Consider the following 72,089-nt stretch of genomic DNA (forward strand, 5'->3'; position numbering starts at 1 on the left):
CCTTTAGAACTGTGAGGCAATAAATTTCTGTTGTTTAAGTCATTCAGTTTGTGTTACGTGGTTATTGGAAGCTCGAGCAAACTAATATACCGAGTCTCTGAGTCCTTGTCTTTCATGACCTTGACACTTTTGAAGAGTGGTGCCTTGTAGAATGTCCCTCAATCTGGGTATGTTTGATGTTTTCTCAGGGTTAGACTAAGTCACAGAGATGATTTGCCTTTCTCCAGTGACATAGATATGGCTATGTCCCATTACTGGGTTGGGAACCTTGATCCCCATGTTATTTCTCCAGCTGTCTACTACTGTGAACGTACTATTTTTCCTCTTCAGTCAATAAATATTAATATTTTAAGGGAAACACTTTAAAGCTATGAAAATATCCCATCCTCTTTAAATTTGTACCTACTAATTCTAGGATTTGTCAATCTTGCCTGCAACAATTATTACTGTGGACCTGTAAAATTGACAAATAAAAATTGTATATATTTATGGCGTACAACATCATTTTTTGAAATATGTTTATATTGTGAAATGGCTAAATCAAGCCAGATTGACTCTTAGCAATTTTCAAGTAATCAATATATTGTTTTAACTGTAGTGATCATGATGTACAAAACATCTTTTTTTTTTGAGACAGAGTCTCACTTTGTCACCCGCAGTAGGGTGGTGTGAAGTCACAGCTCACAGCAACCTCAAACTCCTGGGCCCAAGCAATTCTCTTGCCTCAGCCTCCTGTGAGGAGGGACTCCTCCTGTAGCTGGGACTACAGGTGCCCACCACAACACCACAATGCCCAGCTATTTTTTTGTTGCAGTTGTTTAGCCGGCTGGGCCAGGTTCAAGCCCACCTCCATTGGTGCCGTAACCACTGTACTACAGGCGCTGAGCCTACATAAGGTCTTTTGAATTTTCTTATTCCTTTGCCTTTGTATCCTTTGAATGTTATCTCCCTAAGCCCTTTGCCCTATCCCTGCCCACCTCACCTCTGGTAACTGGCACTCCACTTCCTGTCTCTATGTGCTTAGCTTTCTGGGCTCCTCATACTTGTGTGACCCTGTGGTATCTGTCTTTCTGTCCCTGGTTCATTTCATTTAACAAAGTACCTTCCAGGTTTACCTATGTTGCTACAAATGACAAAATTTCCTTCCTTTTTCGAGTCTTTTTCCTTTTTAACAGCTTTATTCAGATATCATATCATACATATATTATACAGTTCATCCATTTAAAGTGTATAGTTCAATGGTTTTGGTTTATGACATTATTTTTTTAATTGTGGTAATATATATGCAATATTAAATTTGCCATTGTACTCAGTTTTAAATGTACAATTCAGTGGGATTAATTACATCCACAATGTTTGTACAACCATCTCCATTTTTTCAAAATAGCCTCATCACCCAAAACAGAGACCCTGTAACCCTGCGATCCTGGGGTAAGCGCTTACTGCCCATTTCCTCCTCCTCCCATTCCCTATTAACCTCTAATCTATTTCTGTGGTTGAATTTGCCTATTCTAGTTATTTCATGTAAGAGGAACCATACAAGATGTGTCTTTATACATCTGCCTTATTTCACTTAGCATAAAATTTTCAAGGTCCGTCCGTGTTGTAGCATGTATCAGAACTCCATCTCTTTTTAAGGCTGAATAATATTCTCTTGTGTGGCTACACCATATTTCATCTATTCATTCATCTGTTGATGGACACTGGGTGTTTCCACCTTCTGGCTATTGTGAATAATGCTCCATTAGACATTGGACTACAGGTATCTGTTCAAGTCCCTGCTTTCAATTCCCTTGTGTATATAACTAGGAGTGGAATTCCTGGACCGTATCTTAATTCTCTGTTTAGGGCTCAGCTCCTGTGGCTCAAGCGACTAAGGTGCAAGCCACATACACCTGAGCTGGTGGGTTTGAATCCAGACCAGGCCCGCCAAACAACAATTTTGGCTGCAACCAAAAAGCAGCCGGGCGTTGTGGCAGGCACCTGTAGTCCCAGCTACTTCAGAGGCAGAGGCAGGAGAATCACTTGAGCCCAGGAGTTGGAGGTTTCTGTGAGCTGTGCTGCCACAGCACTCTACCTAGGGTGACAGCTTGACAGCTTGAGGCTCTGCCTCAAAAAAAAAAAAAAAAGAATTCTCTGTTTAGCTTTTTGAGAAACTACAAAACTATTTTCTAGAGTGGTTGCACTGATTTATTTTCCCAGCAGCATCTTGTGAAAGTTCTAATTTCTCTACATCTTTGGCGACACTTACTTTCCTTTTTTAAAAAATAGTCATGTAAATTGCTATCTTATTGTGGTTTTGATTTGTATTTCCCTAATGACTGATGAGTCAAATGTCTGTTCTTGTGCTAAGTGGATATTTGTTTGTCTTCCTTGGAGAAATGTCATTTCAAGTCCTTTGCCCATTTTTTAATTGGGTTGTCTTTTTGTTACTGAGTTGTAGAAATTCTTTATATATTCTGGGTATTAAACCTTTATTAACTATATGATTTGCAAATATTTTCTCCCATTTTGTAAGCTTTTTACTTGATAATGTCCTTTGATGCCAAAAGGTTTTAATTGTAATGAACTTCAATTTATCTATTTTGTGTTTTGGGCGGTGCCTGTGGCTCAAAGAAGTTGGGCGCCAACCGCATATGCCGGAGGTGGCAGGTTCAAACTCAGGCCTGGCCAAAACTGCAAAGAATAAAAAAATTTAAAAAATTAAAGAAGAAGAAGAAGTGTGAGTTCTACAACTTTGTACTAATTTTTCAAGACTTTTTGGCAATTTGGTGTTCCTTGAAATTCCATATGAATTTTAAGAATTGATTTTTCCATTTCTGCAACAAAGGCTGTTCGAATTTTGATAGGAATTGCATTGAATCTGCAGATCACTTGGGTAGAACTGCCATCTTAGTGATATTAAGTCTTCTTATCCATGAACACAGATATCTTTCTGTACTGTTTAGTCTTTTACAGTTGTTTTTGCTATTCTTTAGTAGAATACTAATTTAGACAAAACAATCCACCTCCTTCCAAAGTTACCAAGGACTGACAAAATGTCCCAAATATTGAATTACTTGCATTAAAATACATTTCACTGTAATTCACAAAGCATTTCATGTAAGTAATAGTCACTGATGAATGGGAAAAAAGTGTGACTATCAATATTTACTTGGAGAATAATTTTCATAAGACACTGATGAAGGAACATTTTACACATCTTTAGAGTGGCAAGGGACACAGGGACAAGCACACAAGATTGAAAGCATAAAAGCATATTCTCATAAGGACCAAGCAATCCTTGTTGTTGGAGGACCAAATAGAATCATCATTAATGTAAGTAGAATCGAAGTTCACAATCTGTAAGTCCTTCTTAAGATATGCATGATTCAGCTTATTTACTGTTCGAGCAAAGGCATATTTAGAAGCACAGCTATATGCTTCCAAACTGTACACTTTCTTGAAGTGCAGATCAAAAAATGGATTGTCCTAGAAGAGAAAGAGAGACATGATTTCATTTGTAGCCAAGAAAGTAGCTAGGTTTCCTGAATTCTGTCATATTCTCTTGGATATGCTTATTGATTATAAAGTACTAGCATCAAACATATTTCTAAAATCTGCAAATGAGTTTTTCAAAGCTACCTGCTACAAATATAATTGCTTCTAAAAAATCAACAATAAGAAAGATTATTTTTCTAGCATCAATATTTTTTTCAATTACACAAATAAAATGTGCTTCAGAATATGCAATTATCAAGTCTTCCCAATGCAGTGAATTTGAGAGGATGAATAGGGATTAAAGAAGAGAATAAACCTACTTACAGACTTCTGCAGGGCAGAAAAGAATTTTCCCTTTGTTTAGTAGGAGGTTGGTTCCTAGTGCTACTTCAAATGTAGAAGGAAGAAATACAGGATGTCTAATTAGCCATTGGCATTCTACAGATCATCACCTTGCTATCTTTGAAGTTAATAAGAAGGAATTACTTTTGAAGGTAATAGGAAGGACCATTAAATCACTTGGCTGAAACTGACAAATTGGTAAAGACTACCTTTAGTCTTTTGCTGTATTGCTAGTTGAAATGTTTCTAGAAAACAAGGACATCAAATCTAGTCTAGGTTCTACATGTTAAAACACCGATTGTTACTGTTATTAATAGCAAAAATGCCTTGCATTTATAAAGTTTACAAAATGCTTTCACATCCATTATGTGCCTAACTTCTAGAGAAAAGATTTTGCATCATTTATCTTCATGGTCCTAGTGCTCACCCATGGCAACTACTAAATTCTCAACAAATGTGTGTTGAACTGATCTGAAGTTCATCTGAAAGAAGTGGAGGTAAACATTGCCCTAAAGAATAGAGGCAGAACTAAGAACCAAAACTAACAGAAGTATTAATAATTCATTAGCATGTAGCATGTAAACATTATATGCAAACAACTTATGTATTTGCCACTTTTTCTTTCTTTCTTTCTTTCTTTCTTTCTTTTTTCTTTTTCTTTCTTTTTGCAGTTTTTGGCCGGGGCTGGGTTTGGTATATGGGGCCGGCACCCTACTCCTTGAGCCACAGGCGCTGCCCTGCAACTTCTTTTTCAGTAGGCAGGAGAAAGAACGCTGGTTTTGAAGTGAGACAACCATTTTGACTGTCTGATGTAACCATGGGCAAAGTACTTATCTAATGTGACTCTCACTTTTCTTCTCATTTTAGATAGGGTTGCTGTGAAATGTACATGAGAATAATCATATAAATTAGTGTAGAGCTTAATAAATAATAATTCCTTTAATACCCTGAGTCTGTGGACGGGTCTGATGAATATGAATATGCCTCCAAAAATTGTGATACTGGTGATATTACCTTGTTTTACACCATTAAAAATCCTTGAAAACATAATGATGCTTTCATAAAAGAATATATAAGGGTGATGTGCTTTTAAACACAACACCCCCCCAGTCATACTTGCAAATTTTTTCTAGCTGTCCTAACTACAGCTTCAAAGACAATTCTGCCAAGAATCTCCATAAAAGGAAATCACATCCATTCTATCACCTGATACTAATCATGCTCCTCATGGTGTTTCTCCCAGATATTTGTTCCTAATCAAGTAGAAAATACACCTTATGCTTTTGTGCTTAGACAGGATTAATCTTTTGTTTTAGCTTAATAATTGAAAGCTGATTGTGCACACACATGGAATACAAGTCTGCCCATCTGTCTTCTCGCTTCCTTTTACAAAATCCTAGATCTAAAAGAGATCTCAGTGAACATTTAGTAATTCCTTGTTCTTAGCTGGGATAATACAGTAGTTTCCAGAGAGGCAAAGTCCAGGCCACACATTTAGTTATTGGCAGAGACAGGACAAAAACAAAGATCTAGATCAGCCCAACCACAATTTTTACTACATCATCCTGTCTCCTGTTTGCACAGTCTCCAAATCCCTGGTCGTTTTAATTTCTGCTTTATAAATTGACTTCAATTTCAATTCCATCTCATTGTATAGTTGACAACATTCTGGCTTGGAATTGTTCTATCGAAAACTATAGCATTGCTATTGAGAAAAATGTAATATATGCTGACTTCTGAGGATTGAATTCCAAGGTAGAGAAGTAGAAATTCCCAGAACATCCAGGACATTTTTATTTCATCTATATAAAAGAAATATTTCAAGGAACTCTTTGAATATTATTGTTTTTCTTCTAGCAATTTAATATTTTAGGTCCTAAAGTGATGAGAAGAACAGAAATACTCAGCTTCTCTTTTGTGTCTAGCTAGCTCACTATCAAATATAATAATCTTAAAATTAAAAAGGGAGAATCAACAATGTTGAGATGGAATTAAAGGCTAAGAAAGGTGAAGAAAAAATGGAGTCTGGTAGCTCTTTGAAATGAGTCTGTTGACAGACCTGATGAATATGAACATGCAGTGATATATTTAACCATTTCCTAAGTGTGAACATTTAGGTAGAATATATTGTCAGAAAAATATGTACTGTATCTTGTATTGAATACTTAGGTGACAAAGCAATGGAATCAAGCATCCTTCCATCAAGAAGGCAAGACTAACACACCATTTTTTTTTTTTAAAAAGGACTCCCCGTTATAAGTAAAGGCAATACCAGGCAGTATAAATTGATGGTAGTAAGAACAAAATTTAGTTATTCAAATTAGATGATTAATTAAGGTAGAATTAAGCGCTTATAGCTATCCAGTTTCCACTGTATCCTCAGAGCCTGTAGGGCTCAGTATAGCATAAATCCTCAATAAATTAACGAATGGAGGAATGAATAGATACATGAATTTGTAGAGGTATTAAACAACCAATCCAAAGAGGGGAAAATAATAGATTTCTAGACAAAGTCTAGCTTTACCACTTAACAACTATGTGGCCTCAGGCAAGGCAATCTCTTTAAGTCTCATTTTATTCATTTGTAAAACAAAAGTATTAGTAGCGTCTAATTCACGAGACTTTGTAATAATTCCATAAAATTATATATAGACTATATGGAAGGGGCTTAGCTTATCCCTCATAAGAGTGTAGCAAACTTAGTTTACTAAGTGTGGGGTACCCAGCAGTAGTAATAGCGACCATCAAGGATCTGGACCTAAGTGCTTGGTTCTGCCTATTTCATCAGTTTGATTACTGACTTGGATAAAGTCCTACTCATTACTCTGTATCACACTATGGTGATATTAAAAAATCAAGATATTAGAAGGTTTGAACAGTTGGCAACTAGGCCAAATTAAGAATATGGCATTCATTAGGATTAAGAATAAATGAACTTAAGTTCTACCTCATTCAACACTAGCACCACAAATATTTATCAAGTACCTAATACCTATCAAGCAGAAGGCTATGATAAAGGCTGAAAATTCATGATCCCAGATTTAAAGGAGCTTTCCCCTCAGAGGGCATATGAAGTAACTCAACAATTTCAGTTTTTAGGATTATAGCTATAACACATTTACATCCAGGCTGCAGTGGGTATATGGAGGTGGGAAATCTGGGTAAGAGATGGAGGTGATTAAGCATTCCAAGTCTCAGGAATCAGCACTTAAACAATGTGGATGTACAAAGTCTAAGGGAAGGCTGTGTTCTCCATCAAAGGAAGAGTTCAAGGACAGATTATAAAAATCACCTGTCAAGTGGTGGTGAAGTGGGGAGACTGCACTAGCCAATCTTTCTCCCTTTTCAACCCTAACATTATAGGGCTCCCAAGAGTTATATAATTCTTCTGAAGGATGAAATGGTTTTGATAACTGTTAAATTTGAAGATAAGGGAAGGAATTTCCAAAACATACGAAGGAAATTTGTGTAGGGAGAGTGTGGTGGTGGAAGCATCATATATTTGGAAAAACCCGGCATTTAAAGTTTCAGGATTGACCAATAGATTGCATAAGAGGCCCTTGGGAAAGAGGCCTTTAACTCTAATAGATAAGATTCTATTGTTTATCTAACTCAGAAAAACAGAACCAGAAAAAAAAAAAAAAGAACAGTAGATCAGTAGATTAAACCATACAAATTAAGAAGGATATAGCATCATCTTAACATTTAGTATATGCCAAGAATACATGAAGCATGATATTGAACATAAAGATCTCCAGTGTATTGATTCTATATCACCTTATAAAAATGGAATACTTACAGTATCTGCTTCTTTTCCATCAATCATCCGCAGATCCTTCAAAGACCACTTTTTTGTTACTTCATATTTTTCATCTAATCCTACTCTGTAGTGTTTCACCATAATTATTTTTACTTCTTCAGTTTTGGTCACTGTAAAATAGAAAAACGTTTATATAAAGTTTATATGAACTCCTAAAAGACAATTATTTAAGTCACACTTTTCAGTATTTATGCCCTTTATGTAATGACCTTGGACCCACATTACAGGTGCATCCCAATTTTGAACCTTCTGAACCTTCTGAATATGCCCCAAAATTTGCTTAACAGGTTAACTTTATTTTTGCTACAGTTGTGATTACCTATTGCCACAGTAATGTCTGTTACATAGAATATTATGCTATGTGCTTGGAGCTCTGATCTTTGGGGTGGAGAATGAGGTTCAACCTAGGGCTGGAAATAAGATGCTTAGCATTAGTGCATGGTCAATATCAAGTGTTTATCATAACAAGTTGGAATTTTCATTTATGACATTAAGGCCTCCATAGTTGACCATCTCCCCACATTGACCACCTCCTTAAGTTGACCTGATTTTCATAGACTGGACATGCACCACATGTACATATCAGCCTAGTTCCTTATAGTGACCACCTCCGTATGTTGACCTGTTTGTTACAGTCCCTTGGGTGGTCAAATTACAGAGGTTCTACCATATGAAAAAGTTAGATGAGGAAAGTAAACAGTTCTGACTTACATATTAACTCTCCTGTGTCCTTGAGCAAGAGAGAATTAAAATGAGTTTTTCTAGCAGCAGTGATGCTCAGGATTCATTGAAGAAGAAAGAAAAGAGGCACAGGTACTGGAGGGCTCTGGAAAGAGCAGCTCAGTGGGTTCTGGCATTAGAAGTTCTGGAGTCAAATATGATGTCACCTCTTACATCGAATTTAATTTGGTGAAAGTAAACATCTGTTTACTCATGTTGGAAAGTGGACATCAGAATGATGCAAACTCACAAGATATAAAGATTAAAATAGACAAACTATATAAAGAACTTAGGAGAGTGGTTTATGGTAACTGTGAAAGTGTTTTGTTTTATTTTTTGAACAGGCTGCTGTAGTAAGCTGGACATAGGATGTGGATAATGGAAAACAGAAGTGGAAAATCTGAGTTAGAGTTTAAATGAGGCATTGACAACACTGGATGGAAATAACACTGTATGAAACCCAAACACTGGAGGAAAGTATGGAGGACAAGCCAGCTCGGTGGAAAAAATGAGTTTCACTTTTAACATACAGATGAGGTGCAGGACACAACTACAACAAGAACTTTACTAATAAATACAAACATTGTAACCTAATACTTTGTACCCTCATATTAATCTGAAAAAAAAAAAACATACAGGTGAGGTAAAATGTACAGATGAGACAATCGTAAATTGTCTCAAAAGCCAATGAAATAGAAGTTTTGCTATAGTATATGTACACCATGGAATACTATTCAGCCATGAAAAATAGGGAGACCTAGATAGAGTTGCAGAACATTCTACTTACTAAAGTATCACAAGATGGAAGAGCATGTATCCCATGTACTCAATACAAATATGAAGCCAGTAGACAAACAAACACATGCCCACACAAAAGAAAAACAATTAAATTTAAGAGGTGGGGAAGAGGGGGGAGAGAAGACAAAGAAGGAGGATTGCTATGCTCTCACCTGAGAGGCACGTTAAAAGGGTATACAGCATGGTTCCTGGGTGAGGGACTTTATACAACTTGGACTCTACCTTATAAACACAACAATGTCACCTAATCGTCTGTACCCTCATATTAATCAAAACTTTTTAAAAACAGAAGTTTTATAGCTCAGGACTGGAAATACAAACTTGGGGTTTTCGTGGTAAGAAAGATTTCCAAGACTGGGTTTATAGGGAACAGAAGGAGGGAAGAAGGGAGAGAAAGTGGAGAAGAAAGAGATGGCAGCAAAGAAGTCTGAGAAGGGGGCCTCAGAATAGAGATAGGCCCAATAGTCTGATGCTGTGGGAATAAAAAGGATGGAGAATTTCAAAGGGTTGGAGACAATCCTGTGAAGTCCTTTGTTAGGTAAAGCAGAGTTCAGCCCTAGTACTGCATCTGACTTGGGGGAAGATCAAGGATTTTCTCCATGAGGGCAGTTTCTCTAGACAGCTACAGAGGACGCCTTCACACACTTAGCATTAATTGAGTGTGTGTTACATGGCAGTCCCTGGATTAGATAGGATTACAAGGAAGACTGAAGGCTGTGGTTGAGATCACATACTCCAGGAGTTTGGAAGAGGAAGATTGCACATCTAGGGGACACAGGGAGCCACGAGGGGCACATCCTGGAGAGGACCTCAACCTGAAGATTTTACCCTGGAGTTAATGAACTGGCTCAGAGTCTGTGATCCTCCTGACACAGTTGTTGGGCTCTGCCCTCCTATACTTCTCTACCTCTAAAAAATGTCTACCTCTACTGATGTAAACATTAGCTTTGGGAGGAGGAAATGATTAGAAGAGAAACACTTAGGTTAGCGGGCTGATGTGTGGAAGTGGAGGTACAGTTGATTCTGTAATATTTCCTAAGGATAAGATCCTAGAGATAGGCCTTGATTACACCTGTAATCAAGACATTTTAGGAGGTTGAGGTGAGAGGATCACTAGAAGCCAGGAGGAGTTCAAGACCAACCTGGGCAACACAGCAAGACTCTGTCTTTATAAAAAATATAACAATTAGCTAGGCATAACGGTGGGTGTCTATAGTCCTAGCTGCTCAACAGGCTGAGGCAGGAGGATCTCTTGAGCCCAGCAATTAGAGGTTATAGTGAGCTATGATTGTGCCACTGCACTCCAGCATGGGCAACAGAGCCAGATCTTGGATACAACTCTTTCCACCTGGAGGCAGCTGTGTTGTCATGAGGTGTGAGGATATAGGTGCTAGGAAGCAAGTTAGGCAAGAGCTAGCCTGAAGGGTCTGGAATACTAAGCTGAGAGTTCAAATGTTATTCTAAATGTGTGTGTGTGTGTGTGCATGTGTGTACATGTGTGCACACACATGCAGAAAGGGAGGGTGTCACGGAAGGAATTTAAGTGAGTGAAGGAGCTGAGCTTTAAATGTTAGAGATGGCAGGAGCGGATGCTGCCTTGGGAGCAAGAGGAGAGGCAGCAGCCCAGTGCCCAGCCGGCCATGCCCTGAGGCCCAGCCCTGGGGTTGGGGAACAGCGTCCTGGAGCTGGAAATTTTCTCAGCAGGTCTAATTTGGGAAAACCCTGTAGAGAACATGAGTTGGCCTGATGCCCACAAAGGAGAGTTATGCATTTTTGTCTTTCCTCTCTACTTGGTGGAGGTGGGGTACTGTGTCCAAACAGGCTAGCAAAGAGCTGCTGACTTCAAGGGAACCACCCAACATGGTACCCTTGGGGTTTTTTTAAGGATTCATCAAAACCCTGGTCCAGAGATAGGGCAACTAAAAGAGCAAGAGGAAGTGAAAGGAGAATTAGGGCAAGGAAACATATAAAAGAAATCACTCATGAGAAAGAATCAGCAGAAAAATCCTGGCAACATGAAAAACCAGTCTAGAGCAATCCCCTCAAGGGACCATGAGGTAGCTACTGCAGAGGATTCCACCTATAAAGAAATGTTAGGGAGGAGGGAGGTAAGATGGCTGACTGGAGCCAGCTTTCCACAGAGGCTCCCATTCAGAAGGAGAGTTGAGGGACAGAAGTTTAGTAAGTAACCTGGTGGATTAGAGCTGAGCCAAGATAGAAAGTTGAAGAACGTAGATCAACTCTGCTGAGGCAAGCTGCAACCCCAAGGACACAAACAAAAGGTACAAAATCCATCTCCAAGTGGATGGGAGTCCCCTCCCCCATGAGAACAGCTTGCAGTACTCCATACAAAAAAGTGAGCAGAGTTCAAAAGTCCTCCCATTATATCCTATGGGAGAGACCCTCTAAAAACTGAACCTACTTCCCCTACTAGGGTGCCAGGGCACTGTCCTGCCAGGCATAAAACTGTATAAAACTGTGTATATTCCCTACCCCAAATTCTGAACTCATAGCACTCTCCTCTACTCTCACTCTGAGGTCTGGAAGCCTGTCCCCCAGGAATCTAGATTCTTGGGTATTTTCTTGAGAGGAGTGGACAGGGCATGGACTGCTGCTTGTCAGTGCTGATTCTGCAGCACAGGAGTAAGGAGAGGATGGTCAGCTGAGAGGGAACCATACTGGAGCAGTGGTGCCCCGAGGCACAAAGCAGCAGCCACAGTGGCAACAATAGGGCTCACCTTTGGATATTCCAGAGTCACACCCCCTGTCTCTCTGGGAAACCAGAGGAGGCCGAGCAACTTCTCTTGTGGCAGCCACTGGTGGAACAGATCTGGGACAGAAATGCAGACCCCATGAGTAAGGGTTTGCCTGAAGCAGTACTGGCCTGGCCGGAGGATGGGAACTAAAATATGCATGCACAGAGCCGGCAGATTCCCAGGGTGGGGCTGACCCAGAGGTCTGCTTTAGTGAGCCTAAGACACACCTGGTCCACAGGGGATCATTAGCTGAAACAAAGGAGGGCAGGCAGAGTCTGGAACAGACAGCTAACCGTGCTGCTCCAATACAAACTGCAGGCAAGACCAGGCAGCATCATAGACAGACCCTGAGTCACAGGTTCTGTGAACTCAAAAAGTGTCTCATCCACAGGGGAATATAGCCAGGACAGAAACAAATTCTGTGAAGTTGTTCTGTTCTGTCAGTAACATCAATCAGGGGTGGGGCTGAAACTGAGTGAAAAGCCCAAGCCTCCATTAAGCACCTGAGGTTGTCAGGCCTCACCTCCCCATGCTGGATAGTGGCAGAGAGCAGTGGCCTGGATGATGAGACGTAGATGTCCCTGTGATTCAGGCAGGTGCAAACACCTAGAATAATTGCTCATTGAGGCAACTGGGTCATGGGCCTGCAGAGTTATCAGTGACTGGATGTGACAGAGGTGCAAGGTGGGGAAGGAGGCATCAACCTTCCCAGACTAATCTATTTGCGGGGTGGGTCCTCCTGACCTCATGAAGCACCAGAGCAAGTCATATTTGAGTTGCCAGCAGACCCCTGCAATCTAGTTGCCAGAGACCTTTTGAACTCCCACCTGAGACAGGTGCTGACTGAGACAATTGATTTGGACCTCTTGAACTGGGCCAATTGCCCAAAGACTATCCAAGTGGTACCCTGGGTGCGTGGTTGTGGGAAGGTTTGATTTCCCTTTTCTAATTATTGCCTGTGGGGGGTGGGGTGACTTAATTACTAGTATTTCTCCACAGCTGAGACTTCAACCCAGAGTAATTGATTCACTTGGGTAGGACAGAGATCAGTTGAATAAGCCACTTAGCCCCAGGACACCAAGCAGGTCCCCAGTTTCTCAGGCTGTAGCACTGTACGGGTCATTAGCAAAGCTCCAGAGGAAAAGGTACAGACACCAGTCCCAGATTTTGGACAAAGTGCTGGTTAATCACTACTCCTGGAGCCTCCAAGCCAACTTCTCTTTATCTGCTCATCTAGTCAATGATGTAAAATAATCATGGGGTAGAATCAGTGGAAAAATTCTGGTAACATGAATAACCAGAATAGATGAACCCCCCAAGGAAAGTTACGGCAGACACACCTGAAGATCCCATTCATAAACAGATGGCCAAGATGTCAAAAATCAAATTCAGAATTTGGATTGCAAACAAAATTAATAGAACAGGGGAAAAGTTGGAATTAGAAATTCCAGGAGCAATTCAAAAGTTGTCTCAAGAATTCACCGAATTTGAAGACAAAAATCACCAAAGATTTTGACACATTGAGACAAGAATTTGCAGCCCTCAAAGATCTGAAAAATACAGTAGACTCCTGCAGTAACAGAGTGGATCAAACAGAAGAAAGAATTTCTGACATTGACGACAAAGCTTTGAATGCTCCCAAACTCTCAAAGAGGAAAAGAAATACAAAGCAAAAAAGATCATTCTCTCAGAGAGCTCCAGGATAATTCGAAGAAAAGTAATATTTGCCTCATAGGAATCCCTGAAAGCGATGAAGTGGCTTTGCAAGGCACATAGGCTCTTCTCCATGAAATTATGAAAGAGAATTACCCAGACATGCCAAGAGATTCTGAAATTCAGATAGCAGACAATTTCAAAACCCCAGCACAACTCTACTGGAACAAGACCTCTCCCAGGCACATCATAATTAATTTCATTAAAGTTAATATGAAGGAAAAATTCTGAAAGCAGCCAGATGTAAGAAAAACATTACCTACAAAGGGAAGAATGTTAGAATAACTGCAGATCTCTCTGCTGAAACTTTTCAAGCCAGAAGAGGGTGGTCATCAACTTTTATCTCCTAAAACAAAATAATTTCAATGCAGGATCCTGTATCCAGCTAAACTGAGTTTAATTTATGATGGAGATATTAAATACTTTAATGATATTCCCATGTTGAAGAAATTTGCCATAACTAAATCACCTCACCAGGATATTCTCAGACCTACCCTACATAATGACCAATGCAATCCTCCACCACGAAAGTAAACTCCCTCAGAAACTTTTGATCAAACTCCAACTTCCACAGTGGTGAAAGGATTAAAAATGTCCACTGGAGTTTTGAAAAAGTTGATACCCCAAATTCTACCAGGCTTATCAATATTCTCCATTCATGTGAAGGGCTTAAATTGTCCTCTAAGGAGGCACAGGTTGGCTGAATGGATACAAAAACTCAGGCTAGATATCAGCTGCATACAAGAATGGCATCTTACCTTAGAAGATAAATATAAACTCAGGGTGAAGAGATGGTAATCTATATTTCAGGCAAATGGAAATCAGAAAAAAGCATGTGTTGCAATTATTATTTTTTTTTTATTAAATCATAGCTGTGTACATTAATGAATCATGGGGCACCATACACTGGTTTTATAGACCGTTAGACACATTTTCATCACACTGGTTAACATAGCATTCCTGGCATTTTCTTAGTTATTGTGTTAAGACATTTACATTCTACATTTACTAAGTTTCACATATACCCTTGTAAGATGCACTGCAGGTGTAATAACACCAATCACCCTCCCTCCGCCTACCTCCCCCATCCTCCCCTCCCTTTCCCACTTCCCCCTATTCTTAGGTTATAACTTGGTTATAGCTTTCATGTGAAAGCCATAAATTAGTTTCATAATAGGGCTGAGTACATTGGATACTTTTTCTTCCATTCTTGAGATACTTTACTAAAAAGAATATGTTCCAGCTCCATCCATGTAAACATGAAAGAGGTAAATTCTCCATCTTTCTTTAAGGCTGCATAATATTTCATGGTGTATATACCACAATTTATTAATCCATTCGTGGATCGATGGGCACTTGGACTTTTTCCATGACTTAGCAATTATGAATTGGGCTGCAATAAACATGCTGGTACAAATATCTTTGTTATGATGTGATTTTTGGTCTTCTGGGTATATGCCTAGTAGAGGAATTATAGGATTGAATGGCAGATCTATTTTTAGATCTCTAAGTGTTCTCCAAACGTCTTTCCAAAAGGAATATATTAATTTGCATTGCCACCAGCAGTGTAGAAGTGTTCCCTTTTCTCCACATCCACGCCAACATCTCTGGTCTCTTTGTGATATGGGCTAATCTTACTGGAGTTAGATGATATCTCAAAATAGTTTTAATTTGAATTACTCTGATGATTAAAGATGATGAACATTTTTGCATATGTCTGTGGGCTGTGCACCTGTCTTCTTTAGAGAAGTTTCTTTTCAAGTCCCTTGCCCAGCCTGCGATGGTATCACTTGTTCTTTTCATGCTTATACATTTGAGTTCTCTGTGGATTCTGGTTATTAAACCTTTGTCAGAGACATAACCTGCAAATGTCTTCTCCCATTCTGAGGGCTGTTTGTTTGCTTTACTTACTGTGTTCTCAGCTGTGCAGAAGCTTTTTAGTTTGAACAGGTCCCAGTAGTGTATTTTTGAAGCTCCTTCAATTGCCCGGGGGAGGTCCTCCTCATAAAAGACTTGCCCAGACTGATTTCTTCAAAGGTTTTCCCTGCACTCTCTTCTAGTATTTTTATAGTTTCATGTCTTAAATTTAAATATTTAATCCAGTGAGAGTCTCTCTTAGTTAATGGTAAAGGTGTGGGTCCAGTTTCAGACTACTAAAGGTTGCCAGCCAGTTCACCCAGCACCATTTGTTAAATAGGGAATCGTTTCTCCACTGAAAGTGTTTTTTTTTTTTTTTTTTTTGTAGAGACAAAGTCTCACTGTACTGCCCTCGGGTAGAGTGCCATGGTGTCACATGGCTCACAGCAACCTCTAACTCTCAGGCTTCCGCGATTCTCTTGCCTCAGCCTCCGGAGCAGCTGGGACTACAGGCGCCCACCACAACGCCCGGCTATTTTTTTGTTGCAGTTTGGCTGGGGCTGGGTTTGAAACCGCCAACCTCAGCATATGGGGCCAGCGCCCTACTCACTGAGCCACAGGCGCCGCCCCCCACTGAATGTTTTTAATTGGCTTGTCAAAGATCAAATAACAGTAAGTAGCTGGATTCATCTCTTGGTTCTCTATTCTATTCCAGACATCAACTTCTCTGTTTTTGTGCCAGTACCAGGCTGTTTTGATCACTATCGATTTATATTATAGTCTGAGATCTGGTAACATGTTTCCTCCTGCTTTGTTTCTATTTCTGAGTAATGTCTTGGCTGTTCGAGGTTTCTTATGATTTCATATAAAACAAAGTATTATTTTTTCAAGATCTTTAAAGTATGACAGTGGAGCTTTAATAGGGATTTCATTTAAATTGTATATTGCTTTGGGTAGTATGGATATTTTAACAATGTTGATTCTTCCCAGCCATGAGCACGGTATGTTTTTCCATTTGTTAGCATTTTCAGCTATTTCTTTGCTTACAGTTTCATAGTTCTCTTTATAGAGATCTTTCATGTCCTTTGCTAGATAAATTGCCAAATATTTAATCTTTTTTGGCATACTGTAAATGGAATAGAGTCCTTAACTGTTTCTTCAGCTTGACTATTGTTGGTACATATAAAGGCTACCGATTTATGAATGTTGATTTTGTAACCTAAGGTGCTGCTGTATTCCTTGATCACTTCTAAGAGTTTTGTAGTAGAATCCCTGGTGTTTTCCAGATATACCATCATATCATCTGCAAAGAGCAAAAGTTTTATCTCTTCTGACCCTACATGGATACCCTTGATTGCCTTTTCTTCCCTAATTGTGGTGGCTAAAACTTCCATTACAATGTTAAAAAGCAATGGAGACAATGGGCAGCCTTGTCTGGTTCCTGATCTGAGTGGAAATGATTCCAATTTAACTCCATTCAATATGATATTGGCTGTGGGTTTGCTGTAGATTGCCTCTATCAGTTTAAGAAATGTCCCTTCTATACCAATTTTCTTAAGTGTTCTGATCATGAAGGGATGTTGGATATTATCAAAAGCTTTTTCTGCATCAATTGAGAGAATCATATGGTCTTTGTTTTTTAATTGGTTTATGTGCTGAATTATACTTATAGATTTACACATATTGAACCAGCCTTGAGACCCTGGGATAAAATCGACTTGGTCATGATGTATAATTTGTTTGATTTGTTGCTGGATTCTGTTTGTTAGGATCCTGTTGAATATTTTTGCATCTAGATTCATTAGTGATATTGGTCTATACTTTTCTTTTCTTGTTGGGTCTTTTCAGTGTAATGTTTGCTTCATAGAACATGTTGGGTGGTCTTCCTTCTTTTTCGACATTTTGGAATAGGTTGAGTAATATAGCTACTAATTCCTCTTTAAAGTTTTGGTAGAATTATGACGTGAAGCCATCTGGTCCCGGGCTTTTCTTTTTAGGGAGGTTTTGTATGGTTGATGCTATTTCAGAACTTGATATGGGCCTGTTCAAACTTGTCACTTGATTCTGGCTAAGTCTTGGAAGGTGACGTGCTTCCAAGTATTGGTCAATTTGCTTCAGATTTTCATATTTCTGAGAATAAAGTTTCTTGTAGTATTCATTAAGGATTTTTTGAATTTCTGAGGAGACTGTTGTTATTTTGTCTTTGTCATTTCTGAATGCTGAGATTAGAGATTTTACTCTTTTTTTTCCTGGTTAGGTTAGCCAAAGGTTTATCTATTTTATTGACCTTTTCAAAAAACCAAATTTTGATTTATTGATCTGTTGTATAATTCTTTTGTTTTCAATTTCATTTAAGTCTGCTCTAATTTTGGTTATTTCTTGTCTTCTACTGGGTTTGGAGTTGGAATGTTCTTCCTATTCCAGTTGCTTGAGATGTCCCATTAAGTTGTTAACTTCCTCTCTTTCCGTTCTTGTGAGGAAGGCTTGCAGTGCTATAAATTTCCCTCTTAGGACTGCCTTTGCTGTATCCCAGAGGTTCTGATAATTAGTGTCTTCATTGTCATTTGGTTCCGAAAATTTGGCAATTTCCTTGCTAATCTCAACTCTGATCCAGCTTTCATTCAGCATAAGGTTATTTAACTTCCATGTTTTTGTATGAGTGTGCAGATTCCTGTTGTTACTGATTTCAACTTCTTTTCCATGGTGGTCCCAGAAGATGCAAAGAATAATTTCTATTCCTTTAAATTTACTGAGGTCAGACCTGTGACTGAAGATGTGATCAATTTTGGAGTATGTTCTGTGGGCTGATTAGAAGTATGTGTATTCAGTTTAGTTGGGATCAAATGTTCTGTAGATGTCTGGTAAATCCAAATGTTGGATGGTTAGGTTTAAATCCAAAATTACTTTTATCAGCTTCTTATTGGAGGATCAATCCTACACTGCCAAAGGAGTGTTGAAATCTCCAACTATTATGGAGCTGGAGGAAATCAAGATGCTCATGTCTGTTAGAGTGTCTCTTATAAATTGAGGTGCATTCTGGTTGGGTGCATAGATATCAATAATTGAAATCTCATCATATTGAGTATTGCCCTTAACAAATATGAAGTGACCATTCTTGTCCTTCCTTACATTTGTTGGTTTAAAACCTATTATATTTGCAAATAAAATTGCAACACCTGCTTTTTTCTGATTACCATTTGCCTGAAATATGGATGACCATCCTTTCACCCTGATTCTATATTTGTCTTTTAAGGTAAGATTTGACTCTTGTATGCAGCAAATATCTGGCCTGAGTTTTTTTTTCCAGTCAGCTAACCCATGCCCCTTTAAGAGGACAGTTTAAGCCTTTGACGTTAATGGACAATATTGATAAGTGCAGTAAAATTTTGGGTATCGAGGTTTTTGAAAGTCCAGTGGACATTTTTAATCTTTTCACCATGGTGGAAATTGGAGTTGATGAATAGTTTCAGAGTGAGTTTACTTTTGTGGTAGAGGATTAGGCTGGTCATTATGGAGGATAGGTCTGAGAATATCCTGAAGAGCTAGTTTGGTTATGGCAAATTTCTTCAACATATGAATGTCATTAAAGTATTTAATTTCTCCATCATAAATGAAACTCACTTTAGCTGGATACAAGATCTGGGGTTGAAAGTTATTTTGCTTTAGGAGATGAAAAGTCAGTGACCACCCTCTACTATTTTGAAAAGTTTCAGCAGAGATATCTGCAGTCATTCTAATATTCTTCCCTTTGTAGGTAATAGATTTCTTATGTCTGGCTCCTTTCAGAATTTTCTCCTTCATATTAACTTTAGTGACGTTAATTATGATATGCCTGGGGGATGTCTTATTCTGATTGAGTCTTGCTGGGGTTCTGAGACTGTCTGCTATCTGAGTTTCAGAATCTCTAGGCATGTCTGGAAAGTTCTCTTTCATAATTTCATGGAGAAGGGCCTCTGTGCCTTGCAAGGCTACATCATCACTTTCAGAGATTCCAATGAGGCGATATTAGCCTTTTTCGAATTATCCAGAACTTCCTGAGAGAATGATCCATTTTTGTTCTCCATTTCTCTTCTTCTTTGAGAGTTTGGGAACATTCAAACACCATGTCTTCAATGTCAGAAATCCTTTCTTCTGCTTGCTCCACTCTGTTACTGAGGGATTCTACTGTATTTTTCAGATCTTTGAGGGCTGCAAATTCTTGCTTCAGTGCGTCAAAATGTTTGGTGGTTTTGTCTTTGAATTTGTTAAATTCTTGAGACAACTTTTGAATTTCTCCTCGAATTTCTATTTCTGACTTTTGAATTGTTGCTCGAATTTCTAATTCCAGATTTTCCTCCATTTTATTAATCTTGTTTGCAATCCGAATTCTGAATTTAATTTCTGACATCTCAGCCAGCTGTTTATGAATGGGATCTTCAGTTACGTCTGCTATATCTTTCCTTGGGGGCGTTGATCTATTCTGGTTATTCCTGTTACCAGAGTTTTTCTGCTGATTCTGCCCCATGATTATTTTACACCATTTGAGTTTTTCCCTGGAGCTTTGTAAAGGACCCGGTACAGTGCTATGGCCTGAGAATATGTGAACCTGTTTGGTGTGTGGGTCTACGTGATTCTGTCTTGTTTTCAGCTGGTCTCTGTTCGACCCTAGTGAAACAGTTACTCTGCTTGAAGTCTCAGCTGTGGGGAAATACCAGCATTAAGTCACCCCGCCCTCCACAGGCAACAATTGGAAAAGGAAAATCAAAACTTCCTACAACCACACACCCAGGGCACCATCTGAATAGTCCTTGGGCGATTGGCTCAGTTCAAAAGGTCCAAATCAATTGTCTCAGTCAGCACCTGTCTCAGGTGGGAGTGTTTAAAAGGTCTCTGGCAATTGGATCACAGGGATTTGGTGACTACTCTGATTTGGCTTGCTCCAGTGCTCTGTGGAGTCAGAAGGAGCCACCCAGCAAATACATCTGTCTGGGAAGGTTGATGCCTCCTTCCCCCCTTTCACCTCTGTCACACCCAGTCATTGATAGTCCTGCAGGGCTTTGACCCAGTTGCCTGCAGTGAACCGATACTCCAGGGGTTTGTACCTGCCTGAATCACAAGGAAATCTATTTCTGCTCAGTCAGGCCGCTGTGCTCTGCCTCTATCTAGCAGGGGGAAGTGAGGCCTGACAACCTCAGGCACTTGATGGAGGCTGGGGGGGTGTTCACTCAGTTCCAGCCCCACCGCTGTTTGATGTTATTGACAGAACAGAACAGAGTAACTTTGTGGGAATTTGTTTCTGTCCCTGCTAAATTCCCTTGCAGAAGAGAAGCTGTTTTGAGCTCCCAGAGCCTGCACCTCAGGCCCTGTCTTTGCTCCTGCAGATTTGTATTTTCTTACCTGTCAGTTCTAGCCTCCTGTCTTCCTTTGTCTATTGGCTGATGATCCACTGAGGGCCGGGTGTGTCTTAGGCTCAGTAAAGCAGTCCTCTGGGTCAGCCCTGCCCTGGGAACTTCCCGGCTCTACTCATGCTTTTCTAGTTCCTTGCTCCACCCAGGTTGGTACCGCCTCATGCAAACCCTTTACTCACGGAGCCTGCATTTCTGTCCCAGATCTGTTCCATGGTGGATGCCACCTGAGTAGATGCCTGGCATCCTCTGGTTGCCCAGGGAGACAGGGGGTGTGCCTTCAGAATATCCAGGAGTAGCCCTATTGTTGCTAAAAGATGGCTGCTGCACTGTGCCTCTGGGCACTGCCACTCTGGTGTGGTTTCCTCTCAGCCAACTGTCCTCTCCTCACTCCAATGCCCCAGAGCCAGCACTGACCAGCTGCAGTTTAGACCCTGTCCACACCCCTCGAGAAATCTCCCAAAATCTGGACTCCTGGGGTACAGGCCTCCAGATCTCAGAGTGAGAGTGGAGGGGAGTGCTGGGACCTCAGAGTTGCAGGTAGAGAATATATACAGTTTTATACAGTTTTATGCCTGGTAGGAGAATGTCGAGGCACCCTAGTAGCAGAGGTAGGTCCAGTTTTTAGAGGGCCTCTCCCATGGAGTGCAGTGGGAGGACCTTTTAACTCTGCTCATTTGTTTGTGGGGCACTCCGAGCCGTTCTCATGGGGGAAAGCATGCCCATCTGCTTGGTGATGGATTTTGTACCTTTTGTTTGTATCCTTGGGGTCGCAGCTCACCTCAGCGGGGTTGATGTGCATTCTTCAACCTTCTGTCTTGGTGCAGCTCTAATCCACCAGGTTACTTGCTAAATTTATGTCCTTTAACTCTTCTTCTAGACACGAGCCTCTGTGGAGAGCTGGCTTCACTCAGCCATCTTGTCCTCACTCAACAGGTATTGCAATTCTATTTGCAGACACAATAGGCTTCAAACCAATAAAAGTAAAGAAGGATAAGAATGGTCACTTCATATTTGTTAAGGGTAATATTCAATATGATGAGATTTCAATTATTATTATTTTTTTATTGTTGGGGATTCATTGAGGGTACAATAAGCCAGGTTACACTGATTGCAATTGTTAGGTAAAGTCCCTCTTGCAATCATGTCTTGCCCCCATAAAGTGTGACACACACCAAGGCCCCATACCCCTCCCTCTGTTCCTCTTTCTGCTTTCCCCCCATAACCTTAATTGTCATTAATTGTCCTCATATAAAAATTGAGTACATAGGATTCATGCTTCTCCATTCTTGTGATGCTTTACTAAGAATAATGTCTTCCACTTCCATGCAGGTTAATACGAAGGATGTAAAGTCTCCATTTTTTTAATGCCTGAAGAGTATTCCATGGTATACATATACCACAGCTTGTTAATCCATTCCTGGGTTGGTGGGCATTTAGGCTGTTTCCACATTTTGGCGATTGTAAATTGAGCTGCAATAAACAGTCTAGTACAAGTGTCCTTATGATAAAAGGATTTCTTTCCTTCTGGGTAGATGCCCAGTAATGGGATTGCAGGATCAAATGGGAGGTCTAGCTTGAGTGCTTTGAGGTTTCTCCATACCTCCTTCCAGAAAGGTTGTACCAGTTTGCAGTCCCACCAGCAGTGTAAAAATGTTCCCTTCTCTCCACATCCACGCCAGCATCTGCAGTTTTGAGATTTTGTGATGTGGGCCATTCTCACTGGGGTTAGATAATATCAGGGTTGTTTTGATTTGCATTTCTCTAAAATATAGAGATGATGAACATTTTTTCATGTGTTTGTTAGCCATTCATCTGTCATCTTTAGAGAAAGTTCTATTCATGTCTCTTGCCCATTGATATAAGGGATTGTTGGTTTTTTTCATGTGGATTAATTTGAGTTCTCTATAGATCCTAGTTATCAAGCTTTTGTCTGATTGAAAATATGCAAATATCCTTTCCCATTGTGTAGGTTGTCTCTTTGCGTTGGTTATTTTCTCCTTAGCTGTACAGAAGCTTTTCAGTTAAATGAAGTCCCATTTGTTTATTGTTGTTGTTGCAATTGCCATGGCAGTCTTCTTCATGAAGTCTTTCCCCAGGCCAATATCTTCCAGTGTTTTTCCTATGCTTTCTTGGAGGATTTTTATTGTTTCATGCCTTAAATTTAAGTCCTTTATCCATCTTGAATCAATTTTTGTGAGTGGGGAAAGGTGTGGGTCCAGTTTCAGTCTTTTACATGTAGACATCCAGTTCTCCCAACACCATTTATTGAATAAGGAGTCTTTTCCCCAAGGTACGTTCTTGTTTGGTTTATCAAAGATTAGGTGGTTGTAAGATGTTAGTTTCATTTCTCGGTTATCAATTCCATTCCAAGTGTCTATGTCTCTGTTTTTGTGCCAGTACCATGCTGTCTTGAGCACTATGGCTTTGTAGTACAGACTAAAATCTGGTATGCTGATGCCCCCAGCTTTATTTTTATTACTAAGAACTGCCTTAGCTATACGGTGTTTTTTCTGGTTCCATACAAAACACAGAATCATTTTTACCAAATCATGAAAGTACGATGTTGGTATTTTGATAGGAAAGGCATTGAATAGGTAGATTGCTTTGGGAAGTATAGACATTTTAACAATGTTGATTCTTCCCATCCATGAGCATGGTATGTTCTTCCATTTGTTAATATCCTCTGCTATTTCCTTTCTGAGGATTTCATAGTTTTCTTTATAGAGGTCCTTCACCTCCTTCGTTAGGTATATTTCTAGGTATTTCATTTTCTTTGAAACTATGGTGAAGGGAGTTATGTCCTTAATTAGCTTCTCATCTTGATTGTTATCAAGGCTACTGACTTGTGGACATTGATTTTATATCCTGAAACATTACTGTATTTTTTGATGACTTCTAGGAGTCTTGTGGTTGAGTCTTTGGGGTTCTCTAAGTATAAGTTCACGTCGTCAGCAAAGAAGGAGAGTTTGACCTCCTCTGCTCCCATTTGGATTCCCTTTATTTCCTTGTCTTGCCTAATTGTATTGGCTAGAACTTCCAGCACTATGTTGAATAGTAAAGGTGACAGAGGACAACCTTGTCTGGTTCTAGTTCTAAGAGGAAAAGCTTTCAGTTTTACTCCATTCAGTAAAATATTGGCTGTGGGTTTGTCATAGATAGCTTCAATCAGTTTTAGAAATGTGCCACCTATGCCTATACTCTTCAGTGTTCTAATTAGAAAAGGATGCTGGATTTTATCAAATGCTTTTTCTGCATCTATTGAGAGGATCATGTGATCTTTATTTTTGCCTCTGTTAATACGGTGGATAACGTTTATGGACTTGCATATGTTAAACCAGCCTTGCATCCCTGGGATGAAGCCTACTTGATCACGATGAATGACTTTTTTGATGATAAGCTGTAATCTATTGGCTAGGATTTTGTTGAGAATTTTTGCATCTATATTCATGACTGAGATTAGTCTGCAATTCTCCTTTTTGTTTCGGTCTTTTCCTGGTTTTGGTATCAGGGTGATGTTTGCTTCATAGAATGTGTTGGGGAAGATTCCTTCTTCCTCAATTTTTTGAAATAATTTCTGCAGTACAGGAATAAGCTCTTCCTTGAAGGTTTGATAGAATTCTGGAGTGAAGCCATCTGGACCAGGGCATTTTTTTGGTTGGAAGATTTTTTATTGTTTCTTTGATCTCAGTGCTTGAAATTGGTCTGTTCAGGAGCTCTATTTCTTCCTGGCTGAGTCTAGGGAGAGGGTGTGATTCCAAATATTGATCCATTTCCTTCACAATGTCAAATTTCTGGGCATAGAGTTTCTGGTAGTATTCAGAGATGATCTCTTGTATCTCTGTGGGATCAGTTGTTATTTCCCCTTTATCATTTCTGATTGAGGTTACTAGAGATTTTACTTATCTATTTCTCGTTAGTCTGGCCAATGGTTTATCTATTTTATTTATTTTTTCAAAAAACCAACTTCTTGTTTCGTTAATTTTCTGAATGATTCTTTTGTTTTCAATTTCATTGATCTCTTATTTGATTTTGGATATTTCTTTTCTTCTACTGAGTTTAGGCTTAGATTGTTCTTCTTTTTCCAATTCCATAAGATCTCTTGTGAGATTGTTGATGCGCTCTCTTTCTGTTTTTCAAATGTAGGCATCTAAAGCGATGAATTTTCCTCTCAAAACTGCTTTTGCAGTATCCCACAGGTTTCGGTAGCTTGTGTCTTTATTGTTGTTATGCTCAAGGAAGTTAATGATTTCCTGTTTTATTTCTTCCTGCACCCATCTGTTACTCAACAGAAGATTGTTTAATTTCCATGGCTTTGTGTGGGGTCGAGCATTTCTGTTAGAGTTGAGTTCCACCTTTAGTGCCTTATGGTCTGAGAAGATACAAGGTAGAATTTCAATTTTTTTGATTCTGTTGCTGTTTGTTTTGTTTCCTAGGATATGATTGACTTTGTAGAACGTTCCATGGGGTGATGAGAAGAATGTATATTCTTTATCTTTGGGGTGGAGTGTTCTATATGCGTCTAACAAGCACAGTTGTTCCAGGGTCTCATTTAAATCTCTTATATCTTTGTTTAATTTCTGTTTAGATGATCTGTCCAGCTCTGTAAGAGGAGTGTTAAAGTCTCCGTTATTATGGTATTATCAGATATCATATTGCTCAGATTGAGTAAGGCCTGTTTCAAGAATCTGGGAGCATTTAAATTGGGTGCATATATATTTAGAATTCAAACATCTTCTTGTTGTATTTTTCCCTTGACCAATATAAAGTGACCATCTTTGTCTTTTTGGACTTTAGTTGCTTTAAATCCACATGAATCTGAAAATAAGATTGCAATTCCTCTTTTCTTCTGAATTCCATTTGCCATAAAAATTGTCTTCTAACCCTTGACTCAGAGCTTTAATTTGTCTTTTGAAGCCAGGTGTATTTCTTCCAGACAGCAAATGGATGTCTTGTGTTTTTTTAATCCAGTCAGCCAATCTATGTCTCTTCAGTGGGGAATTCAAGCCATTAACATTTATTGAGATAATTGATAAGTGTGGTAGTATTCTATTCGTCTTATTTTGTGAGAGTCCATTGCTTAGTTTTATCTTTTGCATCAGTGTGGAGGTTAGGTTCTGTCCTTTAATTTCTGAGTTCTTACTTTGCTGCTGATCCATTGTGGTGGTCAGTGTGCAGAACAGGTTGAAGTATTTCCTGTAGAGCTGGTCTTGTTGTGGCGAATTTCCTCAATGTTTGTATATCCGTAAATGATTTGATTTCTCCGTCAATTTTGAAGCTTAGCTTAGCAGGCTACAGAATGCTGGGCTGGAAATTGTTCTGTTTAAGTAGATTAAATGTAGATGACCATTGTCTTCTTGCATGGAAAAGTTTCATTAGAGAAGTCTGCGGTCACTCTGATGGATTTGCCCCTGTAGGTCAACTGGTGCTTACTCCTGGCAGCTTGCAGAATCTTTTCTTTTGTCTTGACTTTGGACAGGTTCATCACAATGTGTCTTGTAGAAGCTCGGTTAGAGTTGAGGCAACCTGGGGTCCGATATACCTCTGAAAGCAGTGTTTCAGAATCTTTGGTGATATTTGGGAAATTTTCTTTTATACTATTCTCTAGTATGGCTTCCATTCCTCTGGGGCATTCTTCTTCCCCTTCTGGAATTCCTATAACTCGTATGTTGGAACGCTTCATAGAGTCCCATAATTCTGACAGTGAACGTTCTGCTTTCTCTCTCTTCTTTTCTGCCTCTTTTACTATCTGAGTTATCTCAAGAACTTTGTTTTCTACTCTGAAATTCTTTCTTCTGCATGGTCTAACCTGTTGCTGATACTTCCCATTGCATCTTTAAGTTCCCTAATTGACTGTTCCAGTTCCTTCAGCTCTGCTATATCCTTTTTATATTCTTCATATCATTCATCTCTTATTTGATTCTGTTTTTGGATTGTCTTTTGGTCATTTTCCACTTTATTAGCAGTTTCCTTGATTGTTTCCATCATTTCTTTCATTGTTTTCAACATGTGTATTCTAAATTCCCTTTCTGTCATTTTTAACATTTCTTTATAGATGGTATCATTTGCAGTAGCTACCTCATGGTCCCTTGGCGGGGTTGTTCTGGCCTGGTTCTTCATGTTGCCTGGAGTTTTCTGCTTATTCTTCTTCATGAGTGATTTCTTTTTTCTGTTTCCTTGCCCTAATTTTCCTTTCACTTCCTCTTGCTCTTTAAGTTCTTGTGCCTGTGGACTAAGGGTTACAGGACCAGAAGGGTGAGAAGGATGAAGAGCAAAAAACAAATGAAAGAAAGGAAGACCGAGTGATAAGAAAAAAAAACCAAAAAACAGAAAAATAGAGAAAGGAGAGGGGGTGGGTAAAAGGAATACTGACAAAAATAAGAGAGGCACAGAAAGAGGGAGACAGAGCCATATAAGTGTACAGTAGGGTACTTTGACACAACCTTAAAAAAAACCCACATTGTGGGGGTTCCCAGTTGGGTGGTTCCCTTGAGGTCAGCAGCTCTTTGCTAACCTGATCAGACACAGTACCCCACCTCCACCAAGTAGAGAGGAAAGGCAAAAATGCTATAAATCAAACCAACACACGCAAACAGAAAACTTTACAGGATAAAATTAGGTGAAAAAACAAATAATAGTGGTAGAAACACTAGCAAAAATGAAGTTCTAGTTATTGAAAAGGCAGCAATGTGAAATTATAATTAAACTAGAAAAATTGAGAAAGAAAAAGGATCTGTATGGAAAAGATTGAAATTAAAAAACAAAACAACATCAACAACATCAAAATAAACAAAAAAAAACGACCAAACCAAAAAAAAAAAAAAAAACAACCAAAACCAAAGCAGTATGTATATGTTATTGAATATTGTCTGGGCAACACTTGGTCTTCTGGGGTATGAGATGTTAATCACAGTTCTGATACGACTGGAGGCTGCTGATTTCTCAAATCCCAGCAGGTAGACACCCTACATCTCTCTTCAGCCCACTTAAAAGGCACTGAGAACTTGTATACTTGCTCAGCAGAAGCTTTCCCAGGAAAGTGCTTGTCACTGGAATCACTGCTAAAGTGGCTATGCACTTACCCAGTGTGCCAAAACCGGTCTCACTCTGCCCCTGAGGGTTAGGGCTGCAAGGCAGCTCAGACCCCACCCTTAGGCTACTTGCTTGCTGGGTTACCAGCTCCCACCCAATTCTAGCTCTGCGACCCTGAGGGTGGAGCTTGCCGGGGCAGATCACAATGGCTCCCTGTGACTCACAGCCAAACAGTATTAGCTCCGTCTGGCTCAGCGGCTCAGCCTGGGGCCCTAGACAACAGCCAAAGTTCTCTGCACTCCCGCTCAGGCTCTCCCCAAGGCAGTTCAACTGAGTGCCAATTCCAAAGACAGCAAAACAGTTCACAGGTAAGGCCTTTCTGGTTTGCAGTCTCGCTGCTACTGAACTTACAGTTGCGGGCGGGTTTAGACGGATTGAACACACGTGACCACTTGCCATTTTTCCGCTGTTTTAGTCCTCCTCTTGGGGTCCAGAAGTCTCTCGCTGACTCCCTGTATCCTCACAGGGGTGATGATAGGCAGATCCCACCAGCCAGAGATGCCTGGAGTCCTATCTCCCAAGACTCATGGTGCCCAGATGCAAGGAAGCTGTTACTCAGCTGCCATCTTGCTCCGCCTCTGAGATTTCAATTATTAATATTTATGCATACAACCAATGTGCCTCAATTTATAATAGAAACTCTAACAAACATGAGCAACTTGATTTCCTCCAGCTCCATAATAGTCAGAGATTTTATCACTCCTTTGTCAGTGTTGGATAGCTTCTCCAATAAGAAGCTGAGCAAAGAAATTTTAGATTTAAAGTTAACCATTCAACATTTGGATTTAGCAGACATGTATAGAATATTTCATCCCAACAAAACTGAATACACATCTCATCAGTGCAAGGAATATATTCCAAAATTGAGCACATCTTAGGTTGCAAGTCTAACCTCAGTAAATTTAAAGGAATAGAAATTATTCCTTCCATCTTCTGGAACCACCATGGAACAAAAGTTGAACTCAGTAACAACAGTAATCTGCAAACTCATATAAAAACATGGAAGTTAAATAACCTTGTGCAGAATGATAGCTGGGTCATAGACGCGATTGAGAAGGAAAGTACCAAAGTTTTAGAACAAAACAACAATGAAGACACGAATTTTAGAACCTCTGGGATACTGCAAAGGCAGTCCTAAGAGGGAAATTTATAGCACTGCCAGCCTTCCTCAAGAGAATGGAAAGAGAAGACGTTAACAGCTTAATGGGACATCTCAAGTAACTGGAAAAGGAAGAACGTTCCAATCCAAAACTCAGCAAAAGAAGAAATAAGCAAAATTAGAGGAGAATTAAATGAAATTGGAAACAAAAGGATTATACAACAGATCAATAAATCAAGAAGTTGGTTTTTTGAAAAGATCAATAAAATAGATAAAAATTTGGCTAACATATCCAGGAAAAAAAGAGAAAAATCTCTAATTACATCGATCAGAAATGACAAAGATGAAATAACACAAGACTCCTAATAAATACAAAAAATCATTAATGAATATTACAAGAAACGTTATTCTCAGAAATATGAAAACCTGAAGGAAATTGACCAATACTTGGAAGCACATCACCTTCCATGACATAGCCAGAATCAAGTGGAAACTCTGAACTGGCCTATATGAAATTCTGAAATAGCATCAACTATACAAAATCTCCCTAAAAAGAAAAGCCCGGGACCAGATGGTTTCACGTCTGAATTCTACCAAACCTTTAAAGAAGATCTAGTACCTATATTACTCAACATTTCCCAAAATACAGAAAAAGAAGAAGACTACCCAACACATTCTATGAAGCAAACATCACCCTGATCCCCAAACCAGGAAAAGACCCAACAAGAAAAGAAAATTATAGACCAATATCACTAAGAACATTGATGCAAAAATATTCAACAAGATCCTAACAAACAGAATCCAGCAACACATCAAACATATACATCATGACCAAGTGAGTTTTATCCCAGGGTCTCAAGGCTGGTTCAACATACATAAATGTATAATTATAATTTATCACATAAACAAATTAAAAAACAAAGACCATATGATTCTCTCAATTGATGCAGAAAAAGCTTTTGATAATATCCAGCATCCCTTCATGATCAGAACACTTAAGAAAATGGGTATAGAAGGGACATTTCTTAAACTGATAGAGGCCTTCTACAGCAAACCCACAGCCAATATCATATTGAATGGAGTTAAACTGAAATTATTTCCACTCAGATCAGGAACCAGGCAAGGTTGCCCATTATCTCCACTGCTCTTTAACATTGTAATGGAAGGTTTAGCCATCGCAATTAGGGAAGAAAAGGTGATCAAGGCTATCCATGTAGGGTCAGAAGAGATCAAACTTTTGCTCTTCGCATATTATATGATTGTATATATGGGAACATCAGGGATTCTGCTACAAAACTCTTAGAAGTGATCAAGGAATACAGCATCGTCTCAGGTTACAAAATCAACATTCATAAATTGGTAGCCTTTATATACACCAACAACTGTTAAGCTGAAAAAACAGTCAAGGACTATATTCCATTCACAGTAGTGCCAAAGAAGATGAAATAATTGGGAGTTTATCTAACAAAGGACGTGAAAGATCTCTATAAAGAGAACTATGGGGCGGCGCCTGTGGCTCAAGGAGTTGGGCGCCGGTCCCATACGCCGGAGGTGGTGGGTTCAAAACCCAGCCCCAACCAAAAACGACAAAAAAAAAAGAGAACTATGAAACTCTAAGAAAAGAAATAGCTGAAAATGTTAACAAATGGGAAAACATACCATGCTTATGGCTGGGAAGAATCAACATTGTTAAAATGTCCATACTACCCAAAGCAATATACAATTTTAATGCAATCCCTGTTAAAGTTCCACTGTCGTACTTTAAATATCTTGAAAAAATAATACTTCATTTTATATAGAATCAGAAAAAAACTCAAATAGCCAAGACATTACTCAGAAATAAAAACAAAGCAGGAGGAATCATGCTACCAGACCTCAGACTATAATATAAATCGATAGTGATGAAAACAGTCTGGTACTGGCACAAAAACACAGAGGCAGATGTATGGAACAGAATAGAGAACCAAGAGATGAACCCAGCTACTTACCATTATTTGATTTTTGACAAGCCAATTAAAAACATTCAGTGGGGAAGAGATTCCCTATTTAAAAAATGGTGCTTTGTGAACTGGCTGGTGACCTGTAGAAACTGAAACTTGACCCAAACCTTTCACCATTAACTAAGATAGACTCTCACTGGATTAAAGACTTAAACTTAAGGCATGAAAATATAAAAATACTAGAAGAAATTGTAGGGAAAACTCTTGAAGGAATTGGCCTGGGCAAATATTTTATGAGGAGGACCCCCTGAGCAATTGAAGCAGCATCAAAAATACACTACTAGACCTGATCAAACTAAAAAGCTTCTGCAAAGCCAAGAACACAGTAATTAAAGCAAGCAGACAGCCCTCAGAATGGGAGAAGATATTTGTAGGTTATGTCTCCGACAAGGGTTGAAAAATCAGAATACACAGAGAACTCAAACATGTTAGCAAGAAAAGAACAAGTGAGGCCATCTCAGTGTGGGTGAGGGACTTGAAGAGAAACTTCTCTGAAGAAGACAGGTGCATGGCCTACAGACCTATGAAAAATTGCTCATCGTCCTTAATCATCAGAGAAATGCAAATTGAAACTACTTTGAGATATCATGTAACTCCAGTAAGATTAGCCCACATCACAAAATCCCAAAACCAGAGATGTTGGCATGGATGTGTAGAAAAGGGAACACTTCTACACTGCTGGTGGGAATGCAAACTAATACGGTCCTTTTGGAAAGATGTTTGGAGAACACTTAGAGATCTAAAAATAGATCTGCCATTTGATCCTACAATTCCTCTCCTAGGTATATACCCAGAAGACCAAAAATTACATTATAACAATGATATTTGTACCAGAATGTTCATGGCAGCCCAATTCATAATTGCTAAGTCATGGAAGAATCCCAAGTACCCATCGATCCACGAATGGATTAATAAATTGTGGTATATGCACACCATGGAATATTATGCAGCCTTAAAGAAAGGTGGAGACTTTACCTCTTTCATGTTTCATGAGTGGAGTTGGAACATATTCTTCTTAGTAAAGTATCTCAAGAATGGAAGAAAAAGTATCCAATGTACTCAGCCCTACTATGAAACTAATTTATGGCTTTCATGTGAAAGCTATAACCCAATTATAACCTAAGTATATGGGGAAAAGGGAAAGGGAGGGGAGGGGAGGGGAAAGGATGGGCGGAGGGAGGGTGATTGGTGGGACCACACCTATGGTTCATCTTACAAGGGTACATGTGAAACTTACTATATGTAGAATATAAATGTCTTAACACAATAACTAAGAAAATGCCAGATGGCTATATTAACCAGTGTGATGAAAATATGTCAAATAGGACATAAAACCAGTGTATGGTGTCCCATGATTGCATTAATGTACACAGCTATGATTTTATAATAAAAAAATTTAAAAAAAGAGAAATGTTAGAAATGACAGAAAGATAATTTAGAATACAGATGATGAAAACAATGAAGGAAATGATGGAAATAATGAAGGAAATTGCTGATGAAGTGGAAAATAACCAAAAGGAAATCCAAAAACAGAATCAAATAAGAGATGAATGATATGAAGAATATAGAAAGGATATAGCAGAGCTGAAGGAACTGAAGCAGTCAATTAGGGAACTTAAAGATGCAATACTACTCTGGTAGTATTAAGAATATACCTAACAAAAGAGGTGAAGGACATCTATAAAGAAAATTTTGAAACCCTAAGAAAGGAAATAGCAGAAGATATTAATAAATGGAAGAACATACCATGCTCATGGCTGGGAAGAATCAACATTGTTAAAATGTCTATACTTCCCAAACCAATCTACCCATTCAATGCCATTCCTATTAAAATACAAACATTGTACTTTCAAGATTTCAAAAAATGCTTCTGCATTTTGTATGGAACAAGAAAAAATCCCATTTACCTAAGGCAGTTCTTGATAATAAAAACAAAGCTGGGAGCATCACCATTCCAGATTTTAGTCTGTACTACAAAGCCATAGTGGTCAAGACAGCATGGTACTAGCACAAAAATAGAGACAGAGACACTTGGAATCGAATAGAAAACCAGGAAATGAAACTAACATCTTACAACCACCTAATCTTCGATAAACCAAACAAGAACATACCTTGGGGGAAAGACTCCCTATTCAATAAATGGTACTGGGGAACTCGATATCCACATGTCAAAGACTGAAACTGGACCCGCACCTTTCTCCACTCACAAAAATTGATTCAAGATGGATAAAGGATTTAAATTTAAGGCATGAAACAATAAACAATAAAAATCCTCAAAGAGAGCATAGGAAAATCATTGGAAGATACTGGCCTGGGGAAAGACTTCGTGAAGAAGACTGCCCTGGCAATTGCAACAACAACAACAAAAATAAACAAATGGGACTTAATAAAACTGAAAAGCTTTTGTACAGTTAAGGAGACAACAACCAAAGTAAATAGACAACCTCCACAATGGTAAAGGATATTTGCATATTTTGAATCAGACCAAAGCTTGATAACTGGATCTATAGAGAACTCAAGTTAATCTACATGAGAAAAGCCAACAATCCCATGTATCAATGGGCAAAGACATGAACAGAACCTTTTCTAAAGAAGACAAATAAATGGCTAATAAACATATGAAAAAATGCTCATCATCCCTATTTATTAGAGAAATGCAAATCAAAACCACCCTGAGATACCATCTAACCCCAGTGAGAATGGCCCACATCACAAAATCTCAAAACTGCAGATGCTGGCGTGAGTGTGGAGAGAAGGGAACACTTTTACACTGCTGGTAGGACTGAAAACTAATACAACCTTTTTGGAAGGAAGTATGGAGAAACCTCAAAGCACTCAAGCTAGACCTCCCATTTGATCCTGCAATCCATTACTGGGCATCTATCCAGGAGGAAAAAAAATCCTTTTATCATAAGGACACTTGCACTAGACTGTTTATTGCAGCTCAATTTACAATCACCAAAATGTGGAAACAGCCTAAATGCTTACTAACCCAGGAATGGATTAACAAGCTGTGTACACCATGGAATACTATTCAGCCATTTGAAAACAAATGGAGACTTTACATCCTTTGTATTAACCTGGATAGAAGTGGAACACATTCGTCTTAGTAAAGCATCACAAGAATGGAGAATCATGAATCCTATGTACTCAATTTTGATATGAGGACAATTAAGGACATGGTGGGGTTGGGGGAAGGGAAGATCAGAGAAAGAAGGAGGGGGGTGGGAAAGAAAGTGCAGAGAGTGGGAAGGATGGAAGGGGTGGGATCTTGGTGTGTGCCACACCTTTTGGGGGCAAGACACAATTGTAAGAGGGACTTTATCTAACAAATGCAATCAGTGTGACCTGGTTTCTTATACCCTCAATGAATTCCCAACCATTAAAAAAAAGAAGGGCGGCGCCTGTGGCTCAGTGAGTAGGGCGCCGGCCCCATATGCCAAGGGTGGCGGGTTCAGGCCCAGCCCTGGCCAAACTGCAACAAAAAAATAGCCGGGCGTTGTGGCGGGCACCTGTAGTCCCAGCTGCTCGGGAGGCTGAGGCAAGAGAATCGCATAAGTCCAAGAGTTAGAAGTTGCTGTGAGCCGTGTGTCACCACGGCACTCTACCGGAGGGTGGTACAGTGAGACTCTGTCTCTACAAAAAAAATAAATAAATAAAATAAATAAATAAAAGAAACGTTAGAGACTTCTTTTGGAATATTCTTTAAGGGATAGGCTGTGAGTGGAAAATGGAGAAGAGAGATGTTAAGAAGGTAGGATGGCCAGATGCGGTGGCCCATGCCTGTAATCCTAGCACTGTGGGAGTCAAAGTGGGTGGATCCCTTGAGCTCAGGAGTTCAACTAGCAGGGTGTTGTGATGGGTGCCTGTGGTCCCAGCTACTTAGGAGGATAAGGCAGGAAAAGCACTTGAGTCCAAGACTTTGAGATTGCTGTGAGCTGTGATGTTACAGCACTCTACCCAGGGTGGCAGAGTGAGACTCTGTCTCAAAAAAAAGGGTTAGATCTATCAGTCATCAAGTTTTCTTACATTAGTGGTCACTGTCCCACTGAACCCAGCATGGAGAGAGCACAGCTTCTTAGCTGGACAAAACAGCCTCCTTTAAAGCTCAGAACACCTAAGAATTGTCTCCAGCCATCAACAAGAGAAATCTGCTCAGGTTGGAGTAGACCCAATCCCTAATTTCCACATTTGCACTTTGCTGCCAGCTAAAATTAAATGGCTGTATCCACATTAATGCAGTGGCAAAGTGGAAACTTATCACATTGCTATAAAACAAAAATGTGTTTATGTAGTGAAAATGTTAGAGAGTTGAGGTTAGTAACATCAGTATTTCTGTTATAAAACTATAATTTAGTGGCTGGGCACTTTGGCTCACACCTGTAATCCCAGCACTCTGGGAGGCTGAGGTGGGTGGATTTCTTGAGCTCTTGAGTTCAAGACCAGTCTGAGCAAGAGTGAGACCCCATCTTTCTAAAAATAGAAAAACTGAGGCATGAGGATTGCTTGAGCCCAAGAGCTGAAGGTTGCTGTGAGCTATGATGATGCCATGGCACTCTACCCAGGGCAATAGCTTGAGACTGTCTCAAAAAAAAAAAATTATGATTTAGTGAATACCAATACACCCAAGGAATTTCTAGACCCCAGAATTCACTTGCTCCAGTTTTAATATTTTAGTCAACACTTTCAGAATTATAATATTATTTCAATCATTTATTTTCAATTTTAATTTAAAAATAAACTTTTTCATTAACCAATACCTTTGTTACCGTGGTAAAATAGTTGATATTATTCATAAGGCTAAATGGAGAGATTGAGACTCCTGTATCTACAAAAAATAGAAAAACTAGAGTGCTAGGATTACAGGCTTGAGCTACTGTGCCCAGCCCTGCTATACGGAATGTCTTTAAAATGAAGATAATTGGCCATAAGCAAGTTAGGACATGAGTTATTGATATACTTACCGAAAGAATGGAAGAGAAGGAAAGTGATTTTACATGAACAGGACCACCAAAAAACAATAACAAGAAGGACATTCAATTCAATCACTTACTCAAGGTCTGGTTTTATGAGGCCCAAACTAGCCCATTCTCAATGTACCCTCTGAAAGCAATATAGCAGAGTGGTCAGGCAAAAGTAGACTGGGATTTGAAGCCTCTACCTATCACTTATTAGTTGGTGATCTTGGATAAGTTATTCTGTAACTGTACATCTCGGTTTTTTCAAGTGGCTAGTATGATAATATATGTGAAGGACTTACCATAGTGCCTGGAACATATGTTAAGAAATGCAGCTATTACTAGTTAGAAGCACTGTGGCAAAGTGGAAAGAACTTGGGTTTAGAATTAGATTTACTACCTGTGACTTTGGGGTAGTAACTTAATTTCTTGTGACTATGGTTTTCTCATCTGTAAAACAGTAATTCTATTTATCTCATAGGTTGTCATGAAGATTAAAAGGAATCACATAAAGGTCATTAAGTAGACTTGTTCCCAGCACTTGAGCATGCCTTACAACTATCTCTTTCATCCCAGCATTAAGAATATTATTCTATGGGTGGTGCCTGTGGCTCAAAGGAGTAGGGCGCCGGCCCCATATCCTGTAGGTGGCGGGTTCAAACCCAGCCCTGGCCATAAACTGCAAAAAAAAAAAAAATAAATAAAAATAAGAATATTATTCTAAAAATGAAAAAGTTTTAACATTTTTTTCTCCTTTAAAGCTCTGCTATAAAGTTTCCATTCACCCTACAAATGATATGGCTTGGAGCTTAGAATTGGCAGGTCATCTTGGTTTCCATATTTATATCTCTAAAGTAGTAGATGAGCCACTGGGAAAATCTGCCTTATGAGTTACTAATGGATGATAATGTTGTGGATTGTTGGTTTTAGAGATAATGAGAATATTCCAACTCTAAAATCCATGCTCCTGATCCCTTTGGGAACTAAAAAGTAAGTAAGTCACAAAAAATGTTCCAAATAGGAACAGCATTTCTATACTATAGTCACCATCTACAACTACCCTGATTTGAAGAGTCAGAATATTTTATTTAAATTACTTCATAGAGACATTTACTGATTCCACAAATGCATTTGGCGTGTGTGTGTGTGTGTGTGTGTGTGTGTGTGTTGTGTATGTGTGACAGAGAGAGAGAGAATTATGCAAAAACAATGAAGTGGGTTTTTCCCTGTGTTTAAAAGATGAAGAACACCTAACAATTACAATCAGTGTAACCTGGCTTATTGTACCCTCAATGAATCCCCAACAATAAATAAATAAATAAATAAAAAGATGAAGAACAGGGATTTAAGGTGTAAAAATATACTCTGCTACTCAAGGTATGTTGTCCATTTTACAATCCTGATTGTAACTAAATTTTGTGGTAAATTTTATATTTACCATAAAATTTATTTTATATACCTATTTTATGATTGCTTTATAAATCAATCCTGCATTTATTTATTTTCATAAATTTTAGAAATGAAGAATAATAAATGCAGTCAAATTAGAATTTTCTTACATGTTCTTTTTGAGTGTAAGATTGCTATTTTTATAGAACTAAGGGTATTAATATGTATTAAAGAAAATATTATAGGTTACAGAATATGTTAAATTTATCACATATCAAAACAGCCTTGATTAAATCTGCAACTTGAAAAATAAAGAATATGCATACAACTCTATTTTCAGATCATATGAATACCTTTTTGGATATATTTTGGCCTACTGCTAGTAATAGCATTTTTCATTGTATAAAAACTTTTCAAAGCATCACCCCTCCTTTTATCCTTACATAACACTACATACTAGTAGAACAATTTGTTCTTAATTTACAGCTGAAAATCTAACCTCTCCCCAGACAATACCATTAGCCACAAAAAAAAAAAAAAAACTTAAAGAAATTCTTTAGTTTGTGCTCTCTATCCTTAAGACACTGGGAATTCCTAGATTTAGCAGCTGTGGTTTCAAATGAAACCTTTTAAATAAATTGATTTTAGCAATCTCTATTTCTTGTTTACTGATTTTTCTCTTTTCTTTTTTCCTTTTTTTTTTCTTTTTTCTTTCTTTCTTTTTTTTAGACAGAATCTCTCTCATGCTGTCACCTGGGTTAGAGTACAATGGTATCATCTCACAGCAAGCTCAAAGTCTTGGACTCCAGTGATTCTCCTGCCTCAGCCCCCTAAGTAGCTGGGACTACAGGCACAGCCAATGTTTTCTATTTTTTTGTAGAGAGGTAGGGGTCTCACTCTTGCTCAGGCTGGTTTTGAACTCCTGGCCTCAAGTGATCCTCTTGTCTCAGCCTCCCAGAGTGCTAGGAGTACAAGTGTGAGCTACAAAGCCTGGCCAACTGGTTCTTATTTGACACTGTTAACATTCTTATCGTAAATGATTTGACATAATTATTAGATTCTTTGGTTTCTGTTCTATTCTTCTTTGGAGAAGTTATATTCTAGTATCAAAAATTAATCTATGTGGGCTCAGCGCTTGTAGCTCAAGTGCTAGGGTGCCAGCCACATACACCTGAGCTGGTGGGTTTGAATCCAACCTGGGCCTGACAAACAATAATAACTACAACCAAAAAATAGCCAAGTGTTGTGTCAGGTTCCTGTAGTCCCAGCTATTTGGGAGGCTGAGGAAAGAGAATGGCTTAAGCCCAAGAGTTTGAGGTTGCTGTGACCTGTGATGCCATAGCACTCTACCCAGGGCAACAGTTTGACTCTGTCTCAAAAAACAAACAAAAAAAAGTAGAGAATCTATGTAGAGAACTTATGCATACTATTTTCAAAATTCTAGTAAATGCCATTTTCAGATTAATATCTATGAGTGGAAAATGTTTTTCTAAAGATATGAGAATACTTAAAATAATCTAAATACATATTAATTTCTAATTTATATAATATATAATGTCTTTATATATCAAACATATATTTTTACTGTAAATAAATATTTACAATATATACACATGCACCTGTATATTTTTTAAAGTGAATATATTTTCCCATGTATTTCAAAAGTATAACTTTTATTTTATTTGAAACATAATTTGTCCTGTTTTGCTTTTTCCTAGTAAGAATTTAACAAGGGAGTGCTCTCTGCAGATAGAGGCTTTTTCAAAATTTCCATTTCAGAGATGTCAACACTGAGGCCTGAGAAGCTAATTATCTTGCCCCATATTTTTCAGCCAGTAGGTTGGCAAAGCAGGGCCAGGTTTTACAGCAGATCTGTCTGATTCTCACTATTCCAAGGTCTCCTGTTACTTTCCCATTCCATTTTGGCTAATGTTTTAATATACTATTTCAAGACTTTCAGAATTTCTTTAATTCATTTGCACACTCATCATCATACACACGACTTCTTCCTTTCTAGTGCCTGCACATAACAGAGCTTCCCCCTCCTTCATAAGAGGATACTGCTTTTAACTGCCAGTGCTAATGACACTCTAGGCTGGGCAAAGCTAATCCCAGTGTTTGACCATGCAAACACTGAGAAGGAAGGGACTGAGGATCAGGGAGACCCTACTGTACACCCCAGCAAACTACAAAGCGGGAAATTGAGCCTTTGACATCTGATTTTGACATCAACCAGATAAATATCAAGATTTAACAGTAAATCACAATCCTCTGGTTGGGAGACCCCGCAACAGATATATTTTGGTCAGAATAGATAAATAGATTAACCATGTTCAAACATAATGTTATTAATTTGAAAAATACATGACGGACTTCAACTATGCTAGACTCATGAGTCTCACAAATCTAGAACTGCTAGGTTGTAGGGTGTAAAGAGGAAATCATAACTTTGAGACCCTACTCCCTCAAGGCCCCAAACCCTCAAAGTATGGAGTTACTTGCTTCAGTAACTATGACCTGTTTGATTCATATAAACAACAATTTTCTGAATAAAGCATGGTCAAAGATTCAGGACTATCAAGCATCACACTGACTGATTTCACATTACTGTTTTGTTAAAATGTATTTGCAACTGTCACAAAAAAAGTGTTAACATTTGGGGAAAGTGTTCTCACCATTGATGGGTGTGATGTAGACGAGAACTGAGAAAAGTTAATGAACCTGTATGATTTCTAATGTGAACCTAGATCTGTAATATTGTTGTCTGTGTTGTCTTCTCTTTCTCAGCTCTGAGGAAGCCTTGCTCCTTCCATGACAGAATCATTGAATTATTTCCAAACATAAATCTAGGAGACATTTTTTCATGTCATGTAGAACAAATTTAATTACATAATTTAGAGAGAGACCTAAGATATATGTGGTAAGTTAGATTTATAAACTTTTGTGATTTTTAAAAATGTTTTTCTTTAAAAATGTTACATAATGAGAAATTAGCTTTGCGAAGTGAGAATTATAATAAATACAAAATTATTAAATTTGCATGTTAGAATGAGCATCTTCTCTAATATAATATATTCAGTAAAAATACTTTTAGATATAGTGATTTGATGGTTAAGATACAATATAGTTTCTCACTTAAATTATTTTCACTGACTTTTTTCCATAATTTAATTTCTATTTCCTGGACCAATTAAGTTTCTTACATTGCTGATACGCCAAGTCTCCACACTTTGTAGTTATATAGCACACTATACCAAAGCAGCGGTTTTCAACCTGTGGGTCACGACCCCTTTTTAACAATGAAAATACATTGCGGCATTAAGAAGGTTGAGAACCACCATACAAAAGTGTTAGAGGAACATTGCTATTCTTATTATTGGGTAAATATCACCATATTTATTAGAAATAAAAGAGTTTTAAAGAACTCTTGGCACTCTCTTTAAAGATTTTCTACTTTTCTTATGTACACCCTCTTGACACCTTTAGAAAGTCCTTTTAAGCCAGTTATCAGAAAGGGAATTATAACAAGTTGTTTTCTGAAAATAGGTGTGGGCCTTAAATAGGACAGTCCACAATGAAAATTCCTAAGCTTTTTCTTCCTAAGCCCATGAAAAGTATTAAAAGGCATGAACTGGGAAAAAGGAGTCCTATAAATTAAATTCAATAATGGCATGAGCATTTCTATCTAAATTCAGCACTAAAATCCCAAACTAGGTAAACCATAATTAGGTGCAAAAGCCTATTCCTAGCTTTGGGCAATTTTCATAAATTTCAGAAGCTTAAAGGAAAAACCTTTATTTTAGCTAATTAGTTTAGAGAACAACCTCTGATGCTTAAAGTTCCATTTTCATAAATAGAATTTCTATCATAAAGTATTATTTTTGTGAGCATATATAAGAGAAAGAAATTTTGAAAGATAATTTTTCTCTTCAATATAAACCACTAGGACATCCACGCCATCAGAAGAATCTAAGGTTTTGTTTCTATCTGAGAATGAAAAGGGAGAACCCCAGTTTTTCAGACTGGCAAAAGAGCTGTATAACTCAATTCTCCAAAGAATTTAAAAATATACAGAGAGTTCTGTGTTGCATTTTTAAAAATTAGTTCTTAAGCAGTAAAATTGCATGTCACATAAGTGAATTAAATAAAAGATTGGAGACAAAATAATCAAATCAGGAGAAGTGCATATCCAGTTTCACTTCTGAACAATTAACCAAAATATTCTGAATACAATATTTTGTTCTTTCATTCATCTTTAACGCTTACAAAAAATTCAATAGAATCAAAATTCTTAAACTTGGCATAGTTAAACTTTATCCAAAGAAGACACAAGTGCTACACAGGAAAATAAATTTTTTTTTAAAAGTCTCCCTCCACGACGCAAGCATATTTGGATGATTTGCTTTTTGAAATGATAACAGAAAGAACAGATTACCTGACACACAGAGGTAATACCTGTCTTGGACGGAGAACTCTATTTCAATGAACTCGTATAGATTCTGCGAGAGAGGCTTAAATAGCTTCTTCTCCAAATCCTCCTTTACCAATGATGACATTTCCTCCAGTTCCACTTAGTGTGATAATCTTGGCTCCAGCTCACTCTCTCCTTTTGCTCTCTAGACTGCTTGTCTGGGTTTGCAGCTGCTTGCTAAGTCCTGCCTACCTCCCAGCCCTCTCTTTAACTTCTCATTCCAGCCACAGCCTGGGTTCGGAGAGCTAGAGAGTGTGGTCAGACCCCTCACTGCGGTATCTGCCCAGTGGCGGCAGCAGCAGCCAAAACACGGCAGCAGCACCAGCCCCACTGTCAGTCTCCTGCATCCAGCCTTGAGCAGGCTGCTCGGAGTTCTCCTGAGGCTTGCAGAAGGGGAAAGGTATTTACCACCACCGGCTAATATCCACAGATCTATTTGTGGTGTCCCCTGGTTGTTCCAGTATGGTAGTCTAGTCTCAGTTTAGGCCACTATGCAGAGAAAGACCAAAAGACCTGTTTCAGCTTAAGGCCATCATTTAAATCAGCTGTCTGGCTGTATTGATTGGGATCATCTTTCATTAAGAACTTTGCTATCATTGGCAAGAGAAAAGGCATCTGTGCTTGTTCCTAACACTTCCAACAAGTCTTTCTCCCCATTTCTTTCCCCTCCTGCAATACATTAAGACCATTGCTTCCATGAGAATCTGCACCAATTTCTGGGCATTTTAAGTGGGCTCACTTTAATACTATTTATTCTCCACTCACAAACAAAAATGTGTTAGGTACCTATAGGAGTAAAGCATTATATTTGTTTCCTGGGTGAATTTCCTAGCCTCAAGGAGCTTGTAATGGAATAGGAATGAGTTCACCAGATAATTATCGAAAATGTGTAAAAGTGAGGGTGGCGCCTGTAGCTCAAAGGAGTAGGGCGCCGGCCCCATATACTGGAGGTGGTAGATTCAAACCCAGCCCCGGCCAAAAACTGCAAACCCAGCCCCGGCCAAAACTGCAAAAAAAAAAGTGTGTAAAAGTGATATATGGCACAAAAAAGAAGGGGACCCTACAGACTAGATAGGGTATTAATACCTGGAAGGTATCAGAGATAGTGCTGCGTGAAAAGGTCTAGAGTTGAAGAATGAGAGAAAAGCATAAAAGCGGTGGAGGTGGAGTATATGCCATTCTATACAGCCAAAGTCCTGATTCAATAAAGAGGTGTGTACTATGGCTTGACCGTGTTACCGCCAAAATTCAGGTGTTCCAAATGTGATAGTGTTAACGGGTAGGGCCTTTAAGAAGCAGCTATGGCTGCCTTGCCCTCAACCTTCTGCCATGTGAGGATATAGCCCTCCCTAGACAACCAGACCTGCTGCTGCCTTGACCTTGGACTTCCCAGCCCCTGTGAGAAATAAACTTATTTTTCTCACGAATGACCCCGTCTATGGCATTTTGTTATAGCAGCACAAAATGACTAGGACAGGATGTTTGAGAGGACAGACAAAACAGCCCAGCTTTCCTGAGTTGTAGGGTATGTGAAGGGAAAGGTAAGGCTTGAAAGATGGACTAAGGCCAGATCATGCCAGGTTAACCCTTCAGACTCTATTCTACAGAAGAAGAGAGCCAGTGGAGATTATTGGGCATCCATTCATTCAACAAATATTTACCAAGAATTCACTATGCCATGCCAGTCATGGTGGCTCATGATGGCTCATACTATAATCCTAGCACTCTGATTGGTCAAGGCGGGTGAATTGCTTGAACCCAGGAGTTGGAGACCTGCCTGAACAAGAGCAAGACGCTATCTCTACTAAAAATACAAAAACCATCTGAAAAATTGCAAGAACTAGTAATCCTCTTACCTTAGCCTCCCAAGCACCTGTAGTCCCAGTTACTCAGGAGGCTGAAGTAAAAGGCTCAAGAGCCCAGAGTTTGAGGTTGTTGTGAGTCATGATGATACCAAAGCACTCTACCCAGGGCAACTAAGACTCCATCTCAGAAAAAAAAAAAAAAAAAAAAGAAGAATTCACTATGTGGCAGCCACTGTTTTAAGACCTGGGAATATGGCGATGAAAGAAAATAGGCCAGTTCCTTGGTCTATAGAGTTCAGTGAGGTAGATGGAAAATACAGAAAAAAGTAGTGGTGTTTTCAGAGCGCACTCAGCTGCAAGTAACAGAGTAAGTGACATAAAGGTGTGAAATAATGTCATGTAGTAACAGGCCTGCAGGTAGGCAGTCCCATGGGTTAGTTCAAGGCTCACAGATGAAGGTCCAAAGGGCTTTCCATTCTTTTGATCTACCATCTTCAGATGTTGCCTTTTTTTTTTTTTTGGTAGAGACAGAGTCTCACTGTACCATCCTTGGGTACAGTGCCATGACTTCACATGGCTCACAGCAACCTCTAACTCTTGGGCTTATGCGATTCTCTTGCCTCAGCCTCCCAAGCAGCTGGGACTACAGGCACCCGCCACAATACCTGGGTATTTTTTTGTTGCAGTTTGGCCGGGGCTGGGTTTGAACCCACCACCCTCAGCATATGGGGCCGGTGCCCTACTCACTGAGCCACAGGCACCGCCCGATGTTGCCTTTTTTATTTTCAGGCTGCTATGGTTCAGCTCCAAAGACAGAAAGGAAGGAGGTGGATTTTTTCCCCTCCTTTTGTCAGGAAGCAAAATATTTTTCCGAAATTAATAAGCAGACTTCCCTTTACATCTCAGGGGCTATAGCTGGGTCATATGGCCATTCCTGGGAAAGCAAAGACAGTCATGGCTTCATGATGGTGCGTTGGTCAACAAGGGACTGCATGTAGGAAGGTGGTCCTATGATGTTATAATGCAATTTAAAAATTCCTGTGGTCTAGTGCAGTGTTTTTCAACCTTTTTTAATCTCACAGCACACTTGAATCTACAGTTAAACTTCTGAGGAACACTTAAATTATGTTGATCAAAAAAAGTAAAAAAAAAAAAAAAACACTGGGCTTTAAAGTTCTTTTGAAAATAATTTTATTTCCCTGTTTTTCAAAATTTCCCAAATTTGAAATAATTTGAAAATTATTTTGAATAATTATTTGAAAATAATTAGCAATCATTATTTATCAATGATTGCTAATATTTTCATGGCACCCCTAAGATCCTCTCACAGAACACCCCTGATTGAAAATCATTGGTCTAGTGATATCATAGCCATTATGACATCAGTGCATTACCTTTTCTATGTTTGGATACAGAAATAGTTATCATATGTTACCATTGCCTAAATATTGGGTCCAGTAACATGCTGCACAGGTTTATAGCTAAGAGCACTAGGCTGTACCATATAGCCCAGGTGTGTACTGGACTGTACCATCCAGGTTTGTGTTAAGTATACTCTATGATGTTGGTACAATGATGAAATTGCCTAAGGATGGCTTTCTCAGAACATGTCCCTGATATTTTAAGTGACATGTGACTGTCTTTGTCATTTTTTAAATCTAAAAATAGTTCAGATCTATTTTATCTTTATTAATTATGTTTTCAGAGACCAAGGAACAAGTTTCAATTTTCAAATTGTGCTTTAATCACTTCCCAACCTAGACTTTTTTGCAACTTTTGAATTATTTATTTGCTTAAGAAATCTGGAAGTGCCTTGCTTGTATTTAAGTAACAGGATAATCATGTGAGCAAATGGTAATGTGACTCCCTTTTGCACATTTACAAATTGTAGAAATGGGCCAGGCGTGTTAGCTCACACCTGTAACCTTAGCATTTGGGGAAACTCAAGAAGCAGGATTGCTTGAGGTGTGGGGTTCAAGACCACCCTGAACAATAGCGAGACCCTGTCTCTACCAAAAGTGGAAAAATTAGCCAGGTGCGGTGACATACACTTACAATCTCAGCTACTTGCTAGGCTGAGGCAAGAGGGTCTCTTGAGCCCAAGACTTTGAGATTGCTGTGAGCTGTGATCATGCCATTGCACTCTAACCCAGGCATCAGAGCAAACAATTTGTCTCAGAAAATACAAACAAACAAAAATCTCAAATAAAATTATAGGAATGACAGGTCTATACAGAATTCAGGGTTAAGATTGTTAATTGGTCCTGTGGAATTACAGAGTTGGTCTCATTACAATTTTGCTAAATCAAAATTCTTCTCAGGCTTCTCTGCTGTACAAGAGGAGGCAATGGCAGACACTATGCCCACAGAGGCCAGGCTCCAACTTCTCAGAATTCTAGACCCATACCCCAAAGCCTTTTGCTTAAGGAAAATTCCATGGGCATGTATGGCCTCACATCACTAAGTCCCTGAGTGATCTCCAGGACAGGAGGGAAAATACTTTCTGTCAGCACTAATCAATGCCAGGCTCCATGTATAGGCCTTGGAAATATACAAACACATTGTTTCATTTAATTTTCCAACAAAGCTGAGAGGTGGATATCATAGCCCTAATTTTGCCTAATGAGGAAACAGGGAATTTCATGAAAACATGGTAGCCCTTCTTGAAGCTTAACAAGGAGAATAATACATTTCTGACTCATATTTCTTGCTTATACCTTTGACAATAATGTCTTTAACAAAATATTACTATAAGTAGACTAGGTGTGGTGGCTCACGCCTGTCATCCCAGCCCTTTGAGAGGCCAACGTGGGTGGATCTCTTGAGCTCAAGAGTTCAAGACCAGCCTGAGGAAGAGTGAGACCCCATCTCTACTAAAACAGAAAAATCAGCTGGGAGTTGTGGGAGGCACTTGTAGTCCCAGCTACTCAGGAAGCTGAGATATGAAAACTACTTGAGCCCAAGGTTTCTACAGCACTCAACCTTAGTGTGACAAAGTGACACTCTGTCTCAATTTAAAAAAAATTACTGTAACTAAATCTTCATTAACAGAGTCCTAAATTTGATAACTTCTTATGTATGATTATATACCAGATTGAAAATGCCAGTTCTGTGCTGTATTTCTTAAACTCATTTGTGAGAATCAGGACAATGTTGTTAACAAAATAATTTCCTATTGCTTACAAAAATTCTATTGTATCATATCATAATTTTTACTTAATCCAGTAATTCCTTGGTAATTCTAGTTTGGTAATATTTTGTGAATGAGTCTTTATGCACAGGAGTATGTATCTGTATTTGCATGGTGTGGTGATTTAGGAAAAGTTCCACATGGCTACACTTTGTGGGGTGTTTTCTCTTGTTTCCACCTCTTTTCAAGTGGACACTCAAGTATTTGTACTGTATGCAATCCCATAACTCTGACGATTGTAAAGTTATTAAAGAATACAGCCCTATTTCTAAAAGGAAAAGAAATGAAATTTTATTCTTTTTCTGACTTCTCTTCCCTGACATCTCACTCACTGCTGAGGACTTGCTAAGATCCATGATATCTCCAACTTCAGTTTATCACTAATATTGCAGAATGTGTCACAGTATAAAGGCCTCAAAGGGTCATAGTCAGTGCCAGCATTTTCATTAAGAAAGGGTTCCCAGCTACTTGGGAGGCTGAGGTAAGAGAATGGCGTAAGCCCAAGAGTTTAAGGTTGCTGTGAGCTGTGATGCCACGGCACTCTACCCATGGTGACATAGTGAGACTCTGTCTCAAAAAAAAAGAAAGAAAGGGTTCTCTGATTCATCTGGAGATGGAATACATCTCTTGCTTGGAATGTCCTGATGTGATTTTCAAACCTGGTTTTATAGAGACAGTTCCCTTTTAAAAGGGAAAAAGAAAAATCCTAAAACACCATATGAAAAAAATATTCTTTTGACTATACACATACACACAAAATTTGAATTTTTGAGGGAATATTTTATATTTTCAAATAATTTTATACATATTTAAAGATGATAAAGAAAAGGTAAGGATTAAGTTAACCCTTGTAAATCATTCAAATTAGTGCTTATTGGATAGAAAGTGCTTAGTAAATGTTAGCAATTATAACTTCACCAGAGGGCCCTACCACATGCCTGGTTGCCTGAATCTTGTCTGGATGCCCCACAAAACTAGACTCCCAGAGCCATGTGCTGCTAGTTCAACTTCCAAGCCTACCAGCTGCTTTCTGGACCCTTTCTTCCCATCAATTAAGTCTCTTCCCACCTCCAGGGAAAGAGTGGGTAGTTAACACCTAACTTTCAAAGGGCAGAGAATTTCTGGTCCTCATCATTGAACTTAACAGTAAACCAAAGATTCCACACTTTAAGTGATTGCATAGACTGTAGATATCCTAAAGAACATACACATACACTGCCTCTCCTCACTGAGGACCTTCTCTCCCAGGTTTTGCACATACTATCTGCTGAGAGCTGAAATGTAAATCTGCTTTTTAAAGTATAAGGAACAGGTCACTTCATACTGGTCAAGGAAATGATGTAACAAGAGAATATTTCAATTGTAAATATTTATGCACTCAACGTAAATGCTCCCAGATTTATGAAACAGACCTTCATTGGTCTAAGCAATCTGATAGCCTATAAAGGCATAATAGGATAGGGACTTTAACGTCTTTTTATAGAACTGGACAGATCCTCTAACCAAAAACTAAACAAAGAAACAAGGTACTTAAATGCTTCCCTAGAACAATTAGGCTTCATAGACATATACAAAACACACCATCCCAAAGATAAAGAGTATATGTTCTTCTCATCACCCCATGGATCATACTCCAAAATAGACCACATCCTAGGACACAAATTAAATATCCATAAAATTAAAAGAATAGAAATTATGCCTTGTATCTTTATAGAGCACAAGGCAGTAAAGGTGGAACTCAACTTCAAAAAAATTTTCATCCCCACACAAAGGCATGGAAACTAAACAACCTTGTGCTGAATGACAGTTGAGTCACGAAGAAGATAAGGGAGCAAATTGTTAAATTCCTCGAATATCACAACAATGAAGTCACAAGCTACAATACCTGTAGGATACTGCAAAAGCAGTTGTAAGAGGGAAATTTATCACATTAGATGGCTACTTCTAAAAAACAGAAAGAGAGCCCATAAACAACCTAATGAATAATCTCAAGGAAATGGAAAAGGAACAGCAATTCAATCCCAAATCTAGCACGAGGAAAGAAATAACCAAAATTAAATTAGAAATAAATGAAACTGAAAACAGAAGAATTATCCAGAAAATTAATGAAACAAAAAGTTGGTTCTCCATAAAGATAAACAAAATCAATAAACCTTTGGCCAGATTAACTAGAAACAGATAAGTAAGATCTCTAGTAACCTCAATCAGAAATTTAAAAAGGGGGAATAACAACAGATGTCACAGTGGTATCTGACTACTACAAAAAACTATGCTCAGAAACTTGACAATGTGGAGGAAATGGACCAATACCAGGAAGAAATAGATCTCTTGAATAGCCCAGAATCAAGCACTGAAATTAAAGAAATAATAGAAAAGCTTCCAACAAAAAAAATGCCCTAGACCAGATGGCTTCACGCCAGAATCCTATCAACCCTTCAAGAAAGAGCTTGTACCTATACTGTAGAATCTATTCCAAAACTTTGAGAAGGAAGGAACCTTTCCCAACATGTTCTATGAAGCAAACATCACCCTGATACCATAACAGGAAAGGACCCAACCAAAAAGGAGAATTATAGACCCATTTCACTAATGAAAATTGATACAAAAACACTCAATAAAATCTTATCAAATGGATTACAAATACACATTAAAAAAATTATACATCATGATCAAGTAGGCTTTATCCCAGGTATGCAAGCCTGGTTTAACATACACAGATCCATAAATTTAATTCACCATATTAATAGAAGCAAAATAAAAGACCATATGATCCTATCAATGGATACAGAAAAAATATTTGAAAAAATTCAACATCCTTTTCTTTCTTTCTTCTCTTTTTTTTTTTTTTTTTTTTATTTTGACACAGAGTCTCACTCCATCACCCTGGGCAGAATGCCATGGGGTCACAGCTCACAGCAACTTCAAACTCATAGGTTCAAGTAATCCTCCTGCCTCAGCTTCATGAGTAGCTGGGACTACAGGTTCCCAGCTGGTTTTTCTATTTTTCATAGAAACAAGGTCTCACCCTTGCTTAGGCTGGTCTTGAACTCCTGAGCTCAAGCAATCCTCCCACCTTGGCCTCCCAGAGTGCTAGGATAATAGACATGAACCACCCCACCTAGCCGTCAGTTTCTAACAAGAACACTTAAGAAAACAGGCATTTTCTTAAACTAATTGAAGCCATCCATGACAAACCTACAAACAATATCATATTAAATGGAGTAAAACTGAAAACTTTTCCACTTAGAACTGGAACCAGACAAGGATGTCCACTATCACCATTACTATTCAACATAGTGGTGGAAGTTGCAGCCAATGCAAGCATACAAGAGAAGGATATTAAGGGAATCCAAATGGGGGCAGAGGAGATCAAACTCTCCCTCTTTGCCTATGACATTATCTTATACATAGAAAACCCCAGAGACTCAACCACAAGACTCCTGGAAGTGATCAAGAAATACAGTAACATCTCAGGGTATAAAATCAATGTCACAAATCACTAGCCTTTGTATATGCCAATAACAGCCAAGATGAGAAGCAAATCAAGGACACAATTCCCTTCACAGTAGCTTCAAAGAAAATGAAATACCTAGGAATATACCTAATAAAAGAGGTGAAAAATCTCTAAAAAGAGTATTAGGAAACCCTAAGAAAAGAAATAGCAGTGGATGTCAACAAATGGAAGAACATACCATGCTCTTGGCTGGGAAGAATCAACATTGTTAAAATGTCTATACCACCCACCTGCCTCCTTAGCGCAGTAGGCAGAGCATCAGTCTCATAATCTGAAAATGTCTATACCACCCAAAGCAATCTACAAATTTTATGCAATCTCCATTAAAATGCAGCATACTTTGAAGAACTGGAAAAAATAGTTCTTCATTTTGTATGGAACCAGGAAAAACTCCACACAGCCAAGGAAATTCTTAGCAATAAAAACAAAGCTGGAGGCATCACCCTACTAAACTTCAGATTGCATTAAAGGTCCACCGTAACCAAAGAAGCATGGTATTGGCGTAAAAATATAGACATAGACATATGAAACAGAATGGAAAACCAAGAGATGAAATCAGTCTTTTATCACCACCTGATCTTTGAGAAACCAAAATTATACACTGGGGAAAAGAATCCCTATTTAATAAATGGTGCTAGGAGAACTGGTTAACCACATGCAAAAGACTGAAACTAGACCCACATCTTTCACCACTTACAAACATTGACTTAAGATGGATAAAAGATTTAAATCTAAGACATGAAATGATAAAAATCCTAGAAGAAAGAGGGGGGAAAACTATTAATGATGACCAGCCTGGGGAAAGATTTTATGAAGAAGATTTCAGTGGCAATTGCTACAACAACAAAAATGAAAAAATGGGACTTAAGTAAGCTAAAAAGCTTCTTCACAGCTAAGGACAGAACAAATGAAGCAAAAAGACAGTCCTTGGAATGAGAAAATATATTTGCATATTATGAATCTGACAAAGGGCTGATAACTAGAATCTACAGAGAACTCAGATTAATCAACAAAAAAGGAACAAACAATCCCATCTACCTCTGGGCAAGAGATATAAACAGAACCTTCTCTGACGAAGACAGACGAATGACTAACAAAACATATGAAAAAATGTTCATTGTCCCTGATCATGAGAGAAATGCAAATCAAAACTACCCTGACAGATTGCCTAACCCCAGAGAAAATGGCTCACATAAAAAAGTCCGAAAGCTGCAGATGCTGGTGCAGATGTGAAGAGAAGGGAACATTTTACGATGTTGGTGAGACTGCAAACTAACACAACCTCTTTGGAAAGAAGTATGGAGAATCCTCAAAGAGCTCAAATCAAGACTTTCCATTTAATCCCACAATCCCATAACTAGGCAACTACTCAGAAGAAAAAAAAATCATTTTATCATAATGACATTTGCAATAGGCAGATCAATTTACAATCACCAAAATATGGAAAAACCCAAGTGCCAATCAACCCATGAATGGATTAATAAATTGTGGTATATGTATACCATGGAATACTATGCAGCAAAAAAAGGTGGATACTTTACATCTTTTGCATTAACCTGGACGGAGTTGAAACACATCCTTCTTAGTAAAGTGTATCAAGAATGAAAAAGCAAGTATCCAATATACTCAATACTGACGTGAAGCCAGTAGACGATGTAATACACCCCCACACAAGAGAAAAAACTCAATTTAACTCAATTTTGGGGTAGGCGGATTGGTGAGCTCCCACCGCATGTGGCACGCCCCTGGGTGCAGGACATAACTACAACAGGGACTCTACCTAAAAAATACAAACATTGTAACCCAATTATTTGTCCCCTCACATTAATCTGAAAAAAAAAAAATTTTTTTTTAAGTAGAATAGAAATAGAAAAAAAAAAGCTACCAAAAAAAAGTAGAGGGGACAATGGAGACCCCTCATGAGCATTATGGTCCAGTGACCTCTTCCGAGTGGCTTCCGCATGTTCCCCCTTCCACCTGCTCACTCCTAAGCATTGCCAACTGAGTTGGTGAAACACTATTTTCAATTTGTGGATTCCATTCCTCCAAAACTCACCCGTGCTATGAAGCTTCCGTGGTATGAGTCAGGTAGGGAACAGAATCTGAAGCAGAGCCTTGGTGATAATGGTGTGGTGGGGAATGCTACCCCAGAGAGGGGCTGTGCAGAGGGAGGAGGGAGTGATACTGCCCTGGACACAGCTTCAAAAGAAAATACAGCTGGTATTGGGATCACAAGGATGTCTCCAGAGGGGCTGCATAAAGCCACGTAAGAGTCATGGTGACACGGGTTTTCTGTTCAGGTCTGGATAACGTCACCGTTTTCCACTCATGTGTGAGCTCCGAAATCAGTCTCACCACGACCCCCATTTCCAGGCACAAACAGGACTTTTCCAGGCCACATTTCAGGCAGCCTGATTGGTCCTGGGCCGCTTCTCCTGAAGTGGAGCGACGCACCTCACTCCCTAGCCTGGGGCAAGAACCACATTCCTCCGCTGGGTTTTTGTTTGTTTTTTTTTTTATTAAACCATAGCTGTGTACGTTAGCATGATCGTGGGGCACCATACACTTGGTTCATAGATCGTTTGACATATTTTCATCACACTAGTTAACATAGCTTTTGTAGCATTTTCTTAGTTATTTTGCTAAGACCTTTACATTCCACTTTTACTAGGATTCACATACACCCTTGTAAGATGCACCGCAGGTGTAATCCCATTAATCCCCCTCCTTCCCCCTCCCTCCTCTCCTTTTCCCCTTTCTCCCTATTCTTAGGTTGTAACTGGGTTATACCTTTCATGTGAAGGTCCTACATTAGTTTCATAATAAGGGTGAGTACATTGGGTACTTTTTCTTCCATTCCTGAGATACTTTGCTAAGAAGAATATGTTCCAGCTCCATCCATGTAAACATGAAAGAGGTAAAGTCTCCATCTTTCTTTAAGGCTGCATAATATTCCATGGTGTACATATACCACAATTTATTAATCCATTCATGGATCGATGGGCACTTGGGCTTTTTCCATGACTTAGCAATTATGAATAGGGCTGCAATAAATATTCTCCGCTGGTTTTAGGATTATTTTCTGTCCACAGACTTCTGGCCAACTGTGACATACTTCCCCAAGCCCCTGTGTCTGCAGGATTGGGGGAGGGGAGCGTTATATAAACTCCTAGACAGAAGGCCCGAACAGGTTGCCCTCTTGGGCCCCCCCTCCATTGCCAGAGGTTCTGTTCCCTCTCTTTTCACTTATCTCTTTTCTCTTTCAATAGACTGTGTCCTTTCACTTATTTGAGTGGTTTGTGCCCCAAGATCAAGGACCTGAAATTCTGGCTACAATGGGAAAGAAATGAAACAAAATTAATCTGTTGGTTCCTTTTTGCCTTATGGCTCTCATTGGTCAAAATTTGCCTGGTTTTTGTGGTGTTATTGGACCTCCTGGGCAGTGACAGGAAATTCACAACCCCTGTTGCCGGGCGCAGAGCCTCGCTTGGTCTTTAAGGCCAGGGTCGGTGCTGGAGCAGCCCTGGTTGCCCCCCGTGCAGTGCATTGGGGGTTACAGCCTCTGACTTCCCCCTTGTAAGGAAGAAACCTTCGGCTTTCTCAGAAGGAGAGGCACTGGTGGCCCCGGCTAGAGCTTTCTGCTGAGCAAGTGGCAGGAGGCAGATGTCAAGAGCTAAGCCTATAAACAGTCACAGATGAGGACTGGACATACAGGTATTTGGAAATACCAATGAAAGTAATTGGGGAAACAGAAAGTTCCAGAAGGATATATCTGGAATATGGATTTATAGAGCATGGGAGGTAGAGGCCTCTGTTAACATGTGGAGACAAACACAGGAAAGGCAGCCCTGCCCCACAGCGCGAGGCCTGGTCCCTGGCCCCGTCTCCCCTCAGCTGCGGGATGGTCTTGGATTGGTGTCTTCTCTTTGAGTCTCTGTTTTGTTCTTTATGAAGTGGGAGAGAACCAAAGTTAATTTTTTTCAGTTGTAAGATACATGTTTTAGAGAGACATTTTTGCAGCAGTAATTTTCATAGAGGAATTATAATCAAAGGTGTCTCAGACAGAAACTTAGGTTTACTTTATATTGGAACCCATTATAGGGTTCCATGATGAGTACCAGTCTGGCTGATCTCCGGGCCACACTGTCAGACCAGCCAGTCTTCTCATGTGTCCATCAGCTAATGTCCCTTTCTGGGCTTTAGGGAAACAGAAGCTCTCAGCTCCAAGTAAAAGCACTGACCCCTGTGTGACCTTGGACCTGACCACCAGTCTCAGACTCACAAAGCACTGACCTGTGTGCTACTTGACCTTCTCAATCCTCCTTTCCTTATCTTTAATATGAGGTAAGAATAGTACCCATTTCAAGGGGCTGCTGTGAGCAAGTGCATATGAAATATCTCACAAGAATATACACTCAAAGGTTCATTCATATACCCTTTTTTGTATTAAAAAAAAAGTAGGATCCATGGGTCCCTGAGATTCATTTCAGCATTAACATTTCATAACTCCACACCCTGATTCATTACTTAATTATTACAAATGCTTAAAGAGCACTCATTGTATGTTTAGTCCTGTATTGCCTTGCCCTCAAGAAGCACACAGCCTGGTTGAGACAGTCACATAAGATGAGCATCAGTGCACAGTAATCTACTATTATGATAAGAGGTGGTATCTTAAAAGCATAATAAATCTTATTTAGAGTTCTAACATTGATGACTTATTAGCACATTATTCTGGGAAAAGGCACTTCGTCAGCAGTGGAGGATATGCTTATGATAGGTCCTCACAGTTCTTTAAAAAGTTATTTTATAAATGCCCATTAGTATACATTCAGCTGATAACTAATGGAATATTGTTGAAAGCACCATTCATGTAAGACTTTTCTTCTGAAAGTCAGAAGCATGGTAAATTATATATTATTCCTTTGTCTAGCTGTTCTTTATAATTATATCATATTTCCAATGGAAAAATTAACATATTTTATTTTATAATATTAGGTTAGTGACTTGAGTTGAATTGAAATGGAAATGCTTTATGTTGCCAAAAAGGTGACCATGGGTAGCTTTTAGTACAAAATACTCCATGCAGGAAATACAGGGGAGTGCCTTACTCATCAATAGCAAGGGCTCTGCAACCATTTAGGGAACAACACTGAATGCAGAACCAAAATGCCACACTCAACTTCAAAGATGAAGATAGAAAAAAAAAAATCAGGAACAGTATATTATTTAACAATTACGTTTACATTAGAAAAAATATCATGTGTTAATGAGTAATGCTATACAAAATAGAAAAATCTGCACTATGAGCTGACCATGGTGGCTCACATTATAGCCCTAGCACTCTGAGAGGCCAAGACTGGTGGATCACTTGAGCTCAGGAATTCGAGACCAGCCTGAGCAAGAGTGAGAGCCTGTCTCTACCTAAAATAGAAAAAAAAATGGCTGAGCATTTTAGCAAGGGCACCTGTAGTTCAGCTACTCAAGAGGCTGAGACAAGAGGATCATTTGAACCCCAGAGTTTGAGGTTGCTATGAGCTAGATGCCACAGCATTCTACAACAGAGTGAGATTCTGTCTCAAAACGAACAGATAAACAAAAAAACTGCAGTATTATTAGGCATTTAAGAAACAATTTAAGAAAAGCAATTTAAGACGTTTTCAGGCAGGACTCTTAGAAAAGTTTATTATGGGGTATTTAGAAAGATGCTGTAATATTACAAGCTACATACAATGTGTTGTGGTGGCAAGGATACTGAACTTGGATTAGAGAGTGTTGGTTCAAGCCTTTAATCTGTCAATTACTGCTTTTACTTTGGCTAAAGATCCTACCTTCTCCTTGATTTGATTATCTATAAAACCGAGAGTATTACAACTATTTCAAATTCATTATGTGTCATTTGTTTATATCGTTACCAATTTTTTACATGTATGTAATTTTAAAAGATAGTTTTATAAAACTTCTGTGAAAAACAACAGCCCTTCCTCCAACATTTTCCTATTTTCAGACGAAACCACTTCCAATCCTGAGTTCTTGTGTATGTATGAGTTATTTCTTTCTTCCTTTTTTTTAAAGACAGTCTCATTCTGTCAATCTGAGTAGAGTGCTGTGCCATCATAGCTCTACAAGTGTTCCTCTTATCTCAGCCTCCCAAGTATCTGGGACTAGAGGTGTCCTCCACAGCGCCTGTTTAGTTTTTCTATTTTTAGTAGAGACAGTTTCATTTTTGCTCAGGTTAGTCTGAACTCCTGAGCTCAAGCAATCCACCAGTCTCAGACTCCCAAAGCACTAGGATTGCAGGTGTGAGCTACTGCGCCCAGCTGTGAGTCCTTTCTTTTAATAGTTGCCTCTATCTCTTAAGTTATAGGCTTAAAATGCTATATTTTTTTAGCTTCCATTATTTTATTTACTCATTTTTTTTTTTATTGAATCATAGCTGTGTACATTAATACGATCATGGGGCACCATACACTGGTTTTATAGACCGTTTGACACATTTTCATCACACTGATTAACATAGCCTTCCTGGAATTCTCCTAGTTATTGTGTTGAGACATTTATATTCTACATTTACTAAGTTTCACATGTACCCTTGTAAGATGCACCGCAGGTGTAATCCCACCAATCACCCTCCCTCTGCCCATCCTCCCCCCTCCCCTCCCTCTCCCTCTTCCCCATATTCTTAGGTTATAACTGGGTTATAGCTTTCATATGAAAACCATAAATTAGTTTCATAGTAGGGCTGAGTGCATTGGATACTTTTTCTTCCGTTCTTGAGATACTTTACTAAGAAGAATATGTTCCAGTTCCATCCATGTTATATATATATATATATATATATATATATATATATATTTTTTTTTTTTTTTAGAGACAGAATTTCACTCCGTTGCCCTCTGTAGAGTGCTGTGGCATCACAGCTCACAGCCACCTCCAGCTCTTGGGCTTAGGCGATTCTCTTGCCTCAGCCTCCCAGTACCTGGGACTACAGGCACCCACCACAACGCCTGGCTATTTTTTGTTGCAATTTGGCCGGGGCCGGGTTTGAACCCACCATCCTTGTTATATGGGGCCGGTGCCCAACTCACTGAGCCATAGGTGCCACCCTAAAGTGCTATTTTTTAAAAATTGTGACAAAGGTGGGGAGTCACGGTATGTGACACACCTTTGGGGGATGGGACACAATTGTAAGAGGGTCTTTACCTAACAAATGCAATCAATGTAACTTGGTTCTTTGTACCCTCAATGAATCCCCAAGAATAAAAAAAAATTGTGACAAAATAGACATAAGACCATTTTAAGTGTACAATTCAGTGGGATTGAATACTTTCATATTGTCATGCAACCACCACCACTATCAATTCAAATTTTTCATCACTTCACACTGAAAGTCTGTACCCATTAAACAGTAGTTCCCCATACCCTACCCTCAGCTTCTGGTAGCCACTGTTCTACTTTCTGTCCTTATGCACGGAAGAAGGTTCTCCAACCTGGAAGAAACAGTTTATACCTACAAAAGTGAGCTTACAGCTCTTGAAGAAAATGAGTAGTAAGAGTGTTTTCAAAAATGGCTTGGAAGAATGCATAAGTGCATAAAATGTGATTATTTTGAGAAAGTATAGTAATCAAAGTGATTTTGCATTTCTTTTTTTTTCTTTTTTTTATTGTTAAATCATAGCTGTGTACATTAGTGCAATCGCCTGTACCCATTCTAAGATGCACCATAGATGTGGCCCCACCCATTACCTTCCCTCCACCAAAACCCCCCCCTCCCTTCCCCTTCCTTGGCCCTTTCCCCATAGTCTTGTGCTATAGTTGGGTTATAGTCTTCATGTGAAAGCTATAATTTAGCTTCATAGTAGGGCTGAGTACATTGGATACTTTTTCTTCCATTCCTGAGATACTTCGCTAAGAAGAATATGTTCCAGCTCCATCCATGTAAACATGAAAGAGGTAAAGTCTCCATCTTTCTTTAAGGCTGCATAGTATTCCATGGTATACATGTGCCACAATTTGCTAGTCCATTCGTGGGTCGATGGGCACTTGGGCTTCTTCCATGACTTAGCAATTGTGAATTGGGCTGCAATAAACATTCTGGTACAGATGTCTTTGTTATATTGTGACTTTTGGTCTTCTGGGTATAAACCTAGTAAAGGAATTATAGGATCGAATGGCAGGTCTATTTTTAGGTCTCTAAGTATTCTCCAAACATCCTTCCAGAAGGGACGTATTAGTGGGCATTCCCACCAACAGTGTAAAAGTGTGCCCTTTCCTCCACATCCAACCCAACATTTCTGGTTTTGGGATTTTGTTATGTGGGCTACACTTACTGGGGTTAGGTGATATCTCAGAGTAGTTTTGATTTGCATTTCTCTGATGATTAAGGATGATGAGCTTTTTTTTCATGTGTTTGTAGATCTTGCGTCGGTCTTCTTTAGAGAAGTTTCTCTTCAAGTCCCTTGCCCACCCTGAGATGGGGTCACGTGTTCTTTTCTTGTTAATACGTTTGAGTTCTCTGTGGATTCTGGTTGTTAGATCTTTATCAGAGGTATAACCTTTAAATATTTTCTCCCATTCTGAGGGCTGTCTGCTTGCTTTACTTACAATGTCCTTGGCTGTGCAGAAGCTTTTTAGTTTGATCAGGTCCCAATAGTGTATTTTTGATACTGCTTCAATTGCCTGGGGAGTCCTCCTCATAAAATATTCACGCAGGCCGATTCCTTCAAGAGTTTTCCCTGCACTCTCCTCTAGTATTTTTATAGTTTCATGTCTTAAGTTTAAATCTTTTATCCAGTGAGAGTCTATCTTAGTTAATGGTGAAAGGTGTGGGTCCAGTTTCAATCTTCTACAGATTGCCAGCCAGTTCACCCAGCACCATTTGTTAAATAGGGAATCTTTTCCCCACTGAATGTTTTTAATTGGCTTGTCAAAGATCAAATAACGGTAAGTACCTGGATCCATCTCTTGGTTCTCTGTTCTGTTCCAGACATCTACTTCTCTGTTTTTGTGCCAGTACCATGCTGTTTTGATCACTATGGATTTGTAGTACAGTCTCAGGTCTGGTAGCGTGATTCCTCCTGCTTTGTTTTTATTGCTCAGTAATGTTTTGGCTATTCGAGGTTTTTTCTGATTCCATATAAAACGAAGTATTATTTTTTCAAGATCTTTAAAGTATGACAATGGAGCTTTAATAGGAATTGCATTAAAATTATATATTGCTTTGGGCAGTATGGACATTTTAACAATGTTCATTCATCCCAGCCATGAGCATGGTATGTTTTTCCATCTGTTAATATCTTCGGCTATTTCTTTTCTTAGAGTTTCATCCTTCTCTTTATAGAGATCTTTCATGTCCTTTGTTAGGTATACTTTCAAATATTTCATCATCTTTGGCACTACTGTGAAAGGAATAGAGTCCTTGACTGTTTGTTCGGCTCGCTTATTGTTGGTATATATAAAGGCTACAGATTTATGGGTGTTGATTTTGTAGCCTGAGACATTGCTATATTCCTTGATCACTTCTAAAAGTTTTGTAGTAGAATCCCTAGTGTTTTCCAGATATACGATCATATCATCTGCGAAGAATGAAAGTTTGATCTCTTCTGACCCTATGTGGATACCCTTGATCGCCTTTTCTTCCCTAATTGCAATGGCTAAAACTTCCATTACAATGTTAAAGAGCAATGGAGACAATGGGCAACCTTGCCTGGTTCCTGATCTAAGTGGAAATGATTTCAATTTAACTCCATTCAATACGATATTGGCTGTGGGTTTGCTGTAGATGGCCTCTATTAGTTTAAGAAATGTCCCTTCTATACCAATTTTCTTAAGTGCTCTGATCATGAAGGGATTTTGGATATTATCAAAAGCTTTTTCTGCATCAATTGAAAGAATCATATTGTCTTTATTTTTAAGTTCGTTTATGTGTTGAATTACATTTATAGATTTACGTATATTGAACCAGCCTTGAGACCCTGGGATAAATCCGACTTGGTCATGGTGTATAATTTTTTTGATGTGTTGTTGTATTCTGTTTGTTAGGATCTTATTGAGTATTTTAGCATCTATATTCATTAGTGATATTGGTCTATAATTTTCTTTTCTTGTTGGGTCTTTCCCTGGTTTGGGGATCAAGGTGATGTTTGCTTCATAGAATGTGCTGGGTAATATTTCTTCTTTTTCTATATTTTGGAAGAGGTTAGTAGTGTAGGTACTAGTTCTTCTTTAAATGTTTGGTAGAATTCTGATGTAAAGCCATCTGGTCCTGGGCTTTTCTTTTTAGGGAGATTTTGTATAGTTGATGCTATTTCAGAACTTGATATAGGCCTGTTCAACATTTCCACTTCGTTCTGGCTAAGTCTTGGTAGGTGGCGTGCTTCAAGGTATTGGTCAATTTCTTTCAGATTTTCATATTTGTGAGAGTAGAGTTTTTTGTAGTATTCGTTAAGGATTTTTTGAATTTCTGAGGGATCTGTTGTTATTTCATCATTACCATTTCTGATTGATGAAATTAGAGATTTTACCCTTTTTTCCTGGTTAGGTTGGCCAATGGTTTATCTATTTTATTGATCTTTTCAAAAAACCAGCTTTTGGATTTATTGATCTGTTGTATAATTCTTTTGTTTTCAATTTCATTTAATTCTGCTCTCATTTTGGTTATTTCTTTTCTTCTGCTGCGTTTGGGGTTGAAGTGTTCTTCTTTCTCCAGTTGCTTGAGATGTTTCATTAAGTTATTGACTTCCTTTCTTTCCATTTTCTTGAGGAAGGCTTGCAGTGCTATAAATTTCCCTCTTAGGACTGCCTTTGCAGTATCCCAGAGGTTCTGATAATTCGTGTCTTGATTGTTGTTTTGTTCCAAAAATATGGTGATTTCCTTCTTAATCTCGTCTATAACCCATGTATCCTTCAGCATAAGGTTGTTTAGCTTCCATGTTTTTGTATGGGTATGCAGGTTCCTGTTGTTATTGAGTTCAACTTTTATCCCATGATGGTCTGAGAAGATGCAAGGAATAATTTCTATTTTTTTAAATTTGCTGAGGTTAGATTTGTGGCCTAGGATGTGGTCGATTTTGGAGTATGTTCCATGGGCTGATGAGAAGAATGTGTATTCAGTTTTTTTGGGTTGAAATGTTCTGTAGATGTCTGTTAAGTCCAGATGTTGAATGGTTGAGTTTAAATCTAAAATTTCTTTGCTTAGCTTCTTTTTGGAGGATCTACCCAGGACTGCTAAAGGGGTGTTAAAATCTCCAACTACTATGGAAGTGGAGGAAATCGAGTTGCTCATGTCTGTTAGAGCGAATTGAGGTGCATTGTGGTTGGGTGCATAAATATTAATAATTGAGATCTCATCATATTGAGTATTACCTTTAACAAATATGAAGTGTCCATCCTTATCCTTAAGTATTTTGGTTGGTTTAAAGCCTATTGCGTCTGCGAACAGGGTTGCAACGCCTGCTTTTTTCTGCTTTCCATTTGCCTGGAATATAGATGACCATCCCTTCACCTTGAGTCTGTATCTGTCTGTTAATGTAAGATGTGATTCTTGGATGCAGCAGATATCTGGCTTGAGTTTTTGTATCCAGTCCACCAACCTATACCTCTTTAGAGGACAATTTAAACCATTCACATTAATTGAGAGTATTGATAAGTCTTTCAAGAGACCGGTGTGCATTTTTAATCCTTTTGCAACTGTGGAAGTTGGAATTTGATCAAAAATTTTCTAGGTGGGTTTATTTTTGTGATGGAGGATTACACTGGTCATTATGGAGGATAGGTCTGAGAATGTCCTGGAGCACTGGTTTAAGTTATGGCAAATTTCTTCAACATGTGAATGTCATTAAAGTATTTCATTTCTCCATCATAAATGAAACTCAGTTTATCTGGGTACAGGATCCTGGGTTGAAAGTTATTTTGTTTTAGGAGATTAAAAGTCGATGACCATCCTCTTCTAGCTTGAAAGGTTTCAGCAGAGAGATCTGCAGTTATTCTGATATTCTTCCCCTTGTAGGTAATGGTTTTCTTTTGTCTAGCAGCTTTCAGAATTTTCTCCTTCATATTAACTTTAGTGAAATTGATTATGATGTGTCTGGGGGATGTCTTATTTGGGTTGAGTTGTGCTGGAGTTCTGAAACTGTCTGCTATCTGAATTTCGGAATCTTTTGGCATGTCTGGAAAGTTCTCCTTCATAATCTCATGGAGAAGAGACTCTGTGCCTTGTGAAGGCACTTCGTCACTTTTGGGGATCCCTATAAGACGAATATTGGTTTTCTTCAAATTATCCGAGAGCTCTCTGAGAGAGTGGTCTGTTTTTGCTCTCCATTTCTCTTCTTCTTTGAGGGTTTGGGAGCATTCAAAAGCTTTGTCTTCAATGTCAGAAATCCTTTCTTGTGCTTGCTCCATTCTGTTACTGAGGGATTCTACTGTGTTTCTCACATCTTTGAGGGATGCAACTTCTTGTCTCAATGTGTCGAATTCTTTGGTCATTTGGTCTTTTAATTCGTTGAATTCTTGAGATAACTTTTGGAATTCTAATTCGATCTTATTTGCTATCCAGATCCTGAATTCAATTTCTGACATCTCAGCTATTTGTTTGTGCATGGGGTCTTGCGCTGTTTCTGCCCCATTGATCCATGGGGGAGTTGATCTACTCTTATTATTCATATTGCCAGAGTTTTTCTGTTGATTTCACCTCATGATTGTTTTTAACTGTTGCCTCTGGCTGTCCTCAGAGTTGGGGAGGTGTCTCTCCAAGATTAGACCCCAGTGGGATCACTCTATTGTTGCTGGATCTTTCTAGGGAGTGACCCTGTGTAGTTCCTCTGGGGCTGCTCTAGCTAGGGAGTTCTGGTTGCAGAAGCAGCTCCAGTTTCCGACACACCCGGATTCAGCAACAGGGCTGGGGGTGGTGCGCATGGTTCTGGGAGTGCCAGGCACTCAGTGACTTTGGCACAGAGAGCCCAAGGCTCCAGCAGTCTCTGGCCAGGAGAAGAGCTCTGCACAGAGGCAGGGAGGGCTCCAAAGGGCATGTAGCTCCCTGTCCAGATGAACAGGCTAGTGTGGAAGCTAGGAGGACACAGAAGGGAGGATGCAGGATTGCATGGCTCCCGCAGTTTCTGGTCAGGGAGTGTGGAGGCCTGGTGGGTGCGGGTCACTGGTTGGGGGTCGCTGCACAGCTCTTATGGAGGTCTGGGTGGCGCCAAGCCCAGGAGTTTGAGGTTGCTATGAGCTGTGATGTCATGGCACTCTACCCAGGGCAACAGCCCAAGGCTCCAGTGTGCCAAAACCGTCTCACTCTGCCCCTAAGGATTAAGGCTGTAAGGCAGCTCAGCCCCCGCCTTTAGGCTGCTTAGTCAGTAGGTTACTTTGACCCGCCCTATTCTTGCTCTGAGACCCTGAGGGCGGAGCTTGCTGGGGCAGTTCTTTCACAATGGCTTCCTGCACCCAGCTCAGTGGCTCAGTCTGGGGCCCCAGACAATGCCCAAAATTCTCCACGCTCCTGCTCAAGCTCTCCCCAAGGCAGTTAAACTGAGTGCCAAGTCCAAGAACACCGAAACAGTTCACAGGTAAGGCCTTTCTGGTTTGCAGTCTCACTGCTGCTTGTACTTACAGTTGCTGGCGTGATTAGGTCGATCGAACACACGCAACCACTTGCCAGTTTTCCACTGTTTTTGTCCTCCTCTAGGGGTCCAGAAGTCCCTGTATCCTCAAAGGGATGATTATAGGCAGATCCCACCGGCCAGAGATGCCTGGAGTCTTGTGTCCCCAGACTCGCTGTTCCCAGTTGCAGGGAAGCTGTTACTCGGCCGCCATCTTTAATCTCTCTCCTGCATTTCTTAATATTTGTGTATCTGAAAATTTTTGTAGTGTTCCTTGTACATATTCAATTTTTTCCTTTTCCCAAGAATGCTATATATATTCTAGTTCTACTAGTCTGTGAGTCTAAAACATGGATGATAAATTATAAAATAACCTAATCTCAGTTATCCAAGGCTGTTGGATATCTTGTTGTACAAGATATATATTTTCCTGATTTCTTTTTTCTTTTAATTTCATATTAATATGAGGTAAAATGATTAGGTTATAAGGCTTGCATTTGTTAGGTAAGGTCCCTATACCCAGGAGGTGTGCCATATACCCTTATATTGTGCCCAAAAGGTGGGAGTACACCAATGCCCCCCCTTTCTCTCCCCTATTTTTCTCTTGGGCATGTATTGGTTTGTCTCCTGGCTTACTACTTCTTATACTAATGGTCACCATCACTATCATAGTAGATGGTGGCTGAAGATGTGGTGAAATTCCTAATAACTTGTTTTACAACTTATCTTTTCTGGTAAAAAGGATAGAGAAAGAAAAATGCTAAGGATCCTGCCCAAAATTTAAAATTTACCATTTTGAATTATTTAGGTTTTCTTAGCTTTCAGTTTTAATTTTGATAACGCTTTACAATGCTATTTCTTTTAACAAATAATAGGAAATGAATACATCATTTCAAAATGTGATATTTGCACAAAATACTTTCATGCTATGCTTTGATGACATTAATGACATGAAACATGTTCAAGTGAAGAAAATAAGGCATGAAAGAGACCAAATTACCTCCTTAAATACATACAGCAAGTGAGGCTCTTTCTGGGATTAGGAGAAATCACAGTTTTCGTCTTTACCTTTCCACTTGGTATAACAAGAACTCTCTTGGGAGTACTCTCTTAAGAGAAGTTCAGGCTGGGAGGAGATGTGGGGCAGAAATGCTACCATTTCTACCATTTACTGAGCATCTACCAAGTGTGACAGAAGGCTGCCTGCACATGGTCGCATTGATCTTTATTATGATTCTCTTTCTTTACAGATAAGAAACTAAGATTAAAGAGGTTAAGAAACTTTCTCAAAAGCACCTAATTTGTAAATGCAAGAACTGGGTTTGGAACCAAGGCCTCTTTGACTTGAAAGATCATGCCCTTTCCACCCACAGCTTCCGTCTGAGCACAGGTCATCAGCAGAATCTCAGTCTAGTGGTGAAATAGAGAGAAAAAGGTAATTAACAATACAACAATAGAGTTTGATAAGGGCTGGTAGGGTTATGGTGGGGGGCTCTGAGAACCTGGAGGAGGGAAGTCAGGGAGGCTGCCTGCAGAAATCCTTTCATCCAGGGCATGACAGAACAGGAGGGGCTTGCCATCAAAGAAAAGTCTGCTACAAAAACAACTAAGAGTATATTATAAATGTCTTACCACAAAAAATAAGTAAGTGAGGTGATGGTTATGTTAATTAGTTTGATTTAAGCATTCCACATTGTATATCAAATAATCACTTTGTACCCCATAAATGTATGATTTAATAAAAATTAAATAAAAAAAAAGAAAGAAAGGTCTGAAGTGATCAAAGAGACATTCCTGTTCCTTGGGAAAATCAGAACAATTAATTAATTAATCAGACCAAATAATTGGCAAGGAGGGATGGAAGGAGGTTGGGGGGTTAAAAAGGAGCAAATGGAAAGAGGGGCAGTAGGGAGGTGAACTGTAACAGGCCTTTTAAATGTAATGAGGAAGTCAAGATTGCCCTCAGGCTAGTGGGGTGCACTTTAAGGGTTTTTAGCAAGGAAGTGGTACACATAACATTTGCATTTTTTGCATAATATCCTTTTTTTGTTTTTTTTTTCATGTATACTTTAATGCATTTATGGGGTACAATATGTTGATTTCACATACAATTTGGAATTCTTACATCATACTGGTTAACATATCCCTCACCTCATTTACTTAATTATTGTGTTAAGACATTTATACTCTATACTTAATAGATCCTGCATGTACCCTTGCAATATGCACCATAGGTGTGATCCCACCATTCACCCTCCCTCCATCTGACATCCCTCCTCCCCTCCTGTCCTTCCCTCCCTCTTTCATCCTGGGCCATAATTGTGATCTATTCTTCATATGAAAGTGTGAGTGAGTAGGGGGACCACACCTATGGAGCACATTGCAAGTACAAGTTGGATCTATCATGTGTAGAACACAAATGTCCTAATGCTATAATTGGGTAAATGAGGTGAAAGCTATGTTGATTAGTATGATGTAAGCACTCCAATTTGTACAAATAATCAACACATCGAAAATGGCATAAATGTGTATATGATCTATCTACAAAAGACTTAATAAAAAAATGTGTTGAAAGTGTGAGTGATTGTAAATTGGTTTCATAATAGTACTGAGTACATTGGATACTTTTTCCTCCATTCTTGAGATACTTTACTAAGTAGGATATGTTCTAGTTCCATCCATATAAACATAAAAGAGGTAAAGTCTCCATCTTTTTTAAGGCTGCATAATATTCCATGGTATACATATACCACAATTTATTAATCCATTCATGGGTCAGTGGGCACTTAGGCTTCTTCCATGACTCGGTTATTATGAACTGAGCTCCCATGAGCAATCTGGTGCAAATATCTTTGTTATAAAGTGATTTCTGGTCTTTTGGATATACACCTAGTAGAGGAATTGCAGGATTGAACAGTAGTTCTACTTCTAGATCCCTAAGTATTCTCCATACTTCTTTCTAAAGGAGACATATTAACTTGCATTCCCACCAGCAGTGCAGAAGTGTTCCCTTTTCTCCACATCCATTCCAACATCTGTAGTTTAAGGATTTTGTTATGTGTGCCACTCTTACTGGAGTTAGATGATATCTCAGAGTGGTTTTGATTTGCATTTCTCTGCTGATTAAAGATGATGAGCATTTTTTTTCTTTTCTTTTCTTTTCTTTTTTTTTTTTTTGTAGAGACAGAGTCTCACTTTATTGCCCTCAGTAGAGTGCCATGGCATCACACAGCTCACAGCAACCTCCAACTCCTGGGCTTAAGCGATTCTCTTGCCTCAGCCTCCCCAGTAGCTGGGATTACAGGCGCCCACCACAACACCCAGCTATTAGATGATGAGCATTTTTTTCATGTGTCTATAGGCCATGCACTGATCTTCTTAAGAGCAGCTTCTGTTCAAGTCCCTTGCCCACAATAAAATGGTATTTTATTAATAAGTTCTTTTCTTATTAATAAGTTTGAGTTCTCTGTGGATTCTGGTTATCAAATCTTTGTCAGAAACATAACCCGCAAATATCCCTTCCCATTCTGAGGGCTGTCTGCTTGCTTTACTTACTGTGCTCTTGGCTGTGCAGAAACTTTTTTGTTTGATCAGGTCCCAGTAATGTATTTTTGGTGTTGCTTCAATTGCCTGGGCAGTGGTGGTGGGGGGACAGTGGGGTCCTCATAAAGTATTATCCCAGGCTAATTTCTTCCTGAACTCTCTCTAAGAATCTTTTTTTTTTTTTTTTTTTTTTTGTTTTTTTTTGGTTTTTTTGGCCGGGGCTGGGTTTGAACCCGCCACCTCTGGCATATGGGACCGGCACCCTACTCCTTGAGCCACAGGCGCCGCCCCTCTCTAAGAATCTTTATAGTTTCATATCTTAAGTTTAAATCTTTTATCCAGTGAGAGTCAATTTTTGTTAATGGTTAAAGGTGTGGGTCCAGTTTCAGTCTTCTACAAGTCACCAGCCAGTTCTCCCAGCACCATTTGTTAAATTGGGATGCGTTCCCCCAATTTATTTATTTATATTTATAAGTGTCTTGGGTTCATCTCTTGGTTCTCGATTCTGTTCCACACATCTACCTCTCCATTTTTGTGCCAGTACCATGCTATTTCGATCACTATAGATTTATAATATAGTTTGAAGTCTGGTAGCGTGATTCCTCCTAGTTTGTGTTGGCTATTTGAGGTTTTTTCTGATTTCGTATAAAATGAAGTACTATTTTTTCCAAATCTTTAAAGTATGACAGTGGTGCTTTGATAGGGATTTCATTAAATTCATATATTGCTTTGGGTAAGATGAACATTTTAACAATGTTGATTCTTCCCAGCCATGAGCATGGTATATTTTTCCATTTGTTAATATCTTTAGCTATTTTTTTCTCAGAGTTTCATAGTTCTCTTTATAGAAATCTTTCATGTCCTTTGTTAGGTACACTCCGAGATATTTCATCATCTTCTCTGGTACTACTGTAAAAGGAATAGAGTCCTTGACTGTTTTTTCAGCTTGACTATTGTTGGTATATATAAATACTACTGATTTGTGAGTGTTGATTTTATATGTTGAGATGCTGCTGTATTCCTTGATAACTTCTAAGAGTTTTGTAGGTTAGTCCCTGGGGTTTTCCAGGTATACAATCATATCACCTGCAAAGAGTGAAAGTTTGATCTCCTCTCACCTTGTATGGATACTCTATATGGATCCTTCTCTTGCCTGATCGCAATGGCTAAGACTTCCATTACAATGTTAAAAAGCAGTGGAGACAGTGGGCAACCTTGCCCAGTTCCTGATCTGAGTGGAAATGTCAGTTTTACTCCATTCAATATAATATTGGCTGTAAGTTTGCTGTAGATGGCCTCTATCAGTTTAAGAAATGTCCCTTCTATACCTATTTTTTTTCTTAAGTGTTCTGATCATGAAAGGATGCTGGATATTGTCAAAAGCTTTTTCTGCATTTATTTAGAGAATCATATAGTCTTTGTTTTTTTTATTTTATGTGATGTATTATATTTATAGATTTATATATATTGAACCAATCTTGAGACCCTGGGATAAAACCCACTTGGTCATGGTGTATAATTCATTTGTGGTGTTGCTGGATTATGTTCGCTAGGATCTTTTTCTTTCTTTCTTTCTTTTCTTTTTTTTTTTTATTGAGGACTGCCTTTTATTTACTGCCTTTATTAACATGGTATTAAAATGATGTTTACCAACAGAGTTGTCAGGATGAGGCAGCCAATGGCACATTAGATGAGAAAACTCTATTAATCATACAAGACTTATTATTGTCCATCATGGTTGGCTGTCACATTGGTTATGGGGACTAATCATTGCTTCTCTCCAAGTTCAGAATCAATTAAAACACACATAGAGGAGTCAAAAGTAGATTAAAACATTATCTTTATTACCAGTTAAGCTGGATCTAAGAACATGGCTTGACCTGTTTTCTTACTATATCTTGTAACATTCACATTCTATACCTATCCTGATTATAATATGTGCTTTTGGAGAGCAGAGACTATGTTACATATCTCTCTGTCTCCTGCTAGGATCTTTTTGAATATTTTTGCATCTATATTCATTAAGGATGTTGGTCTATAATTTTCTTTTCTTGTTTGTTCTTTTCCTGGTTTGTGGATCAGGGTAATACTTGCTTCATAGAATGTTTGGGGAAGTATTCCTTCTTTTTTGATGTTTTGGAAAAGATTGAGTAATATAGTTACTAGTTCCTCCTTAAAGGTTTGGTAGAATTATGATGTAAAGCCATCAAGTCCCGGACTCCTTTTTCGGGGGGAGATTTCATATAGTTGATGCTGTTACAGTACTTGATATAGGTCTGTTCAGCATTTCCAATTCTTTCTGGCTAAATCTAGGAAGGTGGTATGCTTCTAAGTACTGGAAAATTTCTTTCAGATTTTCATATTTCTGAGAATAGAGTTTTTGGCAGTATTCATTAAGGATTCTTTGAATTTCTGAGGTGTCTGTTGTTATTTTGCCTTTGTCATTTATGATTGATAATATTAGGGATTTTAACTTTCTGGTTTTTTTTTATTAAATCATAGCTGTGTACATTGATATAATCATGGGGTATCATTCACTAGCTTTACAGACCGTTTACCAAGTTTCACATATACCCTTGTAAGATGCACCGCTGGTGTAATCCCACCAATCACCCTCCCTCTACCCACCTCCCCCCTCCCTCGCCTCCCTTTCCCCCTTCTCCCTATTCTTAGGTTGTAACTGGGTTATAGCTTTCATGTGAAAACCCTAAATTAGTTTCATAGTAGGGCTGAGTACATTGGGTACTTTTTCTTCCATTCTTGAGATACTTTACTAAGAAGAATATGTTCCAGCTCTATCCATGTAAACATGAAAGAGGTAAAGTCTCCATCTTTCTTTAAGGCTGCATAATATTCCATGGTGTACATAAACCACAATTTATTAATCCATTCATGGATCAATGGGCACTTGGGCTTCTTCCATGACTTAGCAATTATGAATTGGGCTGCAATAAACATTCTGGTACAAATATCTTTGTTATGATGTGATTTTTGGTCTTCTGGGTATATGCCTAGTAGAGGGATTACAGGATTGAATGGCAGATCTATTTTTAGATCTCTAAGTGTTCTCCATATCTCTTTCCAAAAGGAATGTATTAATTTGCATTCCCACGAGCAGTGCAAAAGTGTTCCCTTTTCTCCACATCCACGCCAACATCTCTGGTCTTGGGATTTTGTGATGTAGGCTAGTCTCACTGGAGTTAGATGATATCTCAAAGTAGTTTTGATTTGCATTTCTCTGATGATTAAAGATGATGAGCATTTTTTCATATGTCTGAAGGCCGTGCGCCTGTCTTCTTCAGAGAAGTTTCTCTTCAAGTCCTTTGCCCAGCCTGCGATGGGATCCCTTGTTCTTTTCTTGCTAATGCGTTTGAGTTCTCTGTGGATTCTGTTTATTAAAACTTTGTCAGAGACATAACCTGCAAATAATCTTTTCCCATTCTGAGGGCTGTTTGCTTGCTTTACTTACTGTGTTCTTGGCTGTGCAGAAGCTTTTTAGTTTGATCAAGTCCCAATAGTGTATTTTTGAAGCTGCTTCAATTGTCCTGGGCGTCTTCCTCACAAAAAACTCGGCCAACCCAATTTCTTCAAGGGTTCTCCTGCACTCTCTTCTGGTATTTTTATAGTTTCATGTCTTAGGTTTAAATCTTTAATCCAGTGAGAGTCTATCTTGGTTAATGGTGAGAGGTGCGGGTCCAGTTTCAGTCTTCTACAGGTTGCCAGCCAGTTCACCCAGCACCATTTGTTAAATAGGGAATCTTTTCCTCATTGAATGTTTTTAACTGGCTTGTCAAAGATTAAATAACGGTAAGTAGCTGGATTCATCTCTTGGTTCTCTATTCTGTTCGAGACATCTACTTCTCTGTTTTTGTGCCAGTACCATGCTGTTTTGATCACTATCGATTTGTAGTATAGTCTGAGGTCTGGTAGCGTGATTCCTCCTGCTTTGTTTTTATTTTTGAGTAATGTCTTGGCTATTCGAGGTTTTTTCTGATTCCATATAAAATGAAGTATTGTTTTTCAAGATCTTTAAAGTATGATGGTGGAGCTTTAATGGGGATTGCGTTGAAATTATATATTGCTTTGGGTAGTATGGACATTTTAACAATGTTGATTCTTCCCAGCCATGAGCATGGTATATTTTTCCATTTGTTAACATTCTCAGCTATCACTTTTCTTAGAGTTTCATAGTTCTCTTTATATGGATCTTTCACATCCTTTGTTAGATAAACTCCCAAGTATTTCATCTTCTTTGGCACTACTGTGAATGGGATAGAGTCCTTAATTGTTTTTTCAACTTGACTATTGTTGGTATATATAAAGGCTACCGATTTATGAATGTTGATTTTTGTAACCTGAGAAGCTGCTGTATTCCTTGATCACTTCTAAGAGTTTTGTAGTAGAGTCCCTAGTGTTTTCCAGATATACAATCATATCATCTGCAAAGAGCAAAAGTTTGATCTCTTCTGACCCTACATGGATACCCTTGATCACCTTTTCTTCCCTAATTGTGGTGGCTAAAACTTCCATTACAATGTTAAAAAGCAATGGAGACAATGGGCA

The 72,089-nt window shown here is 38.8% G+C and overlaps 1 protein-coding gene across 1 annotated transcript; it reads right to left on the minus strand.

Moving 5' to 3' along the window:
• Window positions 1-3,080: 3,080 nt before the first annotated feature.
• On the minus strand, window positions 3,081-42,187 carry EXOC1L (exocyst complex component 1 like). The gene is made up of 3 exons (XM_053578101.1): window positions 41,844-42,187; window positions 7,622-7,752; window positions 3,081-3,471 (listed from the first exon to the last, which is right to left on the minus strand). Exons 1-3 carry the CDS (start codon window positions 41,962-41,964, stop codon window positions 3,205-3,207), a joined length of 519 nt encoding a protein of 172 aa, XP_053434076.1. The 5' UTR covers window positions 41,965-42,187; the 3' UTR covers window positions 3,081-3,204.
• Between the last annotated feature and the right edge of the window lie 29,902 nt (window positions 42,188-72,089).

The sequence above is a fragment of the Nycticebus coucang genome, chromosome 23 (genome assembly GCF_027406575.1).
Source record: "Nycticebus coucang isolate mNycCou1 chromosome 23, mNycCou1.pri, whole genome shotgun sequence".
Taxonomy (NCBI): Eukaryota; Metazoa; Chordata; class Mammalia; order Primates; family Lorisidae; genus Nycticebus; species Nycticebus coucang.

Excerpts from the sequence above, each read along its gene's own strand:
- EXOC1L (XM_053578101.1), bottom strand. The coding sequence starts at position 41,964 with ATGTCATCATTGGTAAAGGAGGATTTGGAGAAGAAGCTATTTAAGCCT. Across the intron at positions 7,753-41,843 it reads GTATTACCTCTGTGTGTCAG|TGACCAAAACTGAAGAAGTA; the intron begins GTAATCTGTTCT and ends TCTATTTTACAG. Across the intron at positions 3,472-7,621 it reads ATGGAAAAGAAGCAGATACT|GACAATCCATTTTTTGATCT; the intron begins GTAAGTATTCCA and ends TTTCTCTTCTAG.